This window comes from Moschus berezovskii, chromosome 17 (genome assembly GCF_049115385.1).
Source record: "Moschus berezovskii isolate FMDL1 chromosome 17, NW_MosBer_1.0, whole genome shotgun sequence".
Taxonomy (NCBI): Eukaryota; Metazoa; Chordata; class Mammalia; order Artiodactyla; family Moschidae; genus Moschus; species Moschus berezovskii.
In genome coordinates this window covers 40,736,444-40,806,237 of record NC_142476.1, presented here as the reverse complement: position 1 = coordinate 40,806,237, position 69,794 = coordinate 40,736,444, and the positions used below count along the sequence as shown (strand labels likewise).

Here is a 69,794-nt window from a genome sequence, read left to right as displayed (position 1 = left end):
TACGGCCCCCAGAATCAATCGTGGGGTCACGGTGGGGGATCCAGAAATCTGCCATGGGCTCCTCGAGCGTGATTCTGAGTTCACTGCCACCTGGACACCCCAGGCCGCTCCACTCCCTGACTCTTTACGGGGAGCGGCCTGGAGCTGGTCTGGCCCTGGTCTGGCCCCCTGGGCCTGGTGTGGGGTGTTTGGAAGGCAGTCCTGGGAGCAGCAGTGACCTCTAATCTTCAAGCCTTGGGCCCCAGTCCCTCCTTGGGATTGTCAGGATGCCCACTCACCCTGATGCCCCCTCAGGTGTCTGCGTTTGTATAGGGGTGAGGCAAGACACAGGAGTCCCATGGGTACCGTCTTTTGAGGAGATTGAGGCACTGTCGGTGGACAGAAGTGGAAGGAGGGGCTGTTCGAACCGACCTCCTCCTCAGTCTCACACCCTGCCCTCCCCGGTGCTGCCTGCCAGGGGGGAGGGCCTCTCCACTAAGCCCTGAGGGCCAGGATGCGGTGGGGACCAAGGGCCTGCTCAGCTCTGCCAGGAAGGAGCACAGAGGTGGGTCCAGGAAGGGAGATAGTCATGGGAGGAGCCTCTGACCCTGGAAGGGAGCATCTGAAGGTCGACTGGTCGCCTGGCCTGAGAAGAGGCAGAAGTAAACCTCCTCTTAGTTTCTGGCCTGCCTGGCGGCTCCTGCAGACTCAGAAACACCTGGGCACACTCACACGGCTTCCTGAGGCTGCTCTACTGGGCAGCTACCCTGGGGCAATGGGACCCCCTACCATGGAGGCTACCCTAGCTGGCCACAGTGGTGTCACTGAGGCCTGCTTTTAGCCCATGGTCAGAAAGGTCAGAAAGCAGCTCAGCTATTCCTGTGGCCTAGGAGCCAGGTCCACCACTACCCCCCCCCCCAACGGTGAAAGCCACTTGGAACATCCCCCAGTGCATCCTTTTGAAGAGGGCTGTTTTTCTGGCTGACTGCCCACCCTTGACCTTGCCGTGACCGCTCAGTGCTCTTCTTGCCTGTTCTGCCTAAGTTTCGAGAAGGAAAAATGACCCGAGTGAGACTGGGCCCCGTGCTGGCAAGATGACCGAGGATGTCTTGTCAGGTTTGCACACATTTCATCCCTTAGTTTTCAACAAAAGTTCAGTTGAGATGTTCCCATTGCCCCTACAGTGTTTGCAGGCAACCCAAGCCAGCCCAGGCGGGGTCCCAGGACGCTTTGGCACCTCTGAGCTCTGCTGATGGCCACCTCGAGGCCTGAGCTGGGGTTGTCACTCCTAGTGGAGCAGCAGTTGGCTCCTCCCTGTGCAGAGGCCCTGGTCCCTCTAGGGCAGCACTTCCTTGCAGGCCAGGATACGTATCCAGGGAGTAACTGTGGGCGGGCCCAGAGCCTCTGTTCTCCTCCAAGGGGAGAGCGAGAGCCAGGAGCCCAGGTCCTGAAGGGTCAGCGGGGTGTCGCCCCATAGCACACCAGGCTCATGTTGTCCCAGCCCGCAGGCAGCAGCTATACTGAGTGCTGGGATCCCTGGAGAAACCAGTGGCCACCAGACAAAGATTCTGGCCCAGCCTACCTGCTGGGTGCAGATGTTGCCATGGCAGCAGGAGGGGGCGGGGCCAGCAAGACAGGCTCTTCAGGGACAGGGAAGCCTGACATGGGAGGGGTGACAAAATTCCGCCCCCCCAGCTTGGGGATACAATCGGGCTGGTGGTAGAGCTGGTGGTGAGCTGGCCCCCAGCCCCTCAGCCCTCTCTGCGAGGCTGAGGCCTCATGGGGCGTGGCAGGCAGGACAAAGGGCCATTGTGCTGTGGCTGCGGCTACTTCCTGCATGGCAGCCAGCCACAGGCGGCTGCAGGCTCTTCGCGCCCCCCAGGGCTCAGCCTCAGCCTGGAAGCCAGGCCCAAGAGGGTCCCACCTCGGGTGTTGAGGGATGGCCTTCCCACTGTGACTGTGCTGGGGCAAGGGCAAGACCCTGGAGCCCCTGAGGCTTGGACTTGGGAACGGGACCTCACTCAGCTTTTAGCCAGCTCTGGGCTCCCCAGGGGACACCTTACTGAGTTGACTTACCAGTCCCTGCACTTCCGGTTGGGACGGGCCGTTTCTCCTCTGCAAGCTCCTCTGACTCACCGCCTCACCTCAGCAGAGCAAATACCTGGGGCAGGTGTGGGTAGATGCTGGGGGCCGCCGAGCAGCCCTGTGTGGGCCCACTTGGGCAGCTGTCCCTGGGGTCAGCACCCCCACAGAGGGGGCAAGCTGTGTCACTCACTCCTCCCTGGCCCTCCACCAAGTCAGTGGTGTTGACCTGGATTGGGGAGGGGCTGTGGCTAACTTTGCTTTCAGCCACTGCAACCGGTACTGCCTTGGAAGATAGGCAGCTTGGCTCCAGGAACTGGGAGAAAGGTCTAGTTGCTGGTCCAGTAGGGCAGGTGCTAGTGTCTGGGATCTGGACTTGGAGGTTCTGCCTAGGAACAGGGCTCCCCGTGGGGCATGGCTTGGCCACCTCTTCCCACCCAGAGCAATCTGAAGCGTGGAGACCCTGTCCCAGGAAGGCCAGGCTGGGGAGCTGTGCTCCAGGGCAGGGGTGGGGCTGCAGTGCCTGCACCCCTGGACCTGCTCTCCGGAGGCTTCCTGTCCCTGATCCATGGGGCCAGGTGTTCCCCGCAGAGGCCGCTTCCTCCCACTGTGCTGACAGGTGAGCGCAGGAGCCTGGGCCCTGCTGTAAAATCTGCTGCACTGAGAGGGGACCCTCTTTCTTCCATCTTTTGATCTACCTTTCCACTCCTTTTGGCCTCAGCTACTCCCACCTGGCCCAAGGACCTAGGACCTGTTGACTCTCCCCAGCTCAGGGCCAAAGAGTTCAAGCCAGAAAGCTCAGCAACTATCACTCCAGGTCCGTCACAGCCCCACATGCTGCCCTGAAGGCCTGCTGGTGCCTGTGGGCAGGCTGGGGTTACTCTCTCTCTCTGGCCCTCCTGGATGAGTCCTGACCACTGCGTCCCCACCTTCCTGCCCTGGGCCACGCTCTCAGACCCCATTGTTCAGGCAGGGCCTGGTGGCAACACCCACAGGCTGCGCCAGTGCTGCAATGTGTTCCTGCAGCCTGATTCCGCCTTGACCTGTGCCTGAGATCCAGAAGCACCTATGTTGTCTCAAGCCCGTCTCCCTGAGGGCCACGGTGTCCAGAAAACACTGGGCCAGAAGTCTGAAACCCTATGTTCATCATTCTTAGACAAAGTGAGGCCCCCAGTGGCCTCTAGGGTGCCAAATCCAGTGGCCAGCCCTCTGGGCTCTTGGACTCAGCATGTCGGCAGCTGGTCACTCTGCTTGCAGAGCCTCTGCCCAACTGGGCTACCTGAGACCAAGGTACCCTGGCCCTGCCCGTCTCTGAGAGCCCGTGGGTTGGGTTCTGGTGCTGTGGGGATGGAGGAGCAGGGGTCAACCCTGTCGGGGTCTGTAGCTGGGGAGGACCCAGAACTCTGGAGTTCAAAATATTTGAAATTAAAAAGGTCGCACTGGTGATGCGAGAACAGGTGCCCTGATGTGATGTAATGAGCAGGGCAGCAGTCCTGTGGCTCCTTCCAAGGCCCTGCCCCGGTCTAAGTATGAGAAAAACATTAGACAAAGCCCAACAGAGGGGCACATGATAGACATGACGGCACATACCTCCTACACAGGCCAAGGTCACAGAAACAAGTGGGGTCTGGGACCTGACACAGTCAGAGGAGTCCAGGCATCCGTGATGACTGATGTCATGTGGGGTCCCAGATGGGAAATGAGGAAACTGGGTGAGGTGGGACGGGAGCCCACAGAAACGTGCTGTAGTGGCATCACTGACCCGACAGCCAGGGCCTACAGGAACTCGCAATGGTTCTGCAGTCTGAAGCTGTCAGATATAAGAAGTTCATTTAAGTATATCTGCAAGAGTCCCACCATAACTCTGGCAGATGTCCCAGGGGCATCAGGGGACAGAGCAGGTGGCTGTGGGCAGAGACGTCAGGGAAAGCTGAGGACAGAGGCACTGGTGGAGCTGAGGCAGAGGCCTCTGGCTCTGACTCCCATCTGATGCCATGAGGAGGGCTGTGTCCCAGGTCCCTCTGGCCTCCACCCCCACCCCGTCTTGTGCTTGGGCTTGGCGGGGCACCTAGAGCTCGGGGGTCCCTGAGGCCTCTTGTCTGGTCTGGTCTGAATGTTCCTGGTGGAACTCTGGACACTTGAGGCCTGATGGGGCCAGCTGCCTCTGGGCTCCCCTGCACCCCCTGCCCAGAGGCTCTGAGCAAAGACTGGCTCAGGGTGTGAGTGCCTCAGGTCCCAGTGGCCCCTTTGTCCTGGGAGAGCTGTCCACAGAGCTGGGGCCTCATCTGAAACCCCTGGAGGACATGGCAAGGGGCATCTCCCCCACTTCCCTCACAGCCCCACAGTTTGGGGCCCCAGGAGCCCCCAGGCCAGAGTTCAGGCCAACACCAGGAACCTGGCTGGTCACACCCTGCCCTCTCCTGCCCTGTAAGGTCCACACTTGTCCTGTCCTGTCCCGGGGTCCAGCACTCATGGGGCGGGGCAGGTCCAGTGACTTGGCAGTCTCTCAGGAAGATAAGGCTGGAGTGATTTGGGGATCTGCACTGGCAACCTGTCGGGTGGGGTGCCGGCCTGGGGTCATACCCTTGTGCTGGGAGACCAGATGCTCAGCCCTACCACCCCTCTGGTTCCACCTTTGGCCAAAGTCAGAGATTTGCAAGGTCTCCATCTCCCCAAGAGCTTGCTTCCAGGGGCATTAGCCCCAGACCCAGCACTCAAGAAAGGAGGGTAGCCCTTGCCTCTCAGCCACTCCCCAGGGTCTAACTGAAATAAAGACCATCTGTGGGGTGCAACAGGACCTTAGATCCACAGGCCAGCCTGGCTGGGGAGCCCCAGGCCTCCACTCTTATTCCCCAGCCAGCCCTGAAGGAATCCTCTGAAACAGGGCCACAGTCCCCCAACTCTGGGCAGATCCACTGAACCCCCATTTAACCACCATTCAGCGGGGCCTGGAGCAGGATGCTGGTGCAGTAGGGAGTCGGGGGGCAGGGAAGGCTCCCACAGCCCCAGCTGTATTGCCAGCCATCCATCACTCACTGGTCCCCTTCGTGGTCTCAGACCAGGCCCCAGGCCTTATCTACACCCGGAAAGGGGGAGTGCCAGATGCCTTGTCACAGTCCTGGGGCCTCTGCGTCCCCAAATCAACATCTTTACTCTTTTATACGGCACCTCAGACCCCTGGCCATCGCCAGCCTGACTGCCCCTGCCCAGGGCAATCTGGCACCCTAGCCCCTAAGGCCCTCTCCTGCCTGGCCTCCCCCCACCCCCACTGCAATCACTTGGGCTTCTGGGGGCCTCCTTGGGTCACGCCCACCCTGGATCTCTAGGAACCTGTAGCCCAGACTCAGCATCACGCTCTGCAAGGCCACCGGTCTCCATTTTCAGATGGTGTCAGTGCCGCCTCTCCACTCCCTGCTTCGTGCCAGGGGCCCTGCTGCCTTCTCTGAGCAAGAGTGACCTTGGAGCCCCTGCACCCCCACTGCCTGCTGCCCCGGGCACTACTGAGCCTGGAGAGGGCCCGGCACTCTTTGGGGCCTTGTTTTGTTCAGAGTCTTTCCTCCATGGCATTTTCACCCTTGTTCTTTAGAAATAAATCCAAACTTAGAGGAGAGTGGCAGGGACAATATGAATCAGCCAGCTGGGGCGGCTGTAACAAATCACTACAGTGGAGGGCAGCATAGATAAGACGCTGTTCCCACAGAACTGGGTCTGGGAGGCCCAAGATCAGGCAGGTCTGGGTCTGGTGAGGCTCTTCCTGGTCTGCAGGTGGCCTCGCCTTGGTGTGCGAGCAGGGAGGTGATCCCTCTGTGTTCCTCTTGTTACAAGGGCACCACACCTCTCATGGGCCCCGCCTCACCCTGAGCGCCCCCGAGGCTCCAGCTGCAGACACCAGCCCATGAGGGTCAGGGCTTCCAACCGAGAATCTGGGGACAAAACTCAGCCCATAGCAGACACCGTTTCTTTCTTCAGGATATTTGAGAGTGACACTCCTCACCTCAGGGTGGATAATCCTCACTCCGACACATGCGTTTTTGTCCAATGAACAAGGTCCCCCTAGAAGCACCATACCGCCTCTGCAGCCACGAGTTCCCATCTCCCGAGCCTGTGCCCTCTGCCCCCGTGTGTCTAATAGACACTGACCTTCCTGGACCTGCCCGCCACAGCCCCACCTTGTGTCCACCAGGAGCCCTCTGGCCCCCTGGACTATGCAGCTCCAGGCCCCGGAGGGTTGGCCCATCATCTCTGGCCGCTGCCATCAGCCTCGGGTCAGGGCTGAGGCCCCCGCCGCCCCTGAATATCCACTGGCCCTTGACCTCCACCGGCCTCCCCTCCCCCACAGCTTCTCGTGCCCACTCTGGGTGTTTCTGCCCCACGTGACCTCTCAGTGAAGCCTGGGCACCTGTGTCTAGAGCCCGCCCGCGCCGCACCCAGCTGCCGCGCCCAGACGTGCCCGTCAGTTGCGCTCTCGTCTGGTTCACGGCTAACCAGGCCCGGGCGTGGCCGCTCCTGCGGATGCAGGCGTTGACTGAGAGTGCGTGAGTGACACTGGAATTCCCACCACTGTGAGGGGACACGCAAAGCTGCCCCGGCCTGGCTTTGGGCCAGAACACACCAGATGGGAGGGTGGGCTTCTGTGTCCCTCTTGCTGGCACCAGGTGCCAAGGTAGCAGCCGCGCTTCCCCATGAGAAGGTGAAGAAACAACAAAGTGTCCGAGGCGACCTTCCAGCGGTGCTGGCTTTACTGCCAGTGGCAGTGGACCTCTGTCCTCTCCCACGGGCAGGGCTGCGTGATGCTGGCCCCATAGGGTGGGTGGCAGGTGGCGGGTGGGAGGCAGAGACCCCTGAGGCAGGAAGGGACTGGGTGGGCACAGGGGAGTCCCAGGATCCTCAGGGACTCTTGCCTCTCCTGGTGCCCACACTCCAGTGGCTCCACCACCCACAGGAGTGACTTTGCCTCCTGGGGAACCTGAGCTGAGCAGAGCCCGCCCTGCCTCCCGCCTCCCACCCTGCTCTGCACCCACCACTGGGCAGGCCGCACCCGGGCGAGGAGGTATCTGTGCAGCTGGTTCAGATTTGCGTCCCAAATCAGCTGCAGCCACTGCTGACATCGAATTTGCCTGAAAACTCAGATTCGGGGAGAGGGTGGGCTCCAGTGCCCACCAGATGCGGGGAGGGTGGTGGGCTCCTCAGGGATGTCCACTGCTCCCCTCACTGCTCTGAGTGGGGTCTGGCTGGCACAGGGTCTGCAGCCTCCTCCGTCTCCAGCCCCTCATCCTTGCCTGGCTCAGCCCTTGTGGCTGCCCACATCCCAGGTCCCACCTCCTGCTGTATCTGGCTCTACATGACCCTCAACACTGGCTTGGCTTCATCCCAGCCACGCCTTCCAAGGGTCTTCCTGGCCATTGGGTGCACTGCCCTTCCTTTGAGAGGGTCCCCTTCTCTATCCCTGTGAGCCCCCCACCCCTAGCCATGGTGGGAAGTGGGGGCTCAGAAATCCTGGTCAGATATCCAGGGTCAGGAAGAGGTCAGGAGAAGGGTCAGGAGGAGATCAGATGAGGTCAGTGATTAGGTCAGGAGGGGGTCAGAAAGGGGGTCAGGTGAAGTCAGCATGAAGGTCAGGAGGGGACCAGGAGGATGTCAGGTGAAGTCAGCATGAGGTCAGAGGGGGTCAGGTAAGGTCAGTGAGAAGGTCAGAAGAGGGTCAGGGGAAGGTCAGGTGAGGTCAGTGAAGTCAAAAGAGGGTCAGAGAAGGGGTCAGGTGAGATCAGCACAAGGTTAGGAGGGAGCAGAAGGAAGTCAGGTGAGGTCAGTGAGATCAGGAGTGGGGGTCAGAGAGGGGGTCAAATGGGGTCAGGAGGGGTCAGAAGGAGGTCAGGTGAGGTCAGTGTGAAGGTCAGGAGGGGTCATCAAGATCAGATGAGGTCAGTGAGGTGAGAAGGGGTCAGCCATGAGGTCAGGCAGGATCAGCATGGGGCTCACTCTGGGTTTTGAAGCCCCCAGCCTCTATCCTATCCCTGGGTCCCCCTTGGGGACACCACACTTCGGCTCCCGGGAGCCCCTTGGTGGCTTCTGCCATGTTCTCCCTGCAGGGGCCTGTTTTACAGGGTCTCCTCTTAGGAGCCAGACTGGATAGAGCAGTGGGGCATGGGGAGGGGGCAGACTGGATGAACAGGGCACACTCATCCTGTATCTTGTGTCAGAGTCAGATGTGGTCGTGGGTGCAGGGGTATTAGGGGCCAGTGTGAAAGGGGTGTGGGGTCAGGTGGGGTGACCTCCAGGGAGAGGGGGCATGGAGCCTTGATATTCAGTGGGGTAAGCCCCCACTGAGCCTTCTGGGTGCCATGTGGGGAACAGCTGCCCTGAGCCAGGGAGGGTCCAGGGCCATGCCACCTGTGCCCACAAATGCCCATCTGTGGCCCTTTCTGCCTGGATGGGGACAGAGAGGAAGTGTCTTGGCCCATCAGAGTCAGGCCCTGGGCAGTGCCTCCGAGGGGGTAATGGGAAGTGAGCCCCTGGGTTCTTCTTGCTTCTGGGACCTGGACCCTGGGTCCTGCCACAGGAAGTTTGAGAAGCCTCCAAGGGGTCACTGGCCATTTGGGAAGTTGTACCAGAGCCAGCCTGTAGCTTGGCCCTGTCCCTGAGTCTGAGCGGCTGCCTCACAGAGGACAGAAGGGGAACCATCCAGAAGCCCGGCATGTATCAGCTCTGGGAGGAGGGCTGCTGTGGGGACCTCAAGGAGGCATAGCCCATCCCACAAGTCAAGTCAGGGGCCCTCACCGCCCTGGACACCAGGCTGTTCTGGCCTGGTGTGCTGGGTGGGGCACGTCTTTGCCTCAGGGCTGCTGGGGCCTTGTGCGGTGGCCTTGTCTGATGCAACCAGGCTCCAGGAAAGGCAGGCAGCAGCTGGGCTGTTGCCACAGCAGGGAGGAGGCTCTGCAGCCTGGCACTGCTGGGCGCTCTTGGCCTCTGGTGGGGGGGCGGGGGGGCTCCTGCTGGCAGGGCCCCGAGCCCACTTGGGGGCCAGGTACAGCCAGGCTCCTTCTGCGTCTCCCGGCCCTTGGGGCTGGCAGAGCTGTGCTTAAGGGACCAGACATCCTCGCTGGGCCACCTCCCTCGGAGGCAGTGAGTTAATGAGGCCTCTGGGCCGCTCATCCCCTCCACCTGGGTAATTGGTCTCCAAAGGCAGGGAAGTGTCACCGAGATGCCTGGGGCTGCCTCGGGGGATGGGACTGGAGAAAAATTACACGCCGTTTTTCCACTCACTGGAGTCTAATTGTGCTCTGGGGTTGCCCACCTGGCACTGAGCATGTTTGTTTGTCAGCTGCACAGGAGGGAAGACTGGCTTCCCTGATTTCAGGGCAAAGATGACCTTCCTGAGCCCAGGGCTCATTCAGTGGTCCCCAAAACAGAAATGGTGGTGAGCAGCCCCGTGGGGTGAGTGGTGGGAAGGGACCCGTGCAGCCCCTGGATCCTGGTCTGATGGGACTGGGTGAGGTTATGTTTCGCAAGGGAGTTTCTTTTTCTTAATTGAGGTGAAATTCGTGTAAAATGAACCATTTTAGAATTAACAGTTCCGTGACACTGTGTATTTGCTGTGCTGTGCAGCCACCATCTGTATTTAGTTCCAGAACATCTTCATCCCCTGAAGGAAAACCCACCAAGTAGCCCCCAGCCTGGGATCCACCTCTGTGCCTCTGTGTCCCAGACTCGCCATCTGCACGCTTCCTATGGTCATCAATGGACCCCCCACGTGCCCATAGCTCAGTTAGGTCCCCCCACCCCCATGCTGCTGAGGGCTCCAACAGGAAACCTCCGCCCGCCTGCCCTTTGAGCCAGATAACAGGCAATGTGGAGTCCAGCTACCTACTGCCTGTTCATGGTCTGGGCCCTGACTCCTGCAGGAACCAGAGGAGGCAGCGATAAGCTGGCAAGGGCTGTGTTCAGGCCAGCAGGGCGCTCGGAGAGTGAGGGGTCCCTGGGTGGGTGTGGTCAACTGGAGTGACTGAAAGTGGAGAGGGCAGGGTTGGGGGAACCAGGTCCCAGCTTTGGGCAAGTACGTGCGAGGTGATGGTGAGACACATCAGCTGGGGTCCAGGGCAGGAAGTGGGTCTGTGGGCCTGGAATCCAGGGGTGGCCTGCAATGATGTCTGGCTGACCCCAAGGCGTCAGTGACCAAAGGATCAGCTACCACGAGATTCATGGATATCAGAGCTAATTGCTGAGGAGTCAGTGCCTGTGGACAAGAGCACCCAGCCTCCTCCTCACTGGGCACGGGGAGGGGCACCTAAAGCTGAGTCCCCTAAAGGTGAGCATAACAATTGGAAAAGAATCTGTTAGTTGATATTTTAAGAAAGATTCTGAGAAGTCTGATGAGAAGGATCAAGTCAGGTGAGCCTCCCTCCCTGGTGGGGTGCGACTCTGCTTAGAACTGTGGCCAGGGTCCCAGGGCAACGGGGGACAGGAGCCTGGCTGCCCTCGGTCTGGGTCTGGCCTGACCAGACACGCAGGAACTCCATCCCAGGATTCTAGCATCCTGGTGGGCCTGGGTTAGGGACATGGGAGCTGCAGAAGGAAGAGACCTGGGCAGAACAGGCAGCAACATGACTGGGGATGGGGGAGGCAGAGATGGCCCAGGTGGAGAAGTAGGGGGAGTCAGAGGGCCCTGGTCTGAGAACGGCACCAAGAGGGAGGACAAAGCCAGGGCCAGGCCAGGAGGAGGAAGGAGGTCACCGTGGCCTTGAAGAGAGTGGGGCTGAGCAGCAGGAGGGAGGAGCCAGACAGGAGGAGGGAGGGGGAGGGGGGACGGAGATGGGGAAGGAGAGGGGAATAGGACAGGAGCTAGAGGGGCCGCTGGGGTCAGGGCGGGTTTTGTTTAAAGATGACATGGTAGGAGAGTTAGGTCCCCAGGAGGCCTACGAACAGGCCAGTGGGGCTCCCCTTGCAGGAGCAGACATTCACCTGGAGGGATAGCCTGGGCCTGACCATGTTGAGAGGAGGCTGCCGAACAGGGTGTTTCCTGCAGCCACGGTCAGTCAGCCGGAGAAACAGGCACAGGTGGGGCCTGGAGACCAGGGGTGGACCTGACAGAAGCCATGACAGGGAGGGGACCTCTGAGGGGCAGCCAGGGGCCTGTGCTCTGGAGGCTGAGGCTGTGGAAGGGAGCAGCACAGAGTCATCCTGAGGGACAGTGAGCAGGGGGGAGTAGGGGCCCCAAAGGCTGTAGCCCAGGAGGGCAGGCTGGGGGATGGGTGGGGAACTAGGGTCTGAGGGCCAGTGGAGAAGCCCCCATGGACATAATGAGTGGTGAGAGGGTGTGGGAAGGCCCCTTTGGACAGGGCTGGATGCTTGGCCCAGGGCAGTGGGGATTGGTGGAGGGCAAGTGGATGAGGTAAGAGATGTTTGGGAGGAAAACCGTGTGGATAAGGGATGAGGAAGCAAGCGAGGGGCATCTATGGCTGGGGCCCCCAGGAAGGGAGAGGCTGGGAGAGGCGATGTGCCAGCACTCAGCTCTGAAAGTGGAGGTCTGCGGAGTGGGGTACAGTTGCAGGGAGAAGCTGCGGCTGCTTTGACAAAGGCAGCAAACTTGTCTGCTTGGCCAGAAGGAGCAGGTGGGCTGAGTGGCACCCCAAGTCCTCTCTGGCAGTGGCTCCTCCCCGCAACCGCCGGTCTAGGCACAGTCTGGGGACAGCGCAGGCCCTTCCTGGCACCACTTCAGGGACCAAGGCACACAGACCTTCACACCCCAAGCCAGTGGCTCCTTATGCTGTCTGTGACCCCACGTTTCTGACACAGTTACAACACCCTCAGATTCAGGTGGGGGCTGGATCAGGGCCCCAGGGGTGCAGGAGCCTCTGGAAGACCCTCGACCCACCCGGTCTGGTTATTTCCCAGCCCGTGGGGGGGCCATCCCTGGAGCCTCATGCCACAGGTGGGGTGGGGCTGGATGCCAAACTAATGTAGTCAGGGGCGACCGGGCTGCAGAGAACAAAGCCGGGTGGGGCAGGATGCCCACTGGCCTGTGCTGGGGGCCCAGCGTGGCCCCACCTGATCTAGTAAAGCACTGAGGTATCTCAGTGCTATTGCCACAGTGAAATGCCGACGCAAGGATGGGTGGGGAGGGCTGCCTGAGGCTCTATAGCCGAGGACCAGACCTGCCTCCTGGGGTTAGCTCTGGCCCTGAACACAGGGACCACCTGCCCTGTTTTCAGGCTTTACCACATCCGCACCCACTTCTGGTTCGTGTACTGGAGGCTCCAAGCTCAGCCCAGCCTGCTTCACCCAGAGCAAGCCCTGGAGGAAGTCCTGGGGGCAGCACACCTGTCTTGTTAAGTGGGGTCTTTGCCCACCTTTGCTCCGGCTTTCCCTCCTCATGGTCAGATGTGGGGGTCCTGCCTTTTAGGAGGTCTAGTACCCCATGAGAAGAGAACCCCACCAGGAGGGAGGAGACTGCACCCCTATGCCCCCTCCCCATGGAGCACAGTGCCTGTTGTCATACATCTGGGGAAGGGGTCCCCTCCTCCCCATCAGGGTTCTGCCCTCTGAGGGACAGGCTCTCACCCCAGGCTACTGCTCCAGACCCTTGGGGGAATCGATCTCCTTCTTGTGTCTGGTCAGTCCCAGGGTCTTCGTGTGCCAGATGTGGGCATACACAGGATGTACTCCAGCCCTGAGTCCTGTGGATGGGCCCAGAGGGCACCTGTGAGGGGCTCGTCTGGGTCCCAGACTCTGGGTTGACAGAACTCTGGGTTGGGCTGCAGGCTTTGGGGCCAAGGCTCACACACACGTGTGCAACACAGGTGTATCAACTCAGTGAGGCACATGAGGGCAGGTGCATGCAGGGGTGTCCCCAGGGCACTGGCATGGCAAAGGAGAAGCGGGTGTTGGTGTTTGGGGTTGCGGGTTTGAGCTCGGCCCATCGGAGGTGCCCAGCAGAGGTGGGTCCACCTTGCATGAGCCTCCACATCCCTGTCCTGTTTGGAAAGTGACATGTTTCCTCAGGGGACCCAGAGGAGACAAGTTCAGGTGCCAGGGCCTTGGGCATGGGTCTGCTGGGATTAGAGGGGTGTGGGCCCTGAGGGCTTCAGGAACGCCCTGGTCTGGGAGCTGTGTGGGGACGGGTGGTGCAGAGACGGGGCCGTCAGGAGATGCATCCTGGAGGAGGGTCTGTGGGCCCAGCATGGACCCCAAGGCCAGCTCGGGCGGGGCAGGGAATAGTGGGGTGTAGAGGAAAGGACAGACGTCAGCTCCCCCTGCCCTGCTTCAGGCAGGACCCAGGCACCGAGGCCCCTGCTGCCCAGCCTTGCTGAAACTTCTTTCTCTGACTCCTCCTTGTACCCCTTCCTCTGTCATTTGTCTTTTCAAAAACTGATCCCAGGAGAGGGCTGGAGCCAGAAGCAACAAGCAGCCCCAGTGAAGAGGGTTCACATCCTGAAAGTCCAGAGCTTTGGGTTTGGCCAAAGGCCTTTTGTTGTCATACAAGTTGGTGAACAGAAGCAAAACACATTTCAATTGAAAGACAAAGCACAATTCTAACTGGTGGTCCTGCCCTCTTAAGATCATGCTGCATGAGCTGTCTTAACTAGGCCAGCGGCCACCACCCAGGGCCCCCTGGGCTCCTGGACCCAACTTCCCCAGGACCACCCTCCCAGTGGCCACCCACACTTAGGACAGTGCTGTCCCAAAGCCAGAGACACCTTGAGGTCAGCTGGGCAATGCCTGGGCTTCCAGACCTGCAGGTTCCAGGCAAGGCCGCCCCTCGACCCTCCAGACATCCAGAGCACAGCATCCATCTGTCCATCTGTTCATCTCACCGGAGCCCAGGTTTGGCTGCTGTTCTGCCACTGTCCTGGACTTTGGGAAATGTGTTTATCTGGCCAAAAGAACACTGACAAACGCCACCATCTACCAGCCTGTATCTTACAGAGCACACAGTGCATTCACAGCAGTAAGTGGAGGGGACACAGTCTCAGGACCAAGGATGCTGCCTCTAAGGGGAGCAGTGTAAACTCAGGTGCGCTGCACAGCCCAGGATCCCCAGCAGAGGAGGGCCTGGGGCCAGCACCACCCTCCCCTGCTACTCCCTCTCCCACCATCCACTGAGTCCTCTGCTCTGTCACTTCTCACTGACTTTGGGAGTGGACGAGGTTGCTGAATGTCCAATGTGTGATGGAAGCTTTGGGAGAAGTCAGGGAGGGTTTTCAGAAGGTAGGGGAATGGGGGTCTTGCCCTGTTCCTGGAGAAGGTGGAGGCGGGAAGGAACTGGCGGCTTAAATCAGGCAGAGCTTGTGGGTGAGAGGGGCTGCCAGGCCAAGAGTGAGTGAGAGCCCTACCTGGTGAGATCAGCACTGTCCTGTTGAGACTGTGTCTCTGGGAGGCTGCTGTGGGACTGTCAGGCCCCTATCCTGAGGGCTGAGTGAGATGAGCACCCACGATGTGAGCAGGGGGCACCTGCAGTGCTGTCACCTCACCGCCAGCCCCAGGTGCATACTCCTCTGCATGTGTGTGTGTGCATGAGACTGTGCCTGGGGAATGTGGGGTTGTGGGTGTGTGATTGAGTGTGTGTGCATGTGTGCATGTATGCACAAGGCTGTGCCTGGGGAATGTGGGGCTGTGGGTGTGTGACCAAGCATGTGTGTGGACTGTGTGGATGCAGGAGTGTGAGGAGCCCAGAAGAGGAGGCAGGCAGAGCCACGGGGAGGGGCCAGGAGCAGGCCCTGAAGAGCAGGCAGTGGAGGTGTTCAGGCCCTTGACCTCTGACCCACCAGGTGTGGCTGTGCCTGGGAGCTTTTAGAACCTGAACCCTCCCCCAGGGTCACAGTGCCTTGAACCTGGGCCCAGAGGCTGTGTCATACCCCTGGGGTGGGCCAGGTGGGGCGGGAGGAGTCCTCTCTCCAAGAATCACCCCCTCCCCAGCCCCACCAGGGAGTACCCTACAGTCAGGCTCAGGTGTCTGGTGCACCCCGGGGTCCCAAGGACCCACAGCTCTGGACACTGGAGAGGGCTGGGGAGTCCAGGCTTCCGGGCCCCAGGATCCCACAGAGGGTTGGGGCAAGGGAGGGAAGAAGAAGGGATGAAAGGTGGCAGAGGGGAGCCAGGACACCCCACCAGCAAAGCCGCTTCAACTTAAAGGTCTGACTTTCCTGGAAACCATCTCTGGGACTGATTTAGTGAGTGGGCCCAGGGATGGTCCCTGAGGAGCGAACACTGGCATCCTGCTCCAAGTTCCCCCATAGTCCCCCATAGTACCTGTAGTCAGTCCCCCATGGTCACCTATAGTACCCTTGGTCCCCTGTAGTCCCCCATAGTCCCCCCTGGTCCCCCTGTAGTCCCTCATGGTCCCGCATGTTCTGCCTACTCCCCCATAGCCCCCCTAGCTCCCGTAGTCCCCTGTAGTCCCCCGTAGTTCCCATAGTCCCCCATGGTCCCACATGGTGCCCTGTAATCCCCCATAGTCCCTCATGGTCCTCCATAGTTCCCCATGGTCCCCCTGGTCCCAGGTGTGGGGGTGGGGCGCAGAGTCTCGGCCCCTCCCTCCCACCCCTGTTGCATGCAGACCTGAGCCCCCAGCACCCGCCCCCTGCACCTGGCACCTGGCTGGCTCAGGTTTCCCTATGCAAAGCTCAGCTCTCGCCCAGCCACGCTCTCCCCACCCTAGGAGGAGTGGTCCCCACAATGAGGCCACCTCGGGGCCCCTGCCCGCATTGTTCACTGCAAGACCAAAGAGGGTGGTGGCGGACAGGTGCGAGGATCCACTATCCTCACCTAGGGGCACGTGGCCGAGTGCCCAGGGCAAAGCACTACTGGACCCAGTGGCGCCCAGCCCCCACCGGCTGCCCCACCCCAGGGAAGCGTTAAGTGCCTGGCCGACCGCACCTTTGTTTGCAGACCTGCACCTGCGCTCAAGTCTACTGGGCAAAGGGAGGCGGGATTGCATGAGTCCCACCAGAAAAATTACCCCCCCACACACTGTCTTCCTACAAGTTTTGCCCAGGTAGGGACCCTACTAGGACCAGAGCCCCCACACCCCACTGCAGTGGAAGGCAGGCATCTGTCTGCTCACATCAGAGGCTCGGGGCAGGGTGGGGTGCTTGTCCAGCAGCCTCCCTGCTCCACACTGCCAGGAGCCCTGGGGTCTAGCTGCATCCCCAGAGCTGAGCAACACCCACCCCGTGCTCTGTCCTTGGGGTGATCAGATCTGCTCCAGGGAGATACTCCTCTCAGTGAAGCTTTCACTGTCCTCAGGACTCACTGGAGATAGCCTGGCTCCAGAGCCGACCATCCACCCTGGCCCCCACCCCACGGGCTGCAACAGCCCCTCTCCATGCCGCCTTCCCAGTGAGAACATGGCTGACCTCACCCTTCTCTACAGGGTGGCTGCAACCGCTCAACACCCACCAGCATAGCCTGCCTGTCTGGTGTGGACACCTCAGCCCATCCCCAGGGCTGGGGGTCCCATAGTCCTCCACTCACTGCCCCCCAAACACTCAGCTGAGAGCCCTCCAGGGCCACCTCCTCTACCCCCTTCTCATGTTTCTCAGAGCTATGCTGGACCCTCCCCACAAATCAAAGGCTACAGGGTCTGCCCCCACCCCCAGCCCCTGGCACCCAGAGAGCAGGGTAGCACACAGGTCCTTTCAGCTTCACAGGGTGTGTGGCCATGTGCTGTCCCTTTCCCGCCATCCATTTCACCATGGGCCCCGCCCCCATCCTGCCCCAGTTCACAGGGGTAGGGGGGCAATGGAAACTGGGGCCTACTCCATCTCCCTGGGACCAAGGACCACAGCCACATGGCCCTGAGGTCCCCACTTTTAGACCTGGGGACACCCATGCTTCCAACGATTCTCGATCTGCCCAGGATCCCCATGGGAAGGACTTGGAAAGCCCTGGATTCCTCACCCAAGCTCTCCGGGAAGCACCCTACCCAGCTCGCCACACTTCTCCCCAGCTCAGGGCCTGCTGGCTGCACCTCAGTGCCTTGAGATCCGTGGTGGGTATCTCCACCGTAGAAATGAGCAAATGCCACAACCAGCCCCTGGGGCTGCTAGTAACATATACAACCCACTGTGGTCCAGGACCATCCCATTCCAGACCCTCCAGTCCTGCCCAGGACTAGGTGTGGGGCTACGGGGCTCTTGAAGGTCCAAAGGACAGGGCAACCTGAATGACCCTGGGCAGCCTCAGGCCTGGTGGTTGGAGCGGAGGCCTGGGGCCTAGCTTTGCTGCAGGGAGAACGCTGCTGACCCTGGGAGGTGAAATCATAAGATGGGCTCTCAGGCATGGAGGTTAAAACCTGGGGAATCCACTGGTGTGGACAGTTTGGTCCCAGGTTGCAGCAGCCCTCAGGACCCCAGTCGGGGGTAGCGGGACCAGGAGTGAAGTCATAACTCAGGAAGGGAAGGCAGTCTGGCCCCTACCTGCTCAGCCTCCAGGAAACCAGATGAGGAGGTAGGCGTGGCTCCCGCGCTTCCTCTTCCCTGGGCTCAGTGGTCAGCAGACAGTGACCTCAGGCCTGGTAGTTGAAATAGTGGACAGTGGCCTACTCCATTGAACCTGCCTGTTGTTCCTAAGGCCTTCCCCTGGCCATGCCTTCTGTGGGCTCCACCCTTCCTCCAAATGCTATTTCTGGGGGCCATCTCTGCCCCAGAAAATGTGGGTCCTGATGTGGGCCCCTGGTGTAGCCGCCTCCTTCGGAGCTCTCTGAGGCTACATTCTGGACACCTGTTCAGCAGGACGCTGGAACAGGCTGGTACCCCTCCTGCAGGGGACCCGGGGTCCTTGGGCTTGTCTACAGGACAAGGTGAGACTCTGTGGCCCGGATCCTGCCCACCTGTGTGGAGTGCCGTGCTTGGGGACCCTTTGCTCCCTCAAGGCACCTCACTTGCTGGAGACCTATAATGTCTTGGGGGGCCCAGCAGCCCCTCCAGTGTTATTGGCATTAATAGAAAGTGAAAAAAGGTTTTGGCAGAGTGGGATGGGCAAGGAGGAGGGGTAGCTGGCCTGAGTGGGGTAGGGGAGCACCGCGGCCTGGAAGGGAGAGGGGCTGTGGGCAGTGAGGCACTGGCCCTGTGCTGATCACACCAGGCTTCTGTCTGAGGTTGGAGAGATGTCAGCCCTCCTGACCCCTTGCTTCTCAAAGGCGAGCCAGTAGCCAAGACTAGCACTTTATCACATTGTTCCTTTTTAGGAAAACAGAACACAAATTCCACATCCTAGGACACAGCCCCTCCCCAGACCAGCACCCAAGGGCCCATGCTCCAGAAACTCTGCACTTGTCCAAATAGACTGGGGACAGATCTGCCCTTTGCTAAACCTTTTTGTGGACAAACACCCTGGGTGACCCTTCAGTCCCTGAAGCTCCTGCTAATCCCAGTGTGACTTGATGGGTCAGAGGGAAAGTGCCACTCCTAGAAGCCGACTTCTTGTTAAAGATCCTGTCCAGGGTTAATCCTGCTGGGAGGGAGTCATGAGTGGTCCCACTGGCTGCTCCCCACACTGCCTGGGAACAGAAACCATGTCTGGTACAAGGCCTCCTCTTCCAGGGACAGCTGGCTTGGCGCTTGGTCCACTGAAGCCCTGGGCTGGTGGGAAAGGCACGCTCACTGGCCAGCCCCAAACCCCTCAGGGGCCTCCCTGTGCAAAGGACTCCATCCAGTGGGAATGTTGCCCTCACAGTGACCCCACGTGGGAAGGATACACCAGGGGCCAAAACCAGGAAACAGGCCCACATTGGGACCCCTGAGGACAGACCAGCCCCCACTGGGACCCCCAGGGACAGACCAACCACCACCGGGATCCCCAGGGACAGACCAGCCACCACTGGGACTCCAGGACAAATCAGCCAGCACTGGGACCCCATGTAGCCACCCCCTCGTCACCCCTCAGAGCTCATACATCTGCCCTCTGTCTTCCTGTAGGAGGCATTTTGATGTATTTGTTCTTCACACAGACACACGTGCCCGGATCACCTCATGTGCTCTCCTTGTGTGCAAAACTCGACACTCACACATAGAATGCAAGTGCGTGTGATCTGCAGGTACACTTCTGTGACTATGGGTTTTACTGGAGTCTTTGCAAGCATGATGTGTCACTCCTCAACTGTGTGGTGATGCCCCTGAGTCACCTGGATGCCTTCCTTCCTTGGAAGAGCTGAACTGGGTTCCCCAGAGTCATATGTTGAAACTGAGGCCCCCAGGACTCAGAATGTGACCGTGTTTGGAGACGGGGCCTTTACAGAGGGAATTAAGGTATAACAGGGCCAGTGGGCTCTGATCTAATCTGACTGGTGTCCTTGTAAGAAGAGGCAATCAGGGTCTTCCTTGGTGGCTCAGTGGTAAAGAGTCTGCCTGCCAGTGCAGGAGACACAGGTTCAATCCCTGATTTGGGAGGATCCCACATGCCATGGAGCAACTAAGCCCGTGTGCCACAGCCACTGAGCCTGTGCTCTAGAGCCTGGGAGCCACAACTACTAAAGCCCACACACTGTAGAGCCCGTGCTCCACAAGAGAAGCCCCCAGAGAGAGAAATCTGTGCACCGAAACTAGAGAGGAGCCCCGCTTGCCACAACTAAGGAAAGCCCTCACAGCAACAAAGAGCCAGTACAGCCATAAATAAATAAATAAAATTGCTTTAACAAATACTACACTTTAAAAAAAAAAAAAAGAGGCAATCAGGATACAGACCCTGGGAGGACTTGGGGAAGTGGCCTCACAAGAACCCTGAGCTCAGACGCCCCGCCTCGCCTTCAGGAGTGGAGGAAACTGACTTCTACTCTCTAAGCCCTGGATCTGTGGCACTTCGCTACAGCTTCCCCAGGGCAACCACACACCTAGCACTCCTTCTGCAACACCACCCCAAGAGGGGCTGTGAGATGCTGCAGGAGCACCCCTGCCTGGCGCCCTTGTAGACACCTGGTGGAGTCAGGGTTTGCAGATGCTTCTAATTGTGTGATATGACCAGATGGCCTGGATCTGAATTCCTCTACAACACAGGAGAGCGAGCTCCCCTCCCTCTGGCCCCCTCTGGCAATCTGTGCTTCTTCTTTTTCATTTTTCCCGAGTGACACATTCTAGGTGACAGCTCACCTCCAAAGAAGCCAGGTGCCCCAACTCAGGCTCCCTTCTGGCAGGTGCTTGGCACCCCAGCCCAGGGCTCTCAGTGGCCTCCTGGGAAGTCACCCTTAGGACGGTGACCCACACTGAGGTGGGCCAGTTGGTGCTCCCAGGTCCCCTCTCACACTAGGACCCTGTCCCAGGCTCTGCTCCTTGGACACTGATCCAATGTCTGGGATTCTGGCTCCCCGGATGCCAGCAAATCAGGCGTTCTCATTTGACAGCTGCAAGATTTCTCAGTGGGTTGCCCAGTCACAGCCCTCACCCATCTTTCCATGGAGTTTCTTGTCTTTTTCTTGACAATTTATAAGTTCTTAATACAATATTTATCTTGTAATCACTTGTCTGCTTTAAAATATTTTCTCAAATTGATGATTTGTCTGCAGACCTTACTTATAGATTATCTTGTTATGTTTAAGTTTTAACTTTGATATAGTAAGTGTGATTATGGGAAAAATTTGTTTATTGCATTTCTGCAGACAGAGCCTGTATAAGGGGAAAAAAACTTAAAAACAAATAACTATTATTGATCTCTTCAAAGAGAGAAGAGAAAATAGAGTGACCACAGAAAAAGATCAGATTGCTTTAGAAATAAATATTCAGAGACCAAGCACAAACCTCAACAAAGGAAACTAAAGCTGAAAGAACCAGAAAAGGAGATCAGGTCACTCGCTCCCGTCTATGAGCTCCCAGGTCCCAGTGATATTTACCATGAAAGAGGGAATAGAGAAAACAGGAGCCGGGAAACAATTTAAAATTAATGATTAAAGAAAATATTCTGGAAATGAGCAAGAATTTCCAGACTCACTGAGCCACGGAGCTTGTGGTAGAGGGTGAGAAGGAACCCACATGAAGGCCATTTTCATAAACAGTCAGAACGCTTGAGACAAAAAGGAGCCCTGAAACTTCCAGGAAGAACTGACAAGCCAGTTGACCTCCTGATCAGGAGTTAAAGTGACATGGAATTCACCTGCAGCAGCATCAGAAGCTGGGGTCCCAGTGTGGAGGGACAAGGTTCTGGGCTGGAGGGCCACCCCCAGCGACAGGCCTCCATGTTGGGGAGGGACAGGCATTGAAAGCCCCATGTTTGTGGGCGCCCTTTCTCAGGAAAGATGTGCTTCACCAGGACCTGGGTGAACCCAGAAAGAGGAGGGTGTGGGGTCCAGGAAAATCCAACCCAAGGGAAAAGCAAAGAAAATCTTCCAGGTGAGGGCCAGGAGAGATCTCTGGGTGCCAGCCCTCCTGTAGACCTAGGAGGACCAACCCCCAAGTGGCCAGGGCAGAGGCTCCCAGAGGCGCTGCCTCAGAAATGCCCGTGTGTTTGAACCGGAGCCACAGCAAGAGTCTGAGGACGAATTAGTCATGAGTTCAGAGAAAACTCAGCAAGCATGAAAAAAGGAAGGCGATGATTAACTCTGGGGAAAACTGCACATGTTCGGATTGGAACAGTAACCATGGCCTGCCCCAGGCCTGGTGTGAACACAGACAAGACCTTACCACTGAATTGAGAGCTAATTAAAATTAGAACGTCATTCTGTTGCAAAAACAGGGGGACCCGAGCGTGTGGGGGAAGGGGAAAGGCGGAAGAAATAAACACCAGCCCTGCCGGGTGAATTCAATAGACAATACCTAAACCTGAAATAATGAGAAGCTGTTATTCAATCATGTTGTCGCCCAGATGCTGGTAAAGGGCCTAGGAATTATGCGGGAGAGGGAATTAGTTGCCTCTGGGGCCAGCCTGTGTGGCTGGCGAGGCCGTATTTGTCTGAGCTTGTAGAAATGTTTGACTCTTAAACCACACACAGGTGTAACTCTGATAAAAACGAAATTAAAACTGAGTCAGTGCCCTCCCACACTCTGAGGTCTGGGAACAGTGTCCACGACCCTGGAATGACCTGTAAGCAAAGTGGGCTGAGGACCCATCTGCTGTCACTGTCTTTCAGGATGTGCCTCTGATTACCGAGCCTAATGCTTCTGACATGCCTTCCTCCTCTTCTCTGACAGTTGAGATTCTGCCGGGACAGCGCCCATTTCTCTGGGTTTTCCCATCACAAGGCCACGTGGGGTCCAGCACCCCAACCAGAGTCCACCTCCCTGGTCAGGTGTGGCCTCCCTGCGCCCTGCCTATATTCCCACGAGACCACACAGAGTGAGCGCTGCGGCGGAGCCATCCCAGGTCTTAGACCCACATCTTACTTCTTCTGTACCCTCTTCTTACTGGGGCCTCCTGGGTGGGATAGAACTTCAGCTTTGGTGAAGGAAGCTGGTCCTGCCCTAGCCAATCCCGAATTCCACACCTCTGGGGGAACTCACAGATACATGTGACTTTATACGTGGAGTAAATTTGGTTTCCTTGCAAGAGCCTTGTGGCCGCTGTCATACAAGCTCAAGTGTCTTAGGCTGCTCCCTTCCCACGGGGCCTGCATTCTGGCTGTCATCCTCAAAGGTGGCCACATCACAGGCAGGCTCTGTAAACAGTTTTGGGCCTTAACAGTCACCCTTGCCCACCAGAGGCTCGAAAACACCCACCAATGTCACTGAGGGAGGCCCGTGAACCCCCTCACAAAGGCAGCACACCCCTCTGTCCCCTGGAGAGCCCAGCCTGCTCCGCACTTTCCACACAGGCCCCAGGGTGTGCCACCGAGCTGATCCCCACCCCCTTGCCCAACAAACAGCAGAGAGAAAACCTTCCCGTCAAAACAGGCTCTTCCAAAGACCCCCACTTTCCCTGCAGGCGACTCTATGCTGGCCCAGTGCTGGGACCCTGAGCTTGCAGCTGCAATGGCTCCCGTGGCCCCAGGCAGCACCCAGTGACTGCAGACTGGACGGCAGCAAAGCTTCAAAGTCGGGGGAGGGGAGTTCTCGAGCCAGCTCTGTCCAGAGGCTGCGGGGTGACCGCAAACCCCGACAAGACAAGCTCTTCCCAGCACCAGCTGTGGGCTTCAATCCTACCTGGTCCCCGTGGAGGCGGCAGGCAGTGTCACCGAGGTGCAGCTCCTGCTGCCTTATCGCGGCCTGGCCGGGGGATGCGGTGGAAGCCTTTGCCTGGTACAACCCGCTTCTGCAGCACAGCCCAGGAATTCTGCCTTGAATAATCTTTAACTTCTGCTCGAGAGAAAACCAAAGTTGTGTGCATGTCTGTCTACATGGAATGCCAGGGCCTTCCACTCAGGAGCAGAGTCCTCAGTAATAACAAAAAAACCTACCTCGGCATAAGAAGAGGAAGAACAGAAGAGGAAAGCATCTGGGGACCCAGCTAGCCATCCGCAGCAGCAGCAGGACGGTCCCATCTTGCTCTTTGGACATGAAGCCGCGTTGGTGACCACCCCCACCTCCCCAGCCTCTAACCCCACACCCAGTTCTGCGATTTCTTCCAACAGCCTCATATTTCAAACTGCCAGAGCCAAGCTGGCGCCACCCCTGCACCCTGCATGTCCACCTTCCACACTGGGGTTAGTTCTGTGCTCATTCAGCGTTGGGCCTGTGACCTTGCAGTTGCAGTGGCAAGTCCTCTCGTAGCTCCCATGAGCCCTGTGGCCACAACGGCAGAGGGGACAGCCTGGCCAGCCCCCCTCAAAATGGCTACACAGGGAGATGAGAAACCAGAGTTTTCCTTTAAAAAGACCCCAAGTTTCTCCAGCGCTGGGACAGGAGTGATCAATGCTTAAGGTGCCCAGGTGAGGCCCGTAGACCCCGTGAGGGAGGGCACTGGCCCCCCTAGGACATGGGATCATCACTACCCAAAGGATAGGGGACTGCAGCTCTGTTCTGCAGGTCTCCCCAGGACCTGCCTTGGAGAGCCTTGTGCCTTAGAAGTTGAGCTTAGTGGGGGGTAGGGGGTGAGGGGGTCTTTTGCAGCAGCCAGAGAGGCCAGCCAGAGAGGTTGACATGAGAGCCTGGGCAGGGGGGTCCAGGAGAGGCTGCTCCCACCAACCGCCTGTCCTGGGCTCCTCACACTCCTCCCATAGCGTGTGTGACCACCACACCCCCAGGGTTTGCTTGGGGACAGCAGGTGGAGGTGGACTGGGGGATGGATTGGGTGGCCACAGGCTCTCTGACAAGGAGTGGGACACTGATTCAGACCCATGCTGGGAAGAAACCTCATGCAAGCTTGTGGGGGGGCCCCCTTCAGGGCATGCCTGCCAGCAAGATGGTCACCCAGGGAGCAGTGAAGAGAGAACCCAGGCAAGCCTGTAAGGCCAGGACCCCTGATGGCCAGGGCAGCCTGTTGAGTGTGCATGGCCGGGGATCCTTGGGCAAAAGGGCTCAGGTCCTGACTTCCTTGGTGGCATAGTGGATAAGAATCTGCATGCCAATGCAGGGGACACGGGTTCAGTCCCTGGTCTGGGAAGATTCCATGTGCCTTGGAGCAACTAAACCTGTGCCCCACAACTGTTGAGCCCGCGCAGAGCCTGTGCTCCACAGTAAGAGACGCTACTGCAACAAGAAGCCTGTGCAGTGCTCACTTCGGCAGCACATATACTAAAATTGGAACGATACAGAGATTAGCATGGCCCTTGCGCAAGGATGACACACAAATTCGTGAAGCGTTCCATATTTTTGTGTGGAGAAAAGGGAACCCTCTTACACTGTTGGTGGGAATGCAAACTAGTACAGCCACTATGGAGAACAGTGTGGAGATTCCTCAAAAAACTGGAAATAGAACTGCCATATGATCCAGCAATCGCACTCCTGGGCATACACACCGAGGAAACCAGAATTGAAAGAGACACATGTACTCCAATGTTCATTGCAGCACTGCTTATAATACCCAGGACATGGAAACAACCTAGATGTCCATCTGCAGATGAATGGATAAGAAAGCTTTGGTACATATACACAATGGAGTATTTTTCAGCCATCAAAAAGAATGCATTTGAATCAGTTTTAATGAGGTGGATGAAATTGGAGCCAATTATACAGAGTGAAGTAAGCCAGAAAGAAAAACATCAATACAGTATACTAACGCATATATATGGAATTTAGAAAGATGGTAACCTGAACCCTGTATATGAGACTGCAAAAGAGACATAGGCATATAGAACAGTCTTTGGGACTCTGTGGGAGAGGGTAAAGGTGGGATGATTGGGGAGAACGGCATTGTAGCATGTATATTTTAATAAGTGACCAGTCCAGGTTCGATGCATGATACAGGATGCTTGGGGCTGGTGCGCGGGGATGACATGGAGGGAGGATATGGGGAGGAGGGAGGTGGGAGGGGGGTACGGGAGGGAGAGCACATGTACACCTGGGGCGGATTCATGTCAATGTATGGCAAAACCAACCACTATATTAATGTAAGGTAATTTGCCTCCAATAAAATAAATTTTTAAAAAAATCAAAAAAAAAAAAGAAGCCTGTGCAGCACGACGAACAGTAGACCCCTGCTCACCACAACTGGAAAAAGCCTGTGCGCAGACCCAGGGTAGCCAAAACTGTAAATAAATAAATGAAAAGAGGGCCCCAGTCCTTCTGACCAGGGGCCAGGGGGTGCCGCTCATACCTAGTCAAAACTACAGTTGGAATTCTGCAGAAACTAGTAAAGCTTACTCTGAAATTTATGACAGAAAAAGGTATGAATAATGGAGTAAACATTTAAGTGCACAGCTCAGCGACATTAAGCACATTCATATTGTTGTACAACTATCACCACCATCCACCCCCAGGACCTTTTCATCTTCCCAAATTAAAACTCTGTCCCTGGGACTTCCCTGGCGGTGGAGTGGTATAGAATCTGTCTGCCAGTGCAGGGCACATGGGCTCAATCCGTGGTCTGGGAAGATCCCATATGCTGTGGGACAACTTAGCCCATGCACCACAACTACTAAAATCCTACAGCCTGTACTGTAAGGCACCCTACAGCCTGTACTCTGCAACAAGGGAGAAACCATTGCAGTGAAAAACTCATGAACCGCAGCTAGAGAGTAGCCCCTGTCCACTGAAACTGGAGAAGGCCATAAATAAATAAATATTTCTTTTTAAAAAAGCTACTCTATCCCCATTAAACACTTACTCCGCACCTCCTATTCCAGGCCCTAGCACCCATCCTTCTACTTTCAGTCTTTGAGTTTCATTCCTCCAGGGACCTCATATAAGTAGAATCATAATTATTTCTCCTTTTGTGACTGGCTTATCTCACTCAGCCTAATGTCCTAATCTATGCTATGCTCTGTACAGTCAGCAAAAACAAGACCAGGAGCTGATTGTGGCTCAGATCATGAATTCCTTATTGCAAAATTCAGACTTAAATGGAAGAAAGTAGGAAAAACCACTAGATCATTCAGGTATGACCTAAATCAAATCCCTTATGATTATACAGTAGAGGTAACAGTATAGATTCATGGGATTAGATCTCATAGAGTGCCTGAAGAACTATGGACGGAGGTTTGTGACATTGTACAGGAGGCAGTGATCAAGTCCATCCCCAAGAAAAAGAAATGCATAAAGGCAAAATGGTTGTCTGAGGAGACCTTAAAAATAGCTGAGAAAAGAAGAGAAGCTAAAGGCAAAGGAGACAAGGAAAGATAAAGAGTTCCAAAGAAATGCAAGGAGCAATAAAAAGGCTTCCTCAGTGATCAATGAAGAGAAATAGAGGAAAACAATAGAATGGGAAAGACTAGAGATCTCTTCAAGAAAATTTGATATACCAAGGGAATATTTCATGCAAAGATGGGCATGGTAAAGGACAGAAATGGTATGGACCTAACAGAAGCAGAAGAGATTAAGAAAGGGTGGCAAGAATACACAGAAGAACTATATGAAAAAGATCTTCATGACCCAGATAACCATGATGGTGTGATCACTCACCTAGAGCCAGACATCCTGGAATGCAAAGTCAAGTGGGCCTTAGGAAGCATCACTACCAACCAAGATAGTGGAGGTGATGGAATTCCAGTTGAACTATTTCAAATCCTAAAAGGTGATGCTGGAAAGTATTGCACTCAACATACCAGCAAATTTGGAAAACTCAGCAGTGGCCACAGGACTGGAAAAGATCAGTTTTCATTCCAATCCCAAAGAAAGACAATGCCAATGATTGTTCAAACTACTGCACAATTGCACTCATCTCACACGCTAGCAAAGTCATGCTCAAAATTCTCCAAGCCAAGCTTCAGTAGTACATGAACCATGAAATTCCAGATGTTCAAACTGGATTTAGAAAAGGCAGAGGAACCAGAGATCAAACTGCCAACATCCATTGGATCATAGCAAAAGCAAGAGAATTCCAGAAAAAACATCTACTTATGTTTTATTGACTACTCCAATGCCTTTGACTGTGTGGATCACAACAAACTGTGGAAATTTCTTAACAAGATGGGAATAGCAGACCACCTTACCTGCCTCTGGAGAAATCTGTATGCAGGTCAAGAAGCAGCAGTTAGAACCGGACATGGAACAACAGACTGGTTCCAAATCAGGAAAGGAGCATGTCAAGGCTATATATTGCTATATATTTAACTTATATGCAGAGTACATCATTTGAAATGCCTGTCTGGATGAAGCACAGGCTGGAATCAAGATTGCCAGGAGAAATATCAATAACCTCAGATACGCAGATGACATCACCCTTATGGCAGAAAGCAAACAAGAACTAAAGAGCCTCTTGATGAAAGTGAAAGAGGAGAGTGAAAAAGCTGGCTTAAAACTCAACATTCAGAAAACTAAGATCATGGCATCCAGTCCCATCACTTCATGGCAAATAGATGGGAAACGATGGAAACAGTGACAGACTTTATCTTTTCGGGCTTCAAAATCACTGCAGATGGTGACTGCAGCTATGAAATTAAAAGACTCTTGCTCCTTGGAAGAAAAACTATGACCAACCTAGACAGCATATTAAAAAGCAGAGACATTACTTTGCCAACAAAGGTCCGTCTAGTCAAAGCTATGTTTTTTACAGTAGTCATATATGGATGTGAGAGTTGGACTATAAAGAAAACTGAGCATGGAAGAATTGATGTTTTTGAACTGTGGTGTTGGAGAAGGCTCTTGAGAGTTCCTTGGACTGCAAGGAGATCCAATCAGTCCATCCTAAAGGAAATCAGTCCTGAATATTCATTGGAAGGACTGATGCTGAAAGCTGAACTCCAATACTTTGGCCACCTGATGGGAAGAATGGACTAATTGGAAAAGACCCTGATGCAGGGAAGGATTGAAGGCGGGAGGAGAAGGGGAAGACAGAGGATGAGATGGTTGGATGACATCACCGATTTTATGGACATGAGTGGGCAAGCTCCGGGAGGTGGTAATGGATAGGGAAGCTTGGTGTGCTGCAGTCCATGGGGTCTCAAAGAGTCGGACTCGACTGAGCAACTGAACTGAACTGAATGTCCTAGCCAATACTATTGATTTTCATTCATTGGTCTTTTACTCAGCAATTGTATTGGACTCTTATTCTAAAGTTTTCCGTCTATTTTACTGGCTTTTTTAGATAGATGATTGTATCTTTGCAAATTATACTGATTTTTATCTCCTTTCATAATCATACACATCATCTACTTTTCTTTCTTTATTATGTTGGCTATGATCTCCAGTCCTATGCTGGGCAATAGCCATGATATGGGAGCACTCTTGGTCCCATCTAGATCTGAAAGAGAACGCATTGGAAGTTTCTCCAGTTAATGGAAAGTTTGCTATCAGGTTTTCATGTGTGAAATTTGTCATGTTACTGAACTTAATTTTTAATATTAGTTTATTAAAAGGTATTTTAAAAATTACAAATATGTTTTTGAAATTTATGTAAAACTTTTCCTGAATCAGTTAAGATAACCACATTTTCTTTTTTATTCTATCGAACTATCTTTGCTTTCCTATTACAAAGCCCAATTTTTAACAATTTTTGTTTAGTTAGTTAATTTATTTCTGGTTATCTGGCTAATTCTGTGCTGGTTCTTCATTGCTGCATGGACTTTCTCTAGTTGCAGCGAGTGGAGTCTACTCTCTAGTTGTGGTGCTCAGGTTTCTCATTGCAGTGGCTTCTCTTGTTGAGAAGCACAGACACTAGGGCATGTGGGCTTCAGTAGTTGTGGCTTGTGGCTCAGTAGTTGCCGCTCCCGGGCTCTAGAGCCCAGGCTCAATAGTTAGGGCACACGGGCTTAGTTGCTCCACAGCATGTGAAATCCTCCTGGACCAGGGACTGAACCTATGTCTCCTGCATTGGCAAGTGGATTCTTTACCACTGAACCATCAGGGAAACCCTACAATGCCCATTGATCATGATGTATTATTTTTAATACACTTGAATTTCATTAGTTACCGAGAAGATCTGGATGATAAGAGGCAAACTGTAGATGCCCTTCACTGCAGGGACACACAGCAGGGCCCACCTTCCCAGGGTGCTGTTTGATCTTCTTCAGCCCTGACCTTTTAGCCTTTGCTCGTCTATGAGAAGGTGTGCAAGGGAGAGGAATCAGGAGTGGCCCAAGACACAGCACACTGAATATCAAACTTCTAACACAAGGAAGACTGCCTGACTCCCCATGCTCTGTGCTGGGCATCAGGGTCCAGCAGTGGAACGGTGGGTAGGTTCCTTCCCTGACATGCAGGGGCCTAATGAAGTCCCTTTGAAACTGGAGTGACTATGATGGAGAGTCCTCAAAGGGACTCAGATATTAGGCTGTTGTAGGATGTGAATTCCACATTTAAGATGCTCATGCAGTTCTTAGACAGTTAGTCTGGGCAGAGAGTAGAAAAAGCATTTAAGAAAACAAGTCATCCTATGCAGGGAACAGGAAAAACGGCTCATGTTTTTCAAGGGAAAACTGATCAGTAAAAGAGCTTACTGTCTGACATATAAGGTGTTCGAGGGACTTTCCTGGTGGTCCAGTGCTTAGGGCTTCACACCTCCTCTGCAGGGGGCGTGGGTTCAATCCCTGATCCAGAAACTAAGATCCTGCCAGCTGCGAGGCTTGGCAAAAGAAAAAAAAGATATTTGAAGAAATGATACACTGAAATCCTCTGGCCTTGAGTTAACATCTTTTCACAAGGGAAGTACCCCTAGGAAGCTGCGCTTGGACAAGTATCCCGCACCAGGATTCAGAGAAACACAAGAAAAAGAATCCGAAAGTAAAGTGTGTTCAGACTCGTAACGTTGCTGGGGGTGCCAGGGCACCACGGAAGAAACCCAAGGAGTGCAGCTGTGGGATCTCGGGGTGTGTGCTTGCCCCTGTCACCTAATTTAGGGGAACTTACGTCGGGAGGTGGGCAGTGCTGAAGCATGAAGGATCAGATCTGCGGGGAAACCACACACATATGGGAGTCGGCAAAGGATGAGACAACCCCACCTGACAGAAGTGACAAGTTAAGGCAGCAAACAAAGGCCAGGAGGTGCCACACTGTCTGGGAGCAAGTCTAAGGATGGGGTAACCAGCAGGTCCAGGCCAGGGAGGGTGGAAACCATGGCCCCTGGCAGCCTAGGGTCAGAGGTGTAATGTGTTCCCTGGAGAAGGCACTGCGTCAGGGGCAAGGATCTGACCCTGGCCAGGGGGCTCCGGCCCTGCCCTGGCACCAGGGCTGAAGTTGGAGTCTCCACATGGTGACAGGCTCCCCAGGTGTCTGTCCTGTGCCTCCATGTGCATGTGCATGCACCACCACGCACACCATGGGGAGGGACTGAGGACCAGGTCTAGCCCTGGCCTGTGACCACTGAGGACAGTCCGGTTCCCTGCTGGTAAAGTGTGTCTGGAAAGGCGTGCCCAGATCCAGGCTGCCAGAAGTTCGGGGGGGGCCTGGGGCCTGCCCAGAGTCAGATCCCTCAGAATCCAAAGGCTAAGCATTTCCCAGGCCCAGATCAGACCCCTTCCACCAGCACCAGCCCTCCTCGAGTCCCGGGCCAGGCAGGGTGCCTGTGAGGCGACAGAGCAGTGGTGACCCTGGAGGTGGAGAAGGCCTTTCCCATGGGCCATGAGCTGAGCTTCTGAAGCCTCCCTGGGATGAGGGGCGTTTGATGATGCAGCCTCCGCTCATCAAGGTTTCCTTCTGGATGAGATGTGGTCTCTAGGAGCCCACGGGCTGGAATTGGAAACCACCCCAGCTCTATCCGATGCATGGCGATGTGCCTGGACCCCCAGCCTGGGTAGACTCTAGGCAGCACAGCAGCCAGGTGGCCAGGGCCCTGGGGATGCAGGACACAGCCAAGGCCGTGGAAGCCAAGAAGGGAACCAGCTACTCCCAGCACTTCACTGCCTCCAGAAATGGGCACAACACACATGGTTCTCCATGGACTGCCTTGGGGCCGAGTGGCCTGGCCCTAGGAGGGAGCAACTCTTAAAAGTCATCAGCAATTCCCATGTTTAACAAAGGGGCCCTTCACAGTGAGTGGGCAGTGGGAAGTGACCACGGGGCACCCAGGGGTCACCACTCAGCAGACAGAGCAGAGGGGCTGCACCTTCGGCAGGAGCTCACCGGCCGGCACATGGCCGGGTTATCCCTGGTGATGAAGCCGGTACTCACAGGGGAGATGCCTGGGACTGTGAGGAGGAACTGCCAGCAGCCCAGCCCCACATGATCCTACTGGCATCTCCACGCATTTCCTTACAAATGTTTTTCTATGCACTGATGTAAATCTAAGGAAATGAATCCTCGGTTAAAACCCAGTTTCGCTTGTTCCATCCCAGGCCACGCTGTATCTTCTCACTTTGTGTTATGACACCTCCCTGATGGGACATGGTAGCTGTCATACCAAAGTGGGCACACCGTGGTCTTCACTGCACGTTGTGGGTATTGTGTGCTTCACAAACCAAAGGTGTGTGCCAACCCTGCACTGTTGAATAACTGTTAGCAGATTTTAGCAATAAAGTACTTTAAAATCAAGGTGTGCACTTTGGGTTTTAGACATAATGCTATTGCACACTTAATAAACTACAGTGCAGTGTAAATATAACTTACATGCGCTGGGAAAGCAAAGGCATGACTCGTTTGTTGTGATATTCTCTGTGTCAGGGGGTCTGGAACAGAGCATGCAGGGTCTCCAAGGTCTGCCTGTATTATGTGTGCATAGCAAGTTGGTTCCTGAGTGTCAGGTGAGTGCCTCATCTCCTTTTCTGGTCAGAATTCCAGGAATGAGCTCAGAGCCAGTGCCCTGGCAGGTGACTGCCCCACCGGTGTCCCCAGCTTCTGTCCACTTTACAGATGAGCCACACAGAGGCATCCTGGTTCCTCCCAGGTGTGGTCAGTGTGGGTGGAGCACTGGCCCCCAGGTTCTGTGGGCTAGTCGCATCCTGGACCCCATGGAGGGGTGGACACCCTAGCCCCTTTGGTGTTGCTCCCGGGGGATACTAGAACCACCCCCAGGCCAGTGCCCCAGGGTGGTGTGGTGGGGGCTGCTCCCACTGAGAATTGTGGGGCCTCCCGGGACCCCCTGGCCTGCACCCTCCCACTTCCCCGTTGCAGGGTGTGCTCACCAGCCACAGCATATGTGCTTGCGCCCCAGGTGCCAAGGGGCTCTACCAAGGTCCGCAACTGGTGGTACTTCTCGTTTCTGCCTGGGACCCTGGGGCTCTCTGGGTCCTTAACTGAAACCAGGCTCATCACTCCCTGGATGGCTCAGATCTCCAGAGAGTGTGGGTCAGGCTCTGCAGTGTGACCCCTCTATGCATCTGAGTGCAGGCCAGTGCCCAGAGGGCAGAGGGGAACAGGGTCTGCCTGGTGGCACCTGCATCTGCCCAGGAGATTCCTGGGGGCCTGAGAGGCCAGAGACCAGAATGGGGACACAACCCCTGCCTAGCTTCTTGCTCCAGGGCCTGGGCAGGAGGCGTCCTGGCTGAAATCCAGGTGGAAGCCAGCTCTGGGTCTGTCCCTGCCCAGTCCCAGCCACTTTGCCACTGTGGTCGGCAGAGGCAGGGGTCAGCTGTGGCCCTGGGGCAGCCTTTTCCCGGTGTTTGAATCTGCCTAGTTGTCCCTGCAGGACACGCTGCAGCCACCACGGCCCCACCATGGCCCCTCCACAGTGAACAAGAGCTGGGGCACTGCCATCAGGAGGGCTTGTAGGTCCCACTGCTGTACCTGACTCCAGAGCAAGGGCGCCATGCTGCCCCCAGGGCAGGTGAACACCGGCTGAGGTGCTGGCAGGCTGCAAACTCCCCTGCCCTCGGGCGTCTCTCCAGGCCTCCACCCCCACAGGGTACAGACGCTCCCAGGCTTGCTATCTCAGCATCAGTACATGGAGGTTAGGCACCAGGACATATCCTGTGCCTCTGCACTGGGACGGATGTCCAAAGCCCCTCAAGCGTGGCCTCCTGCTAAGTGGGCCGTTGTTGCCATGCAGCCCAAAGGCCCCAAGGTGCAGCCAGCTCCCCTCCCAAGGCCCATGCTCACAACCCTTCCTGGACAGTCAGCCATGGCGGTTTGCTCTGCTGCCTCCCTGGCTGTGAGAACCTTCCGTGGCCTTCGTCCCGGTGAGCCCTTAATTGCCAAATAAATATTTGCCCAGGGTGGGGCTTGGTGCTCAGGGTTAAGTATTAAATGGGCTGAAAGTCGGAGGACCCCGTGGCCATCCTCGAGGACCCGGGTGGTGTGGGGATGCTGGCCCGGCTGTGTTCCTGTTCACCCTGTCCAGACAGGAGGCAGAGCTGACCCCAGCCCGGAGCAAAGGCCACCCCAGGGACCAAGGAGGACCAAGGCAGCAGAAATCCTGGGAACACGAGGTGCACAGGGACGGGGGAGGGGCATTGTCTGCCTCAGAGGTCCGCCAGGACGTGGCCTGTCCTGAACAACAGGGGACAAGGCAGGAAAAGGCACGTCCAGGCCGACTGAGTCAGTCACGTGCTACTAGGTATGAGACAAGCCCAACACGGTGCCTGAAAACAGCAGGGGACCTCAGAGCCACTGGCGTGGCGTGAGGCTGCCCACAGGGGTGGCCACAGCCACCTGATGACCAGCCCTGAACGTGCCACCTGTCCCTTCCTCACATTGTGTCCATGGAGAAGTAAGCTGGAAGGTGGAGGGGCGGGCACTGGTTGGGATCAGCACTTCTGGTTTGTTTCCTGGAAGCCGCTCATCCTGGTGGTGGGCATTTGTTTTCTTTTGCTGATGGACTGGCAGTTGGTTGGTTAAGTAAGACTGTAAAGTGAGAGGAGTTTTGAAAAGATGCACATTTATTGTCAACCTAACTCCTATGAATGCCAGGCCAGGCGCACCTGTTCCCTCATGGGGGTTCTGCCACTGCTGTCCCACAGCTTCTTGTCCACAGAATCGTGGGGACATGTTCATCATCAGGCTTCCCAACCTAGTTTTCACGGGTACACGTGTGCACTCATCCTGTGTGTTTGTCCCTGTTTGCACGCGGCCTCAAGTCCCCACGGTGAGCCAGATCCTGTCCCAGGCATTTTCCCATGAGATTAGCATTTAAATAGGTGGACAGAGGAAAGGAGATGTCCCTCCTGTGAGAGTGAGCCTTGTCCAATCCGTGGAGGACCTGAATGGAACAAGAAGGCCAGCCCTCTCCACTAAGGCGGGGGGTGGGGGCTGTTCCTGCCTCTAGACAGGAGTGACCCGTCCTCTCTAGGCCTTCAGTGGGCTGACTGCACTTCCCGAGGGTCTTGGCCTACATGACTGCCAAGTCCTCATAATGAATCTCTGTCTGTCCATGTGCCTCCTGCTGGTCTGTGTTTCTGGAGACCCTGACTCCTACGTCCGGTTGGATGGGTGTCTGTGGCCACAAAGGGCTCAGCTGGTAGGGGGCGGCCTGGGTCAGGGAGGATGTGAGCCACTGGAGGCCCCAACGTGCAGGCCCAGGAACTGGCCAGGACCCTCCCGCAAGTGAGAGGGAGGGGCTGTGTGATCCACGGGGATGGGGGTCTGAGACAAGGGGCAGGAGCACAGCTGCTGGGAAGGAGCAGCACCTGGAGGCCTGGGGAGGACACAGACAACCAGCGCGGGGCCCTGTGTGGGCAGCAGGCCCGACTTCTCGAGGTGGCCAGGGCTACCCCTAGCGCGGCTCAGGGTTTTGGGCACACCAGGCAGCCATGGTGGGGAGTTTGGGGCATCAGGTATGGGGAGGCACTGGGGTCACAGGTTGAGGAAGGGTCTCTTTCCCCTCCCCAGGGAAGGGGGCCTCATTGGCAGTCCTGGAGCATCAACACATCGATTTCTGCGTCTTGGGGAAGGGTCCAGACCCAGGTCTGCCCCTCTCCACTGTTCAGAGGGCCTTGGACAGTGGAGGCGCGGGCTGCAGGCTCCATCCAGGCCATCGCCCGCTGGACAAGGGCGCCACCTACAGGCCAACTCAGGAATGCGTGATCCCTGGGGCTCCAGCCCAGGGTGGTCAGGCAGGAGGTTTGTTAAGGACAAGCAGGAGACCGGCTTTCCTGCTGGGCTGGTGTCTGGAGCTCTGAGAAGCTTCCAGCAAAGGTCAAATGTGTTCTTGGGCTTTCAACCATGAGTGGGGAGCACACAGAGCCCAGAGTTCAGCCTGGCAGGCATGGGATCCATGAGGCTGGCACCCTCCAGGTGCTGTCCCCACCCAGCCCTTCACCAGGTGACCGGTGACAACCTGGTCTGGTCTGCACGCAGTGAGGACCCCAGAAGGCAAGCTCAGGGTGGAGCCTGTGCTTCCTGCACCTGGCCCAGCAAGCTTCCTGCTGGTCTTTTAACGACAGCTCCACCCACCAGTCTGCACAGATATTTGCACACAATGCCCACAACCTGGAGAAGTGGACCAGGTTGGGGGGGGGGCCGGATAGGGGTGGAGGGTTGTAAACATCAATTAAGGCCTCTTTCTAATTGCAGGTGATTAATTAGCTGATGATTGAGCCTCCCCCAGCGTAGGGGCTGTTTGGAAAGAGCTAAGGACCTTCACCTGCTCCTCCTTGGGCTGCAAAGGTACAGGAGGGTGGGCTGGATGGGAAAGCAGGACAGTCTCAAGGGCTGCACAGATGCGGGGTGGGGGTGGGAAGGGGGAGGACAGGCCCAGGGGGCTCTGGGGGTTGGATCCTGGGGGCCACTAGGCGCTGGGCTGAGGGTCCTGAGTCTGCCTATGCCTGCTCAGGTTCCTGAGTATCTGCGGAAAACACTCTCCTAATGGGGAGGAGGAGGGGAGGGCAGCCCCCAGGGGAACCCAGAGCAGAGTGGATAATTGCTGTTCCCACCTCCAGGAGCGGGAAACAGCGGGAGGAGGCAAGCCTGGGCAGGCCTGCTCCTGGGGCGCCCAGGGACCTGCCTTCCTGGGCTGACGCAACAGAAAGGCCCCACAGGCACTCCAGGAGCCCAGGGGGTGGGGATGCGGGCTGTTTGTGCCTAGGGTTCCTCTGGGCAACCCTGGCCCAGCCTGAGGGCCCTCCCTCTCTGCAGCAGCAGGATGAGTGGAGGGCCTGGGAGTCTTTTGTCTGAGCAGCCATCTTACAGGAAAAGCGAAGCACGAGAAAGGCCACTGGGTTTCAGGAGACAGACACAAAAACCCTGGGATGGTCAAGGCCAGACGGAGGCAGATGATGAGGCCACCCCCATTCCCCGCCAGGAACATCTTCCCCAAACTGTAGCATTGCTGGCTGCCTGCTTAGTTGTCATCTTGTCTCACATGTGATGCTGGTAGCAGAGCAGTCCCAAGGAACCTTCCAGCTGCCCCCCTCACCCACTGTTGTCGATTCTCCGACTCCTCCATAATTCTGTCATTTCGGGGTTATGTGAGCCTTTGAGACTAACTTTTCTTCGCCTGTAGCTCCCCCATGTGGCAGCCCCATAGCTGTCTGGGCTGCTCTCCCACCTGGGACACCTGGGTGGTTACCAGGTTTGGCTTTTACAGACAAAGCTGCTGTGAACAGTTGGTACAGTTTTTTAATGTAGACATCAGTCTTCGTTTATCTGGGATAAATGCCCAGGAGTGCCATTGCCGGTTGCCGCAGTAATGTTCGGTTGATGAGAAATTGTCAGTCAGTCTTTCAGGACCTGCCCCTTTACATGTTTGCAGCACTGCAAGAGTGATCTGGATCTCTGGAGCCTTGACAGCATCAGTGTTGTCACTGTGTTTAATCTTAGCCATTCGGATGGGTGAGTGGTGGTACCTTCTGTGGTTTTAACTTGCATTTCTCTGATGGCTAATGGTGCTGAGCATCTTTACAAGTGCTTTTCTGCCACCTGTACTCCTTTTTCAGTGAAATGTCTCTTCACCCACCTTCTAATATTTTAAACTATTTGCAAATGTAATATATTCTATTTCCTTCTCTCTCTCTCTCTCTCCTATTCTTTTTTTGGCTTTGCAGCACGGCTTGTGGGATCTTAGTTCCTTGACCAGAGCTTGAACTTGGACCCCAGCAGTGAAAGCACTGAGTCCTAACTACTGGACTGCCAGGGAATTCCCGACATTCTATTTCCTTTCCATCTGAATTAACAAAATCCTCCCAATTAAATAATTGACAGATACCTATTTTAATTAAACTTCAGTTCAGTCACTCAGTCGTGAAACTTAAATGTAGGTTATTCCAAAAACTCTCTTAAATTTTCAACACTTAACATAAGTTTAGTAGGATTGTAGGATTTCATCTTAAAGAAACAAAGGTAAATAATTTCCTCTCTTGAAGGATGCTGCTGCTGCTGCTGAGTCACTTCAGTCGTGTCCAACTCTGTACGACCCTGTAGATGGCAGCCTACAAGGCTCCCCTGTCCCTGGGATTCTCCAGGCAAGAACACTGGAGTGGGTTGCCATTTCCTTCTCCAATGCATGAAAGTGAAAAGTGAAAGTGAAGACTCTCAGTCGTGTCCGACTCTTAGCGACCCCGTGGACTGCAGCATACCAGGCTCCTCTGTCCATGGGATTTCCAGGCAAGAGTACTGGAGTGGATTGCCATTGCCTTCTCCACTTGAAGGATGATTCAGTCGCAAAGCTGACCATCTCAACAGGAAAAGATCTCTGCATGAGAAACACAAAATGTTCACTGATTTCCCTTCAACGCAAATAAATAACACTGCCTGAGTCTTTGCTTCTTGTAGCCCTCCCTACACTGAATGAAAACCCCCCAGTGAGGAGGTGTTCACTAACGGGAAGTCTGCTCGTGGCCCAGGCAGTAACCTTGACCCCAGAGATTTCTGGGGGATGCTGGCTAGATCCATCACATCCTGGCATCCCACATTGCTCCCTGTGTCCTTCACGGAGCCTCCCCAACATGACCATTGTAGGGGATTTCGTATTTTTGTGGCCCTTAAGACAGTAAACATATTTTTCCGTTTTATCCCGGAAATTATCCTTCAACCTGGTGGGCTCCTCAGAGATGTCCTCGTATTCCCCACCAGCCTAACAGGACTGGGACTATGCAGTTTACAGGGCTCCTCAGAAAGTCCCAGAACATCTTTCTCGGGCTCGTCTGGGCCACATGGGATCACCGCCCACAGACACCCCCTGACTTGTTCAGGATGTGCCCCCACCTCCAGCACCGCTCCCCAGGCCTTGCTGGGCCCCTCCCTGCTCTGGGAGGGGGCCAGGTGAGCCCCTGCCTGCCTGCCTGCCTTCTGGAGCAGGGAATGGCACTCTACGCCCCTGATGGTATGGCGTGGGACACAGCTGCCAGGAGACAGGCCTATGTGGGGGCCACTGGGGGTGTGTCCAGCACTGTGCTACGCAGAGAAAACATCTGACAGCCAACCCTGGAGGCTGACCCCAAAAGTCAGCATAACTTTCACATGTATTGTTGAAGGAAGAGGGTGACAAGGGGGACCGCAACGCACATTCAGGGGCCTGTTTTCCCTAAGGAATGGGAATTGGGAGTTTGGAAGGAAAAGGTATAATCAAGATTAAGAACAAAAATAGAGACAGACTTCCGCTCCTGGCCAGAGGGCATCACAAGGACCAATCACGTCTCCCCCAGCCAGCTAAAACCCAGACAAGATTCAGATGACTGCCCTCAAGGCACTGGACATCAGGCAACCAAGGACAGTGACTCCCAGATGCAGGGCCCAGGGCCCTTAGAGTCAGGAAATGGAGCTGATGGTTCAGAGGACCCAGTATGGCTGGAGTGCCCAGGACCTCCTCACAAAGCTCAAAAGAAAGGTCCAAGAGGGTCAAACTGTTTCCAAGAAACTTTTGTGGATCCCAAGATAGAGCTCAGGAGTACTGACGGAATACAAAATTGTCCAACACCAAGGTCAAATTCACATCTAGCAACCAGCCAAAGACTGCCAAAGCATGCTCAAAAGAAAATAGATAGCTTCACTCAAGAATATGAATTCATCGTTAAAAACCTTCTCATAAAGAGAAATCCAAGCCTAGATGGCTTCACTGGTAAAAATTCTACCAAGTGTTTAAGGGAGAGTCAAGAGCAATTCTCTGCTTCCTGCTCTGGAAAACTGAAGAGTAGAGCAAACCTTCTAACCCTCTGTGAGTCCAGTGTGACCCTGATGACAAAGGCCTTACAGGAAAACCACATCCCTTGCAACACAGATGCAAAAACCTTAGCAAATTAATTCTTAGAGAATTTTAGCAAACTGACACAGCAATATATAAAAAGGGTAACATATGACCAGATGGGCTTTTCCTCAGGAATATAAGGTTAGTTTAACATTGAAAGTGAAAGTCACTCAGTTGTGTCTGACTCTTTGCGACCCCATGGACTATACAGTCCACGGAATTCTCCAGGCCAGAACGCTGGAGTGGGTCGCCGTTCCTTTCTCCAGGGGATCTTCCCAACCCAGGGATCAAACCCAGGTTTCCTGCATTTCAGACGGATTCTTTACCAGCTGAACCACCAGGGAAGCCCTGATGTTTAATGTTAGAGAATGTAATTCACCACACAGACTTTTCTCAATAGTTATTTTTTTTTAAAAAAAGCATTCGACAAAACCCAACATCCATTCCTGGTTTAAAACAAAACAAACAAGCAAACAAAAAAGCAACAAGTAGGAGTGAGATGGGGGTTCCCTGTGGGCCATGAGTATGAAGGACAGATAAGACTTCCAGGCAGAGGTGTCAAGGAGGCAACTTGTCACAGGAGACTTCAAGAAACTCCTAAACATTGAGATCTGCTCTCACTTTATTACTGGTTTTTACAGAATTGTCCTATTTTTCTACATTTTTCCTACAGGTGACTTTTGAATGCTTTTGTCAAATTGTGAAAATAAAATCCTCTTATTGTCTTGACAGGGATTCAGTGGATTTACAGATTTATTAATAAATAGATTAAAGAGAAAAAAAGAAACTACGACACAGAAAAAGTTGCAGATAATTTTATTGTTCATTTCAGAAATTTTATGGAAAAAAATGCAAACCCTAGGCTTTCAATAGATCCCATGAAAAGACTCCTCAGATCCCTTTGCCTTGCTATGTCCACCAGCCTAGAGACCTTTACCCAGCCTGAACCAAGCCTCCTTCCCACTGAAGGCCCAGCTTGACCCAGACCCCAGCCTCCCAATGGGGACTCCGCAGAGACTCCGTCGAGAATATACTTGCTTTGGTTCATTGCAGGCTTCTTTGGCAGCATTTTCAGGGAGCCCGCATTTGACCTAAGAATCACTAGCATGAAAAGATCACCCTCTGATACTAGATGATTTGTTATTAAGGGACTGCCTGATGTTAGGGGCACGTGGGCTGAAGCAGGCAGGCTCGGGGATAAGTAACAAGATCCTGGAAGAATGCTATTTCCACTGGAGTTCAGAAAACCACCGAGAAAGTGGAAATGGATGAAATGGAAGGGAGCAGTGATTCTGTGACAGGCAGGGCCGCTGCGGAGCCACAGAGCAGCCACAGGCGGCAGAGACGCTGCCATGCCACCCCATGATGCTTCTCAGATGTCCCAGTAAAAACAGGCCAGTTTCCTCCTGACTGTATGGGCCCACGGAGCTGTCACATTCCCAGGCATGATTTCATCCTGAGAGACTTTACCGTCACCATCAAGAGTCGCATCATCCTAAAAGCCTGTAGTCAATGACTCCCCAACTCTGCTGTATGGCAACGAGGTGCCATGAGGTCGTGCTTGTAGCCTACATCAGCTCCTGCCTCAGAGGACCCTGAGGGCCATCCCGAGAGGGAGTGCCCGGCTCTAACTAAAGAAACTCAGTGACCACTGTCCTCTGGAAGAGAAGACACAAACATGACTCGACCTCCAGTCCTCAGTACTCTTCCTAGGAGAGCAGTAGCCTCATACCACAAAACAGACATTGTTCACATTCAACTCTGGACATTCAAACTTTGGATGAGTGTCCTGAGGCAGCACCCCACGGGGAAGAGAACCCACAGGATTCGGGCCAGATGGCCAGTTGGGGCAGAAGCCAGCTGAGGGTGGGGACAGTGTCAGCCTTGAAGTCTGGGAGCCCCAGGATCAGGTGTGGGCTTATGCTAGCTGTCCTGCAGCACCCAATACACCTGTAGATCCTGACCCTAACCTGCACCCCACTCTCACTAGACACTCCCAGGGACGCCCATAGGGCCCCCATCCTTTCATCAGCACACCTGTGATCCCGTGTGGTGAGAAATAAGGACTGCAGGACATACGCACAGGCAGTGCTGAGATCACACAGGCAGACATTCCTCCAGTGTCATCCTGTCAGAACAAACCAACCCGGGATGCCAACCATCCTGTCACTTAGACCTCATGGTCTTAGGGACAGACTGTGGGGAGCATTCCCAGGGCCTGGGAGGTACCATAAGGCCACAGAGTGGCGCTTTCGTGGAAAGAGTAACCAGTTGGACCAGCTTCACCAGCTCAGAGAAACCAGAGTTCACCGTCTATACCATCCACCCTTATTCATATCGAATAAGGAAGGTCGAGAGAGACCTGAAAAGCCCATGTTTTATGTGTCCCTGCGGACTGCAGTCTGCAGTGTGGGAGCCCGTCCTGGTCCAGGCCTCTCAATTCAGACCCACCGGCCCAGACACTCCTCTCCAAGTAGCCGCTCTTGAGGAAAGTCTGCCCCCTTCCAACGGCACAGAAAGCATGAAAAGGCGATGGTCAATCTTCCTCTCTTTTCTCCAAGCTCCTCTGCACAGCCTTCCCCAGGGACAGCCTTATGTGGACCAGGCCCAGGGAGCACCACGAACCCCGACATCACAGGCTCTGCCCGAGACCCCAAAAGTGGCAAAGCTGGTGCAGGGGTGGGGTGGGACGTGGAGCAGGGCAGCCCAGGAACAGCTAGCTGCCTTCTTGGGGAATTGCGCAGAGGACACAAACCCCACACAGGCCTTTTCCAGGCCCCACCATCCACCATTCCCGAGTGCAGGGATGAGCCCCCAGGTCGAGTCCAGAGACGCTGCAGGGACCATGCTCACAGTCTGGTGTCACCCTCCAGGACACATCTGTGTAACCCTGTACTGTCTCGGGAATCGCTACCCCGCTGGACACTGACAAGTAGCCTCGCTGAGCGTCTGCAGAGAGGTTTCGGGCCTCCAACTCCGGGAGCCAGATGCCCTGGCACTGACAGCCTGGCTTCCCCATCTCCTGGCAACGCCAGAGACAGCTGCGTGCAAAAGATCCTGGGCGTGGGTCTCCCCTTGCTTCCGTTACTCTATTGGGTCCCTGAAGATATTAGAAGACATGGCAAGAATACACATAACTATACAAAAAAGATCTTCATGACCCAGATAACCACGATGGTGTGATAACTTACCTAGAGCCAGACATCCTGGAATGTGAAGTCAAGTGAGCCTTAGGAAGTATCACTACCAACAAAGATAGTGGAGGTGATGGAATTCCAGTTGAGCTATTTCAAATCCTAAAAGATGATGCTTTGAAAGTGCTACACTCAATATGTCAGCAAATTTGGAAAACTCAGCAGTGGCCACAGGACTGGAAAAGATCAGTTTTCATTCCAATCCCAAAGAAAGGCAAGGCCAAAGAATGTTCAAACTACTGCACAATTGCACTCATCTCACACTCTAGCAAAGTAATGCTCAAAATTCTCCAAGCCAGGCTTAAACAGTACATGAACCAAGAACTCTCAGATGTTCAAGCTGGATTTAGAAAAGGCAGAGGAACCAGAGATCAAATTGCCAACATCCGCTGGATCATCAAAAAAGCAAGAGAATTCCAGAAAAATATATACTTATGCTTTATTGACTACGCCAAAGCCTTTGACTGTGTGGATCACAACAAACTATGGAAAATACTTAAAGAGATGGGAATAGCAGACCACCTTACCTGCCTCCTGAGAAATCTGTATGCAGGTCAAGAAGCAACAGTTAGAACCAAACATGGAACAACAGACTGGTTCCAAATCGGGAAAGGAGTATGTCAAGGCTGTATATTGTCACCCTGATTATTTAACTTATATGTAGAGTACATCATGTGAAATGCTGGTCTAGATGAAGCACAGGCTGGAAACAAGATTGCCAGAGGAAATAGCAATAACCTCAGATATATGACTCCACCCTTATGGCAGAAAGCGAAGAGAAACTAAAGAGCCTCTTGTTGAAAGTGAAAGAGGAGAGTGAAAAAGTTGGCTTAAAACTCAACATTCAGAAAACTAAGATCATGGCATATGGGCCCATCACTTCATGGCAAATCGATGGGGAAACAATGGAAACAGAAACTTTATATTTTTTCGGGCTCCAAAATCATTGCAGATGGTGACTGCAGCCATGAAATTAAAAGATGCCTGCTCCTTGGAAGAAAAGCTATGACCAACCTAGACAGCATATTAAAAAGCAGAGACATTACTTTGCCAACTAAGGTCCGTCTAGTCAAAGCTATGGTTTTTCCAGTAGTCATGTATGGATGTGAGAGTTGGACTATAAAGAAAGCTGAGCGCCAAAGAAGGTTGATGTTTTGAACTGTGGTGTTAGAGAAGGCTCTTGAGAGTCCCTTGGACTGCAAGGAGATCCAAACAGTCCATCCTAAAGGAAATCAGTCCTGAATATTCATTGGAAGGACTGATGCTGAAGCTGAAACTCCAATCCTTTGACCACCTGATGTGAAGAACTGACTCATTGGAAAAGACCCTGATGCTGGGAACGACTGAAGGCAGGAAAAGGGGACGACAGAGGATGAGATGGTTCTATGGCATCACCGTCTTGATGGACATGACTTTGAATCAGCTCCGGGAGTTGGTGATGGATAGAGAAGCCTGGCGTGCTGCAGTCCATGGGATCGAAAAGAGTCGGATACGACTCAGCGACCGAACCGAACTAAACTGAACTGATCAGGGCCCTAGACTACACTTCCCAGGTCGCTCTGCGTGCACCTTTAGATCTCGAGAGAACTCCGGGCAGTCATCCATTGGGCGGTTATAGCGCAGACCTCTGGGAGGTGTAGTTTTGGGCTCGGAGCCACGCTCCCTGGCGCTCTGGCTCGGGTGGCGGAGAGACTACAAGTCCCAGGGGGCACAACGCAACGCCTGGAGGGCGGGGGGTACGAAAGAGGAACTCGAAGGGCGCGGGGGTGAGTGAGGGGCCAGGGGGGCGGGCGCGCGGGGGCGGGCCAGGGGCTGGGGCGGCCCTCAGGGTGCGGCCCCCCGGCAAGGCTGCAGTGGCGGGGTGGGGCGGTGGCACGGGGTTCGGTCGCTTTGCTCCTCCGCGGCCCGCGCCCCCGTCACCGGTTCTGGACGCCTCCGCCGCGCGGGAGGGCCAGCGAGTGGGTTTATCGCCCCTAGAGTGTCCACTGTGGCTCAGGGGGGTCTGTGTGCGTTGTCATCAGGACGATTTAATTGACGCTTAGTTTCCTTTTATTTGATACCGGGGTTCGGACGCGCGTCTCACGGCGTTTCAAGGCGCAGCGTTCGGGGTAACGCGCTCCTCGGTTGTTCCCGAGCGCCCAGGTGGCCCTTTTGTCCTGTTCCCGGGCCCCCGTGGCGCCAGGGGTAGAGCTGGGTCCCTTCCTTCTCCACTTCTCCCAGCACCCCCACAGCAGTCTGTGTTAGCCGGAATCTGAACCGCCACAGTGATCTCACCAGCTCCTCGGAGGAAATAAAATCCGGGTTTTCCGGAAAGTTTCTCCCGGCACATGCGCGCCCCACCCCGCCCCGGGCGCTCCTCCCAAAGGCGGAGCGGCAGCGCCTCGAGAGGTCACCGGCACCCTGAGGGCGCTGCCGCCTCTCCTGTATTGCCCAGTTCCGCGAGGTAAGCTGTGATTTGTCCGGTAATTCACTTGAAGAACGGCCTCTGGTCACCGCATCACTGAGAATCCTGCGTCCCCAAGACCAAGGACTCCCTCCAGCGAGTCTCCAGGGGTCCTCCGGCAGCACCGTCTCGGCGCTGCTGAGGCCACAGAGCGTGTCAGCAGCCTGGAGTGTTTTCTGTACGGCTGTCAGATCGGTAACTGCACTGATGATCCTCCGTGAGCGCGGGGGGGTTTTCGGAACGGGCAGCATGTGAACGAGAAGTCTGTGTTCTCATTCTGTCCTGAGAGCCAAGTTCCGCCTCGGTGCCCTTTGCTTGCTGAAACGCTTATGAGCGGTGGGCTCACTGAGGAGCTGGAGATCCAGCGGGAGAAGCAAAAACAAAGATCAGCAACGTCAACTTGGAAGCGGATGGCCCCCTGCCCCTCTCCACTCTCCAGCCACAGCCGCGGGGAAGGTTGGCGAAGCGTGCATTCCCACCGTGATCCCCTGGGCAGAGCCTCCTGTTGGAAAGGCGTACGTGAGGTTTTCTGGCCAGCACCCAAACCCAGTTGATTGTTGTTGTTGTTTGGTAGCTCAGTCGTAGCCGATTATTTGTAATCCCATGAACTGCAGCACACTAGGCTTCTCTGTGCATCACTATCTCCCTGAGTTTGCTCAAACACATTTCCATTAGGTCAGTGATGCCATCCAACCATCTCATCCTCTGTTATCCCCTTCTCTTGCCCTCAGCTTTTCCCAGCATCAGGAAATTGATGGGCCAGAATAATTCCCCCTGGATACCTGAAGTGTTACTTGTTCAGAAATCACAGTGACTTCTTCCTTGAAACCAATTCCTCTAAGGAAAAATGAGTTGTGAAAGAAAACATGGTACAATTTAAATTCTCACCAAATTTTTAATTACCTTGAAGAAGTTTGTGTACCCAATTCCTTAGCTTTTTGGCTTTTTCAAAATTGAAAATGAATTACAATTATTCAGTTCATGATTAAGTATAATTCACATAAGTGAGGTGCAGAGATTCAGTTTGACCAATTTTGACAAATGTATACAGCTGTGTAGCAGGCACATCGTGGTGATAGAGGGCGCTTCTGTCATCCCTAAAGCTTCCCTCGTGTCGCGTCTTCTGGATGGTCAGGTGGAAGCCCTGATCCCCATGTGATGGTGTCTGCAGCTGGGCCCTTGGGGGTGTTCAGGGTAAGGTGGGACCCACAAGGGGATCAATATCCTGGCAACAGGAGGAACACAGTTGCTCACACACCAAGGAAGGGCCTGGAGGATCTTGAGAAGGAAACCTTCTGCAGTCCAGAAAGGGCCTCATCAAACCCAGATCTGCCAGCACCTGGATCTTGGGCCTCCCAGACCTAGTTCTGTGAGAAGCAGCATCTTGTCTACGCTACCCTGGGCTGACTGAGACTTCCTAAGCCTTCCCAAACCTGCCTCCCAGAAGCAAACACAGTTCTGACTTCTGTCACATTCCTTTGTTGTGCCATGTTAGACCTTGTGGTCTGTGGAGTGGCCTTGGTTGTCCTCAGCATGATACCTGTCCCTGGAGGGTACTTGGGTGGGTTCCTGGCATTGCCTTGGGTGACAGAATTGTGCACATTCTTCCATGTGTTTTCTGTGGGCATGAGACTGCCGTGTGGGCCTGGTGGGCAGAGGTGTTTGCTTGTGTCTTCTATTTGCATGTGCCTGAACATTGATGCTGGACCTGTGGCGCCCACTCAAGGCATCTGAGCAGGTCCTTTAGGTCTCTGGATACAAACCGAGACAGGTGTGTGTGTGTGTGTGTGTATGCTCAGTCATGTCCAACTCTTTATGATCTCATGGACTGTAGCTTGCCAGGCTCCTCCATCCATGGGATTTCCCAGGCAAACTACTGGAGCAGGTTGCCATTTCCTGCTCTGGGGGATCTTCCCAACCCAGGGATTGAACCCACAGTTGTTAGGTTTCCTACATTGGCAGGCAGATTGTTTACCACTAGTGCCACCTGGGAAGCCCTGGCTCAGTCGATAAAGAATCTGCCTATAATGCAGGAGACTGGGGGTTAATACAGATAGATATTACCTTCCATTGTTTGAACTTGCCTATTCACATTAGTAATGGTGTCTTTTTAAAATTAACTTAAAATCTTTTGGAGCAGTTTTAGATTTACAGAAAAGTTGCAAATCGGGGCATGTTTGTGAAAGCTAAAACACGACAGTGCTCCATTACTGTTCCCGGCACTCCAGGCTGCAGGTCACACGCTGCCCCAGGGTCCTCTTTCTGCCCTGGATCCCATCCAGGATCCTACCTTTTCGTGGCCTTGACAGCTATGAGGTGGACTCCTCAGGTGTCTGTAGCGTGTCCCTGATTTGGGGTTTGTCTGCTGTGTTTTCTTCTGGTTGGACAGGGGTTGTGGGTTTTTGGAAAGAGGTGGCCCTCTTGTCACATCACATCAGGGCAGCTGATGTTTGCACGACATCATGGGGGCTGTCGGCCTGGTCACCTGGCTCAGGTGGTGTCTGCCAAGGAGAGTTGCTCCTTGTCCTGTTTTCTGGTCTCTTTGGCAGCCGCGCAGGGAGAGGCAGCCCACCCTGCTGGGGGTGGGAGCTAAGCTCAGGGAAGACCCACCATGTGATCTGGAATACCATGAGGGGGATGGACTTGTGGGTGTGTGTCTGCACTCTGGAGGGGACCCAGCTCCATGCTGTTTGTCTGGCTGCTCACCTGTTCCAGCCTTGGCCACCAGGACGTCATCAACCCCCAGCTCCTACTTTTAAGAACTTCCTCCCTTTCTCACACTGCCAACCACCCCAGCTTCTCTTCCTCTTGTGTTCCTGCCACAGTTACTAGTTCATTTCATTGGAGAGTGGGCTTTAGAGACCAGGAACCAGGCAGTGGTTTGTGGGCATTGCTGCTGGGGTCATTGCTTGTAGTCCTCTTAGCAGATAGGTGAGTATATACCTGTTCACCTGTGTGTCTGTAACCTGTAATCTGTAACAAAAGTGCTTATGTGTAACCTTCTCACCACCATTGCCGTCGTTTTCTTATTTGTCCCACCCCAGTGTATTTAGAAAGCAGTTTCAGAATTGTTCACCGATATACCTCCCCACCTTGAGAAACAAAATTATCAACTTTAGTACCACATTTTATATTCTGTTTCTTCTTATCATTGGTCTTAACAGTTTCCAAAGAGTGTTTCCTGAACGCTCTCATCCTGCCCCCTCCTGTGCATTAGTGTCTTACGTTGTGATGCAGTGAGATTCGGTGGGCACAGTCTGCTTTCCATCCTGACATCCCTGGTGGGTGTTGTTGATTTTTTTTTGCGTATATTAAAGTATACTCTAAAAAAATAAATAAATAAAGTATACTCTATGATGTAACTTTCTGTGGGTTTTGGCAAATGCACAGAGTGTATATCTACCATAACTGTATTTTAATGAACAAAAGTGTTTGATATTGTTGAAGTTCATTTTATCAGTTGTTTTTCTTTTTTGGTTCATGCTTTCTGTGTTCTATTTAAAAGTCTTTGCCTAACGAAAAACCATGGGCTTCCTAGGTGGTGCTCATGGTAAACAACAGGTCTGCCGATATAGGTAGACAGAAAAGACATGGGTTTGATCCCTGGGTCGGGAAGATCCCCTGGAGGAGAGCATGGCAACCCACTCCAGTATTCTTGCCTGGAGAACCCCATGGACAGAGGAGCCTGGCGGGCTGTATCCATAGGGTCACACAGAGTCAGACACAGCTGAAGCGGCTGAGCATGCATGCACACAACCAAAAGCCACAAAAATAATCTCCTGTAATTTCTTGTAGAAAGTTAATAGATTCAGTTTTGTGTTTAGGTCTGTGTTGTTCAGTTGCTCAGTTGTGTCCTCTTTGCCACTGCAAAACCCAGTTTGGACTGAAGGCCAAAAACCAGTCCTTCCTGTCCTTCACCATCTCCCAGAGCTTGCTCAAACTTCCGTTCATTGAGTCGGTGATTCCGTCCAACCATCTCGTCCTCTGTGGTCCCCTTCTCCTCCTACCTTCAATCTTTCCCAGCATCAGGGTCTTTTCCAGTGAGTTGGCTCTCCGCATCAGGTGGTCTGTGAGCCATCTCTAATTAATTTTTCGTATGCTGTGAGCCTAGTTTCACTGTTTTTGGCTGCGGTAGGTTTTCGTTTTGGGGCAGGCTAACCTAGTTGTGGCAAGCGGGGTGCGCGAGCTTCTCATTGCAGTGGCGGAGCACAGGCTCTAGGGGCTGCAAGCTTCAGTAGTTGTGGCTTGTGGGCTCTAGGGTGCAGGCTCTGTAGTGTGATACTGGGCCCAGAGATTGAACCTATGTCTTCTGCATTGGCAGGTTTATTTTTAACCACAGGACCACTAAGGAAGTCCTAGGTTCACTTTTTATTCCATGTGAGTAACCAGCTGTCCAGCACCATTTGTTGAAAAAATTTTCCTTTCCCCATTGAATTGCTTTGGCACCTTGTCACAAATCATTTGATCGTTTTTGTGAGGGTCAGTTTCTGTTACACTAATCTCTGTTCATCAGTCCACCCTGTCTTGTGACATTTCCTCAAAAAAAGCCTGCTGTAATTTTGTTTGGGATTATATAAAATATTGGATCAATTTGGGGAGAAGTTAATCCTAATAATATTGAGTCTTGTAGTTCATTCACATGGATTAATGGAGATATCATACATATGTGTGTGTGTGTGTTTGTGCCGATATATATGTATACCATTATAGTATATCTTTCCATTATTTGGATCTTGAACTTCTCTCAGCAGTATTTTGTACTTTTCTGTGTACAGCTGTTACACGTTTTTTATTAAATTTATTCCCACCAATAGATTGTTTTTGTATGCTGTTGTGAATGATATTAATATTTAAGTTTCATTTTCCAATCACTTGTTGCCAGTGTATAGAAATAACAATTGATTTTGCATTTTCACTTTATATTCTTGGAACATTGCTGAATTCACCTACAAATCATAGTAGGTTTTTAAAATTTCCTAGAATTTCCCATATGAACAATCATGCTGTGAGCACAGAGGCAGGATCACTCCTGTTTCTAATCCTTGTGGCTTCTGCTTTGTTCTCTGCCGTTACTGCTCTGGCTTGAGCCACAGGGCAGTGTTGACAAGACCTGCAGAGGCTGAGTGTCCTCGGCCTCATCTCGGTCAGCCTGTCATGAGCTGTGGGTTGTTTGGGGAGGTCTTTCTTCATGCTGAGGGTATCTCCTTCTGTTTTCAGTTTATTGAGTGTTATTATGAATGGGCCTGAAATTTTGTCAAATGCTTGTTTTGCATCTGCTAAAATGGTTATATTTAGTAGAACCCCTTTATTCTGTTAAAGTGGTTGATTACTGGTTTTGATGTAAAGTCAATCTTATGTTCCTGGAAGAAACTTGTTCGGTCGTGTTTTGTCACCTTTCAGTATTTGCTGAATGCAAGCATGCAGTTTGCTAATGTTTTGTTAAGAGTTTGGGGGTCTGTGTTCATGAGGGATGTTAGTCTGCTTTTTTCCCCTTGTGATGTTTTTGTCTGGATTTCTGTCTGGTTTTGCTGGTCTGGGTCTGAGTCCTGCTTGCTGGGCTTATAACCGAGTTGGAACAGATGCCTTCCCCTCAGCTTTCTGAAGGGCTTTGTGTAGTATAGGCATTAATTCTTCCTTAATTTTTTGATAGACTTCACCATTGAAGCCATCTAGGTTCATTGCATTTTTTGCAGGAAGTTTTAATGTTATTAATTCAGTTTCTTTTTTAAAAATATTTATTGATTTTGGGCTGTGCTCGATCTTTGTTGCTGCTCGTGGGCTTTCTCTCGTTGTGGCAAGCGGTGGCTACTGTGTCATTATAGAGCAAGGGCTCCTCAGTGAGGTGGCTTCTCTTGGAGAGCATGGGCTCCAGTCATGCAGACCCAGTAGTTGCAGTGCATGGGCTCAATTGCTCCGCGGCATGTGGGCTCTTCCCAGACCAAGGATCAAACCAGTGTCCCTTGCATTGCAAGGTGAATTCTTAACCACTGGACCACCAGAAAAGCTCCCAATTTCTTTAATGTATGTAAGATTGTTCAGATTTTCTTCTTCATCTTGTGTCATTTTTGTTAATTTGTGTATTTAAATGAATTTGCTCATTTCCTCTAGGTTGTTGAATATATTGGCATAAAGTTGTTTATAGTATTGACTGATGGTCCCACCAGGTTTGTAGTATTCGTAGTGATGCCTGCCTGCTTTTTAATTTCTATGTAGATAATTCGCATTGGTTTTTTTTATTATTCATGCTAGAGGTTTATCAATTTTATTAATCTTTTCAAAGAACCAACTTTTGACTTGGCTTACTTTCTCTAATTTTTGTTCATTTTTTGTTTCATTCATTTCCACTCTTGTTATTTCCCTTTATCTGCCTGATATGGTTTAATTCACTCTTCTTTTTCTCTCTTCTTAGATGGAAGTATAGATGAATGATTTTATACTTCTCTTTTCTTATACAGGCATTAAAAACCACAAATTTCTATCTAAGCACTGCTCTAGTTTCCTACACAAAATCTGATAGGTAGCACCTTATCTTTTTGTTAAAAATACTTGAAATTTTCTTTTGTTTGATCCATGAGTAATTTAGAAGTCTATTGTTTCATTTACAAATATTTGGAGATTTTCTGAGTATCTTTTGTTATTGATTTATAATTACACTTAGAGAATATATTCTGTATGATTTTTACCCTTTGAATTTGTTGACACTTGTCTTATGGTCTAGCATATGGTCTGTTAGTGAATATTTTGCTTGCACTTAAGAATGTGTATTATACTTTTGTTGAGTGTCATATTCTATACTTGTAAGTTAAGTTGAGTCAGTTTCTCTGTCTACTCATCCAATCAGTTATTGAAAGAGGGATAGTAAAGTTTCCGATCACAGTTGTGGATCTGTTTTTTTCCTTTTAGTTCTGTCAACTTCATGTATTTGGAAGGTTTTATTGAGTGAATACAAATCAATACAAGAACATTGATTTATCTTCTTGATGAATTTACTGTGTTATTGTTGTGAAAGGTCGCTCTCTTCTCTAAGGCAGTTATCTTCTTGAAGTCTGCTTTGTCTGGTATCAGTATATTGGCATGAGTGTTTTATGCTCAGTAATTGTATAGACTATCTTTTCCATCTTGTGCTTTCAACATTCTGTGTCTTTATGTTTTAAGATTTTTTTTTTTTAATATTTGCTTCTTTTTAAATTTTATTTTTCAATGAAACAAAGATGAATATTTTTAATGATAAAAAGTACAGTTCACAAAGAAGATAGACATCATAAAACCATTTGATATGTAACAGCAAAGGAACAAAGATATATAAAGCAAAAATCAGAAGAAATATAAGGGAAAAAAATATAATCATAGAGAGACATTAACATTTCTCTGAGAATATTTTATCAAGTGCAGAAAAAATAAGAATAGGAGCATCTTGAATGATGTCATTAATAATTTAAATATAATAGATTTCTACTTATATTAATTTATATTAATCTTATATCCTACATAAAATATTTAAAATTTTATATCTCATACATTATTAGATGTCCATAGGATATTTAGAAAAACTGGCAAAAAGATAAACATTACTAAATTTCAAAATGTAGAATTCTTTTTTTGTGTGATTCAGTTATACATAAACATGTATTATTTTTTATATTTTCCATTGTAGGTTATTACAAGATATTAACGCTAGTTCCCCATGCTGTACAGCAAACCTTTGTTGCTTGTCGCATATCTATTTTTAAAATTAGAAGCCTAGCAATCTATTCATACTAAGTTAAACAAGTGGAATCAAACTGTCATAATTTTTTTTAGTTAGGCAAAAATTCATAAGTTTTCTAAAGTATGTATATTATGCATATTATTTATATATATATCTATACAAGAGTCAAACTTGTCTCTTATGAAGCACATATCATTTGGTCTTGCTTTTTTATTCAATCTGACAATCTCTATTTAAAAAAAATAACTTTAATAACTATCATTTATGAGGCACTTTATATGTATTATGTATTTTCATTTTTTCTAGATATTTTATTGCAGTAAAATATACATAATATGAAATTTACCATTTTAACCATTTTAAAGTCTGTAGCCTATAACATTAAGAATTTTTATGATATTGTGCAACACTTAGCACCATCTGCCTCTAGAACTTTCCATCTTCCCAAACTGAAACTCTATCCCCATTAAACACTAACTCCCATCCCTCTCGCCCAGCCCCTGGCCCCCACCCTCCTACTTTTTGTCAGTGTGGATTTGATGACCCTGGTGACCTCATATAAGTGGAATCATACATTATTTGTCCTCTCGTGACTGGGTCATTTTACTTTTTATTGTGTCACCCGTGTTATAGCACCTGTCAGAATTCCTCCTGTATAAGGCTGAATGATATTCCATTGTGTGGATAGGCCACGTTTGTTCATTCATTCATTGATGGATATCTGGGTTGTTTCTACCCTTTGTGTGTGTGTGTGGCTATTGTGAATAATGCTGCTGTGAACACCAATGTACAAATGTCTCTTAAAGACCCTGTTTTTAATTCTTTTGCGTGTGTAATCACAAGTGTAATTGCTGGATCATATGGTAATTCTGTGTTTTATTTGAGAAACTGCCCTGCCCTTTTCTACAGCAGCTGCACCACTTAACATTTCCCCCAGCAACGGAAAAGGTGGTGGAAATTTCTCCACATTGGTTTTTCTGGGTATTTTTGATAGCAGCCATCCTCATGTTTGTGGAGTAGTATATTTGCTGCATTTCCCTAGTGGTTAGTAGTGTTAATCTCTACTTTTTGATGGAGTATTTAGTCCATTTACATTTAGTATGATTATTAGAGTGTTTGGGTTTAAGTCTACCACCTTCATGTGTGATTTCTGTTTTTCCATCTGTTTCTCTATTCCTCCTTTCCTGCCTTTTATTTGGTGAATCCAAGTTTTTAAAAATTTTGTTTGATCTTTATTGATGTTTTAGTTCTGCCCTTTTATGTTACTTATTTAGGGGTTCCTGTAGAGGTTTAATTTGTCATGGTCTACCTTAAAAATTAATCCTATACTTCACAAACAATGTGAGATCTGTATACAGAGGGTCCCAGTGACCACCTTCTACTTCTTGTAATCTTGGAGGCATGTTTTACTTCTTGTGCTAGAAAATTCTACAACACAATTTTTATCTTTAGCTAATATTCTTTAAAAAGAGGTGTATTAGATTTAATTTTTAAAGTCTCAGATGCCTTTGTTTACTACATTGAGAATTTCTGAGTCCAGTAGCTAAGACTGTGCTCCCCCTGCCGAGGATCTGGGATCGATCCCTGGTCAGGGAATTAAAGTTCTACAAGTCTCTCTGTGCAGCCAAAATAAAAGAGAATTTCTGTAGAACTGCACCATCCTTGGCCAGGCATGCTAAATGTATTAGTTGAACATTGTAAAACAAGCAGTGCCCACTGGCTTCAGGAGAAACCTTTGGACCCCAGTTCAGTGTGGTGGGTAGATAGATGCTCTGGGACCAGGCCTGGCTGGTCCTCACCCTGCCATGTACTCGCCAGGTGGTCTTGTGCAAGCCCGTTTTCCCCTCTTTAAAAGGAGTCTATTGTAGGCATTGTTGGAAGGGTCGAATGGGTTAATATGAGTGAAGAACTCAGAGTGGTGCTTGGCACACAGCAAGTGCTGTGTGATTGCTGTTCTTGCTGTGGTTACACAGTGAGCAGGTTCACATCCCTTGGAGATCCAGGATCTGCAGCAAAAAGAGACTGTGACAAACCCCTAAGTTGTGAAAATACATATCATAGGAGAATAAACCTCAGATGATTAATTTGATCATCCTTCAGGGAATGTTTTAGAGATGAAAGGGGCTACTAAAGTAATGTCAGTGTAACTTACTATTTTAAATTAATCTTTTTGCAACTGGATTCACGCTCTTAAATGAGAATAGTGTTTGGGCGTCCATCCCCCGTTTGTTTCCCTGGGGCTGACTCCTGCCCAGTGTAGACAAGACCGTCGTGGCCCAGCAGTTCTCTCCACGTGCCCTGTTGCTGACCAGGGGCAGCACATTGGAAACAGCCTCTGTGCCCACCACTGGATTTTTGAATAAAAAATCCATGCAGTGCAGTTAGTTGTTTTCAGGGTAGAAGAATTAGCTCCAACAAAGCGACTCTCCCTCAGGTGGCAGTTATCAACCAAGAACAAGCTATGGGAAGCAGCTGCCTGAGGACACCTGAGGAGGGACTTGGCAGGCAGGTTCTGAGGGCAGCTTAAAAGAGGAAGTGGCCGGCCCAGAGTGTTTCCTGTTTGTACGTCTTAACTTTGAGGGCAGTGCATTTGCAGCGGTGGGGTGGGGTGGTTAGAACTCTGGTGAAAAGACCACGCTCTTCCTTGTTAGACAGGGGGAGGAGCTGGGCAGATGGAGCTGCTTCAGAGTAAGAGAATTCCCAGAAAAAGGAATTCTGCAAATAAATTCTGCTCCGATTTCTGGCCAAGTCCTGAACCAGGCACACACAGGGCAGGTGGGAAGCCACCTCAACTAAGAGTGAGGCTACCGTTTATCACAGCATTGATGGTGATGGTTTCCTTTTTGAATCTAATGAAATTAATTACCTACTAAATCATAACCATAAGCTCTCTTCCCTTGCTTCCCTGTAGCTCTGTAAAGAATCAGCCTGCACTGCAGGAGACCCGGGCTTGATTCCTGGGTCGGGAAGATCCCCTGGAGAAGGAGATGGCAACCCACTCCAATATTCTTGCCTGGAGAATCCCATGAACAGAGGAGCCTGGCAGGCTACAGTCCATGGGGTCGCAAGAGTCAGACACGACTTAGCGACTAAACCACTACCACCAAATCAAAAACATTCCTCTCCTCAGAGGAATGTAATTGAATTCAGAGTCTCTGCAACATAACAGATTGCAGAGTCTTTTCAATCCGAAGTTACTCCACATACAAAGAGCCCGGGTGCTGTGAACCATCCTCAAGGGAAAATACAATCAACAGACTGTCATCATGTAATGACTCAGGTGTTGGGTGATCAGACAAGCACTTCAAAGCCAACGGAGTAACTGTGTTCAGTGACGTAAAGGAAAATACACTTCTAGTGAACAAAAACATAGGAAATCTCAGCAGAGGGATAGAAAATGTTTTTTAAAACCAGCCAAATGGAAATTTTAGAATTGAAAAATATAACACTTGAACTAAAACACTCACTGAATGGGCATAATAGACTGGAAAGGACAAGAAGTAGTCAGATGGGGGAAAGCAAGAGGAGCCTTAGGGACTCAGAAGACAGCGACAAGTGTGAAATGCACAGTGACTGTGGAGCCCAGAGGGTAGGCGAGACGCACGGTGGGGCAGGAGAAGTGCTTGAAAAACAGACTCTCTCAGTATGGTGAAAAACATAGATTTATAGATTAAAGAAGCTCAGGGAGTCTCAAACCGGGTGAATATGACTAAAACCACACCTGGGCACATCATTTTTAAGGTACTGAACACTTTAAGATTCACTTTAAAAATCTTGAAAGCAGCCAGAGAAAAACAACAGATTACATACACACAGTGCTGCAAACACTGGGAACTTATCATCAGAAGGCCAGTGGAGTACTGGAAGAAGGATAGTCAACCTCCCAGCAGCATGTGCTAAATACAGATATTTTCAGAAAAAGGAATGCTGATAGAATTTGTTGTCATCATCTGTGTACTGTCAGAAATGCTAAAGGAAGTTTTTCCTGGCTGAAGGTAAATGATATGAGAGTGAAACTGAGATCTTTATGAGTGAGTGATGAGCATCAAAAAGAGTAAATACCTGGGGGAACGTCTTTTTTAAAGTATGTATTTAGGGACTTCCCTGGCAGTCCAGTGATTAAGATTCCACACTGCCTATGTAGGGAGCACTAGGTCAATGCCAGATCGGATAACTAAGATCCTGCCTGCCGCATGACTCACCCCCCGCCCCGCCAAAAACAACAACAACGTGAAATATATATTTAAAGAAAAAAATCAGAATGTGTCTTGAGTTTGTAATGCATGTAGGTGAAATATGCATGATGGCCATCACATGAAGTGCAGTGAGGGGTCCACGGACCTGCAGGTTCTGCCTTGACATGTCATGCTGCAGTGTTCTAAGCAGGCTGTGAAACAGGGTCAGAGCAGCAACCATGAAGTAATGCAGAGACCCATAACTAAAGAACTAGAAGATAAATTGAAAGGGAACTTAAAAAAATATTCAAATAATATAAAAGAAAGCAGGAAAGAGAGAAGCGAAATACTGGAGAGACAAGCAGAAAACAAAACAGTAGCCTTAAACCCAACCATAGTGTCATTATACACTTGCCAAAGCCCAACATGAAAAGTGATACTGTTGTAAACATGGACTTGAGGCAAGAGTGATGTGCCCATGTAGGTTCATCAGAGTACTTCCCTGGGGCAGGATGTTAATAGTGGAAAAGGCTCTGCTTGTGTGGGGGCAGCAGGTGTATGAAACTTACTTCCTGCTTAGTTTAGCGGTGAACCCAAAACTATTCTAAAAAAAAAATCTTTTATGTGTTAAGACAAAGGAACAAGTAGAAAACAAACAATAAAATGGTTCAGTTCAGTTCAGTCACTCAGTCATGTCCGACTCTTTGCGACCCCATGAATGTCAGCACGCCAGGCCTCCCTGTCCATCACCAACTCCCGGAGTTCACCCAAACTCATGTGCATCGAGTTGATAATGCCATCCAGCCATCTCATCCTCTGTCGTCCCCTTCTCCTCCTGCCCCCAATCCTTCCCAGGGTCTTTTCCAATGAGTCAACTCTTTGCATGAGGTGGCCAAAGTATTGGAGTTTCAGCCTCAGCATCAGTCCTTCCAATGAACACCCAGGACTGGTCTCCTTTAGGATGGACTGGTTGGATCTCCTTGCAGTCCAAGGGACTCTCAAGAGTCTTCTCCAACACCACAGTTCAAAAGCATAGACTAAGTCTAACCACAGTGATATTTACATTAAATATTAGTGGACTAAACTCTCCAGTTAAGTTAGAAATGATAAGAATGGGTAATAAGCAAGACCCTATGACATGCTGTCTATGGGAGATTCACTTTAAAAATCATAAGCTGAAAATAAGTGGATGCAAAATGTGTATGTATACAAATAGCACAAGAAGGCTGGAGTGGCTGTACTAATATCAGGTAAAGTAGGTTCAAGATAAGGAGTATTGATTGCCAAAGAAAACCGGAAAATTGTAGTGATAAAGAGGTTGTTTCATCAGAAAAACCTATCAGTTACAAATGCACCCAATTAAGGGAATAATAAGCAATCCCACAATCATAGGCAATCTTAACATCTTTCTCTCACCAGTTGTTAGAACAAAAGACCTAAAGAAATCAGTGAAGACATAGAGGGTCTGAACAGTGCTCCTGGAATCTTGACCTGAGAGTTGTTTAGAGCCACATCCATCAGAAGCAGAACACAGATTCCTTCAAGTGCATGTTCTCTAACATAGACCAAATGCTGTGCCCTGAAACAAGCTTCCAGGAAAAGTAAAGAAGTAAAGCTGCATTTATTTGCATAGGACATGATTATTTATGTAGAAGATGCTAAGAAGTCTGAAAAAGTGCTTAGGATTGAAAAAAGCAAGAACCGTTAGAGAAAAAATGGATGCAGTTAATTTTATGAAAATGAAACATTTGTTCTTCTAAAGAGACCCATAAGAAAATGAAAAGACAAGTCACAGAATGGGAGAAATGTCTGCAGTACACATACTCAGCAAAGGACATGTGAAGGGCTAGCACGTAATAATAGAAAGACAACTCAGCTGAACACGGCGGCCCAGAGATGTGAAAAGACTCATCCAAGAGATGTAAGGTGTGTGAGTGGCCCACAAGCAGGACAGAGGTGCTGACCATATCTAGTTGCAGAAACACAGATGGGAACAGAGGAGAACCGCCGCCCACCTGCCAGTGTGTGATCACGACCTGGTGTGGCCGGAGCAGGTGAGGTGCTCAGAGCTGCGGGGGCTGCATGTGGAGCCATGGCCGGAGAACAGCTGGGCATTAGCTTCCCAGATTTACCTTGACCCATCTCGTCAACCCTTCCAGATGTTGACCCAAAAAGGAAGGCAGGAGACCATGCAGGAACGGGCCCAAGAATGTCCCCAGCAGCGTTAGCCAAAATGCAGAAACAGCCATGTGGCCATTGGCAGGTAGTGGGCAGGGGAAGCGTCCTCACTGTGGATGCCACTGAGTCACGAGAGGGCAAAGTACAGAGGAATTCAAAGATCCCTGTGACCATGCTGATGGACAGGAGCCCAACCCAAGGTGCATGGATTGTGTGGTCCTTGCCCCTGAAATTCCAGGAGACACAGTCCATGTGTACTAGTGGGGTCTGAGGAGGGGCAGCATGGTGTGCACACTATCAGTGGTGTCTGTTAAGCAGACAGAGGTGTCAGCTGAGCTGATTCCTGAATCAAAGGTGGCAGTGTGTGTGTGACACCAGTAGTTGCCACTGAGGGGACTTCACATACTAGAAAGGGGCCAGTACCCCAGGGAAGAGCTGGTGTTTTTAATGGGGGTACTTGACTCCAGACTGGGGGAGCACCATCTGCTCCATCAGCCTAGTCTGAACCCATCACAGAGCGAGCAACAGGACAGACCCCAGCCTGGGCCCCCTGGGCCCTGGGCCAGTGGACGGAGCCACTTGTCATCCCTCAGGCCCAAGTGCGCTCTTTGGGACACATCCTCCCTTGAACCTGAGCTCACCTTCCAGCTGTTTTTATTAAGAGAAAAGTCTTTTTAAAAGTGACTTCTGTGTTTGGGACAGATTATAATTGTGGTTCCCACCTTGCAGAAATTGATTAAAAATCCAACTAACGTTTACTTCCAGGGTTGTGCAGGCTAGTGTGTTTCCCTGGTTACTCTAGAGGTGTGGCAGCATGAGCACTAAATCACCTGGGCTGTCTCGTTTCAAGTGGTTTCTGTGTTAGGAAGTTTACTTGAGGCCAGTGGTCCTATTTTGTCTGTTTGCTCTCTGGACCCACTGCCCGCCAGAAGCTCTTGCCCGGGACTCCCTGTGCCGTCGCCCCAGCTGGAGGTTGCTCACATGCCCTTCTGTGATGACAGCAGGTGGGCAGCTCATGTTCCCCTGAGCGGCTGGGCCCTTCAGAGGCACACCCACCGCCGGACAGTTGTGTCTCTGGGTGAAAATGCTGGAAACTGAATGCAGGTCTTACGAGGACAGGATGAAGTGGCGGGTAGAATGGCCAGCTCCCCGGACCCCTCTGCTCAGGTTCAGCCTCCTTTCTGGGAAGCCACAATGCACGGGTGGCGGAAAGCCAGCGGGAGGGAGTGAGTCTGTTGGATCTTGATCCGGGTGGGCCGAGCCCTGGGGGCTCCTGAAGGGAAGTCTGGTCGGACCCTGAGCCCCAAGGCCAAGGCCCAGACGTGTTTGGCTGTGCTTGACTAGCAGCGGGGCATCACCTGTCCACCTGGATTTTCAGGCTGGGCTCCAGGGTTGTGACACTCTGGAGCCAGCGACCAACCCCCTGATTGCTGATCGAGGGTAGCGAGGGCCTGAATGTCTGCAGCCCACATCCAAGAGGGTCAGGTAAGTGTCCTCTGTCCCAGCCTGCCTCCCTCAACCATGCCCTGCTCTGGCAGGTGGCACCTGCAGCCACATAGCACCCCTCTCTCTCACAGACCCTGCACTCCGGGACATGGCGCTCCAGCGTGCCGTCCTCCTGGCTGGACTCCTGGTGGAAGTTGCTAGCAGATCCTCAGGAACTGTGGTAAGCACCTGTCATGTGTCACGTGGGCCCTTCACCAGGTGGCCTCGCCCTTCCACCTGTGGGCGCCGCTCTTGTCCCAGCCCCAGAGACACTGACTGTACACCCTGTCGGGTGGGGCCTGTGCCTCTGGGTGGGCAGCTGACGCACGGCCCTACCCCTGGCCCCTGCTCCTCTCTGCCTGCTAGACCCTCCTTTCCCTCTGCCCAGCTGGACCTCTTCTTGGAGCTGAAATGGGCTCTCCACAGAGCTGCCCACAGGCACTGGCCAGAGCTAGTGAGATGGACAGAGATGCCCGCTCCAGGTTCAACTCGGCCAGGTCATGACTACCAAGTCAGTGACACAGGCGTGCTGAGCGGTGGTTCCTAGAGGTGCCTGGCCACGTCTGCACATACCCGGCTGCCCATCTCCAGGATGGTGGGCCTTCCGGCCGCTCTGCCTCAGTTGGGTTGGGTGGGACAGGACAGCTGAGCCTCCCTTCTCAGACTTGGCCTGGCCCCCATGGCGCCCTCCATTTCTCGGTCACCCTTAGGCACTCCTCGCCAGTCACGGGCCAGGTCATGGGAAACCTGGGTAAACATGGAGCAGAGCTGCCCGGAACGCCCTCTCGAGGCCCCTCTAACCATCTGGCCTGTGAATGAAGCACCCGCAGCACCCACTCCTGCATGTGGGCCTGGCCAGCATGTTTGCCCCCTGAAGTGCTGCCTGGGGCAAACTTTTCCTCTGTGGGGGCCAAGCTGGGACCCCCCAGGGGGTGTCTGTAGAATTGCAGGAGCATCACTGAGGCGTCCAGGACTGTGGCCTGTTTGGTCGGGAGCGAGGGGCAGACACATCATGAGAACCACCCAGGCCTCTCACCAGGGAGGCCACGGGAGCCTGGGTTTATCTTCCTGAGTCACCACAGTCCAGAAACACGTGTGCTTGCTTTCTTAGCAGCCTCATTTTTTGATTTTCAAAGCCACCAGCTGCAAGTGGTGACTAATAACTTCATGTTTGAAATGCCTGCCCTGTGCCTACCTGTCGCTCACAAGGCGAGAGGTGGCAGCTCTGCCCCTGATCCAAAAGACCCCAAGAAAGGGTGGCAGGGAGGCCCCAAGGGAGGGCAGTGGGCAGTGGAGGAAAGGTCCACCCCTGCCCACTAGGCTGCTCTAGTGCACCCCTGACAGGCTCTCTGAGTCAGCCCGAGGGAGTCTCCTTCCTGCTCTTGGGAGTCTGGGTGCCGGGGAGAGTGCCCCAGCAGGTCCCAGCCAGACACCTCAGTTGTTGATTCAGTCTCGTCGCTTGCCAGACAGCAAGTGCTGTCCCAGGGAGGGTCTGTGCGGTGTGGTCGTGTGTCCTGACCTCTCTCTAGGTCAGCAGGTGCAGTCCCCAGATGCTGACTACAAGAGGCTGCGCCCTGGGTGTGGGGGTGAGCTCTCTGGGAGACCCTCTGTGGACACCACCCTGGGCCTGGCCCACACATGCCACCTGGCCACAAGGCCTGGAAACTCACCGCTGTCTCCCCTCTAGGGTCAGCAGCCTGAGTGCTGTGTGGATGCGGGGGACATCAACGCCACTTGCCCAGGCACTAGCCTGTGTGGCCCAGGTGAGCTTTGGTGTGAACCAGCCTAGGTGGCCTGAGGAAGGAGGGGCTGGGGTGTGGGTAGAGGCAGCAGGGTTGATGGGGCCTCATCTTGAGAGCTGGGGCAGAACCCCAGGAGGACACGGTGGCCTCGTCCTGGGAGGTAGGGGCAGGCAAGACTGCCTGTTCCCCACAGCAAGTTTCAGCTGGGTTGAGACAAGCTGAAGTAAGATAGGAGCAGCAGAGTACACAAATGTTTTACGTGACTCAGGAGGAAAGGAAGCCCCAGACAAGTGGCAGAACCTCAGTACTAACACATCAGATTGAATGAGGAGGTGATTGTGGGCAAGTGACTGAGACAATGGGGCAGCTGAAGGGGATCAAAGGGGATGGTGACAAGGCGCCCCTGAGTCCCATCTCCTTCTGGTTGGGGGAAAGGGGCAGCTCTCGTGGCGTTTGTTCCTGCTTCTGGGAAGAAAAGGGAGGTCAGAGCACCCTTCTGGCACCTGCTGTTTTCTCATTGCCTCACCTCAAAACAATCCCTGTGCCAAAGTGGTGACATATTCTGGTTTCCTTCAGTCCCCACTTGAAACTTTACCTTCAGATAGTGTCACATATTGAAAGCCAAGTTGGTAGCCATGGGGAGATTTGGGTTAGAAGCTGTGGGACAGGAGGTCAGCAAAAGGGAAAGAAAGCAGATGGAACCAGGCAATCAGCGGCTCCCACGCTGCACTGACCCTCAGCCCTGGGACAAGCCATCCCATAGACCACGTCAGAAAGAGGGTTGCGGGTGGGCTCCATCCACAGTAAGGCATCTGCATGTGGGCAGCAGGTGGGGGCAGCATGGAAACCCTTGATACAGCCCGATTCTCTCTGGAACTTTCCAGAAGGCCCGCATGGCAGCAGGTTGCCATGACCTGTTGAGTTGACTGCCCTGAAGGTCACATCTGTTTGCAGGGCTTTGGGAAAAGGCAGTTTTGGTTCTTGGTGATTTCAGGTCAGCAGGTGGGTGAGAAGCAGAAACGTTAGTTTGGAGAGTCAGAGCCAGATTCTGGGGGAGATGGAACTGGATCCAGTCCAGTTTATGGGGGCTGGACCTCAGGGTTGAAGAGCAGGACTGGAGTCTGCTGTCCACCAGCCAGACCAGTCTGCTGCTGAAAGATCACTTCTCTCTACACTCACCCCTTTCCACCAGAGAAAATCACAGTGACACAAATTATCTTAAAAATAAGTCTGTCCTCTTTAAATTAGGCCTTATTGTTTAAGAAGTTTAGCCAAAGCAGTGATTGACCACATAGGCTCTTTTGAAGTCTACTTTGCTGGCCTCTTCACAAGGACTCTCAGATGGGACTTCTGAAGGCCTCTCGAATTCAGGAAGCCAAGCCGAGGACTCACCACCAGACCTCACCTTAGTATCTTTAGGTTGGGATGAATTCCCCCTTCCTGAGTTCCCATATGCTGAGGTTCCTGGCACTGCTGGGCAGTGACCTTCCTTACTCACTGGGAAAGGTGGAGAGCCAGTGAGCCAGGCCCTGGGCTCTTTTCCAGGTGCTGTAAGGCTCCATAAAGTCAACCTTTGCTCCTTAAGTCTGGTCACTAGTCCTGCCCTACACATGCAGCCCAGGGCCTCCTCGTGGTCAGCCACCCTGGCAGTTTTGCCAAGGAGCCCAGTTACCTTAGGGCTGGCCGAGGGAGCCCTCGAGAGTATTGCTGCCTTGGCAACAGGTCTGTGCCCAGGACCCCACATTCCTGGGCCTCCTTGAGACACCTCCCCGAGGTCACCCTCTCCCAAGAAATGCCAAGTGAAGGACAAAGAGTCCACCTGCTTCAGAAGAGAAGCCCGGTTCTTACAAGAAATGAAGGCCTATTCCTAATACTTGTAGATTCCATTCTTATAGAAGCCATTTCGGAGACATCCAGCAAGGGGCCCATGGGGATCCCCAGATAAGAGAAGGCAGGCTGTGGTTCCTGTGGAGGGGCTTCTTTTTCTGAAGTCCATCCAACTTCCAGAATGGGTGAACTAGTGTTCTGGAATAAACATAGTTTTACAAACGCGAAGCATAGCGCTCCCTGAAGGCAGCCAGCTGGTGTGACTATGCTTTGAGCTGCCTCCCGTGTCCCCCGGCACAGGCTGCTATGGGCGTCCGGCCGAGGATGGGAGCGTCAGCTGCATCCAGTGCAGGAATGGAACCCACAACAGCTCCGAGTGCAGAGGCCGTATGTCCTTCCACCCCTCCTCCCCACCCCGTCCTCCTGCCTGCTTCTCACCGGGGGGCCACACCTCCAAGCTCTGCAGGAAAGGGTGGGGATCCGGGTTGTTGTCACCCAACCTTGGCCACTGTCCCCCCAGAGTCCCCTCCCTGAGTCCTCATGTCCCTCAGAGCAGCTGTGGGGCAGGGGCTGCTCTGCCTCCACGGCCACCTCCCTTTCTCATTTCCGGGCCAGAGTTGCATTTGGGCTGCATCTCTGGCTCCCCGGGGGTCCTCCAGCAGCACTGACCGCTGTGCTCCCCCACAGTTGCCGGCCGAGGTGCACAGTTCCCTGTGAACAAGAGCACAGGGATGCCTGGGCGGCAGAGTGTCGGTAAGTTTCTCAGCTCACCACAGCAGTTCTGGGGAGGTGCAGGGCACCAGTGCAGACCCAGTCACCGTGCTGGCCACGGCAGGGCCATGTTCACAGTCAAGGGCAGACTGCACCCCAGCCAAGAGCTCTGCACAGGACCCCTCCCTGCTCACAGAGCAGAGCCCGTGGTCTGGAGGCTTTATCAGCTTTGAAGTCAGGGTCTGGGGTTGATTCAAAAGGGTGGGTGTGGCTGGGGTCACTTGGCATGGGCCCCCACATGCCTCTGAACAGGCTGTACATCTTAACCTTTTGCCTTGCTCATAGCCACCACCCCGCCCAAGCCCCCCAGTCCCTGGGAGCCCAAGACGTATGGTTCTCCACGATGGGAGGACGTCCTGAGGAACCCCAGCCCTGTCCCTGGGGGCTCCTCTAGGACGTAGTTCTCTGAGGAGACTATAGATGCTGTACGCAGAGAGAAGGGCCCACTACGCCACCTGATCCTCAGGGCAGACACAGGAGCCACCTCCTGGGCACTCTGGACCCCAGCCTGCTCCTGCTGCCACGCGTCCCATCATACCTGAGACACCCCCAGAGCCACAGAGTGGCCAGGCCATGGGGGTGTGGTACTCAGGCCACCCGAGGCCACTGCAGTTAGGGAGCAGGACTTGCCCTGGGCCTGGGGTTGATTCAGGAGGATTAGTGAGGCCACCTCTTCTGAGGTGTTGGGGTCGTGGTGGGAGTTATGATCGTCCAGACTCTGGTCCTTCAGCAGAGGACATGTTAACCTGGATCAAGGGTTCAGGCCTTTCCTGCGAGTTCAGAACTGGAAGCAAGTAGCCTTGTGCTGTTGTAGACTGAACAGCAGTGTTAGGGCAGGTGGGCACAGACAGCCCCTCCTCTTGCGATATGGGGCTGGGCCCTGCAGCAGAGGGTGGTAGGTAAGGCCCATGCAGTCAGTGTTGAGCCCATTTCCTTTGTGGCAAATCTAGGCCAGTTTAGCTGGAAGTCGTCCCTCCTGAGGCTCCAGTGTGGCCGTAGCTGGCCTCCTGCCTACATGTCAGGGTCAGAAGGGCGCTTGCCACGGGCTTCTGAACGCTGAGTACCCCTGCTCGGCATCAGTCTGCTGGCTGTCCTGATCCTGTGGAGGTGGAGATGGCTGGTGTCCTGGTGCTGGGAAGGCCACCCAGGTGACAGTTGACAGGCTGCAGTGTGCCAGAGCTGTGGGGCCCTGAATGGGTGCTGAGTGATGAGGAGGGGATGGGGAGCTTGGGCTGGGGACACTGGACCTCTCGACAGCCCACCCCCTGAGAACTCCCCAGCTGATGCCTGGGGAGTCCGCTGAGTGCAGGGGAGGCCCACACCTCTGCATGCAGGACCCTCAGCCCTGCAGGAGCCCAGATGTACACACCGCCAGCCCTCACCTTGCTTGCAGGGGGCCCTCAGGTGGCCGCCTCCCTCTTCCTGGGGACGTTTCTCATCAGCTCGGGCCTCATCCTCTCCGTGGCTGCGTTCTTCTACCTCAAGCGAGCCAGCAAGCTGCCCAAGGTCTTCTATGGCAGAAACAAAGGTACCCCCTCCTGCCAGGGGTCCCAGGGGAACACCATGAGGCAGGGCCGAGATGCCAGTGTCTGAGGGGAAAGCCTCATCTCGGGCAGCCTGGCGGGGACTGGGTTGTCACATGGCTCTCATGTCAGGATGTGGGGGTCACGTCCTAGGAATGCTCTGTGTGGATGTCGTGGGGTCTCAGTGTGAAGGGTGACAGTGGCAGACACTCTGCAGACTGGCTTATCTGCTCCATGGAGATGGCAGGATGCTGGAGAGGGGAGGGGGTGGCCTGATTCAGGGCAATGAGGGGACACCAACCCAAGTGCAGGGGCAGGCTGAGGGCACCCACAGGCACAGGAGTGGGGACTGGAGTGAGCTGGATCTGGGGACCCTGTGCAGGCTTGTGGACCCCCAGGCTGAGGGATGCATGGACACCTGCCTAGGCTGAGAGGACTCCTGCCAGGCTGATGGTCCCTCAATACCTGTTTAGGCTGAGGGGACACGTCCTAAGCTGAGGCTCCCCCAGGCTATGCCCCCCAAGGCTGAGGGCTCCCCAGGCTGAGGCTTTCTTAGGCTGCGCGCCTCCCCTGCCAGGCTGAGGCAGCTCTGTGGCCTCCAGGTGATACCTGTGCTCTCCCCGCAGCTCCCGCCCTGCAGCCTGGCGAAGCCGTAAGTACCCAATGGGCAGGCGGAGGCCCTGTGTCTGTACATCTGGGTGTCTGTCCGTCTGGGCTGGTGGTCGTCCTGCCCACCGTTCTCACTGTGCCTTTTCCTCTTTCAAGGCCATGATGATTCCCCCACCTCAGTCCTCAGGTATGTCAGCTCCTCCTACCCCGCATCCTTTCGGGTGCCTTGTCTCTGGTGAAAATTTCCCTTTTATTCCTCAGATGCTCAACATGTCAAGGGTTCCCAGTGTGGGTCCAGAGTCACCTCTGCCACCCTCTGCCCTTCTCCAGGACCCAGCTCTGCCCGAGCCAGGAGCTGGTGCCTGGCACAGGCTCTCCCGTGGCCCCTGCAGGGTGATGGGCACTTTAGTTTGACCGTGTCAGCTGTGTCACGGTTGATGCCGTGAGCAGAGAGGTCACAGCCACAAGCCACAGAGCAGGCATCACCCTCCTCCCCAGACTGTTCCTGCCACCATGCAGAGATCTGGAGTGGGGACAGGTGGGGACGTCCTCCTTTGGGGGACAGAGAAGTTACTCTGTCAAGGCTCGATCTGCTCTATCCAGTGAAACACACATCTCATTTCTCCTGAGCGGCGCCGTGTCCAAGCACAGGTACCTGTGTTGTCTCCCGCGATGGCCATAACAAAGTCTGCAAATCAGGGCTCGAGAGGACAGAAGTGTCTTCTCTCACAGTCCTGGAGGCCAGAAGTCCAGGTGTGGGCAGGGCCACTCCTTCCAGAGGCTCTGGGGTGGGTCCCTCCTGCCTCTTCTGACCTCTGGGTTTATAGGTGTCCCTCTGGCCACTGCCCCACCTTCCACTGGCTTCTTCCCTCTGGGTCTCCTGCTCTCTGCCTCCCTCTCATGAGGACACTGGTCACTGGATTTAGGGCCCATCAGATAATCACATCTGCCAAGACCATTTCTCTAAGTGAGGTCACATCCCCAGCTTCTGAGCCTTAGGACAGGTACACTGCAGGGGGCCACCATCCACCCTATACCACATCACCACCTGTGCCTTTGTGTTTCAGGAGAGCTAGACCCTTGCCCTGGCCAAGGGGTTCCAGGTTTCCAGGAGTTGGAGCTCAGTGGGCTTCCTTCCCTATTCCCCTGTGGATGCCCACCCCCACTCCTGTGAGCCCCAGGGAAGCCCGCTGCCCTCCTGCCACGTCAGGCCCTGCTCTGACCCCGCCTGTCTCTGACTCTATTTCAGTGCGGAAACCGCGCTACGTCCGGCGTGAGCGACCCTTGGACAGGGATGTGGGCCCCACCACTGTCTCCTCGGTGGAGGCCCGGGTGAGCAACGTCTGACCCCAAGGTCCACCCACAGCTCCACGCACCGCAGAGGAGGGGCCCCCATGCACAAAGGCTGGGCGCTGCCCAGCGAGGCCTCAGGATGGGCCCAGGCACGGCCCTGGCTTGGCTCGTCTGATTCCAGCCACATATGCAGAGGGGGAGCCGCCCACCTGCAGGCCTTCCTCACCACATGTGGCATTCAGTGTGACCAGCCTGGGGCATCACTCCAGCCTCTGCCCCTGAGCCCAGGTGGGGAGCCAGGCACGTGGGGTCTGGGCCCCATGGGAGAGACAGCCTGCAGGACCCCGGGTGCTCCTCCGCCCTGGATCCCATGGTGAGCAGTGAGGCCTAGGCCTTTAAGGTTCCAGCTGCATCCACATGGAGGTGGGACAGGTCTGGGGACCGCCTGCCCACCCCAGGCTCAGGCACCACAGGCTGTACTGCATTGCTGCCCAGTCCCAGGAGCTTCAGGACCGAGTTGCTTGGCTTCCTGCTGACTCCTGTCTGTGTTTAAGCAGAAACACACTTTGTACAGAAGTCCAAGAGGCACGCTGCCCTCATCTGAGCCCTGCCTTGGCCCCAGGCGCTACAGGTCCTCATCCACCTGGGGATGGACACTGGCCTAAAACTGCTGGAGATCAAGGCCCCCCAGGGACGTGTCCACCCAGGGCCACATTTACCTGTGACTGCTTCGTGGAAGCCCAGACTGGCTCATCACGCCAGTCTCCCAAGGACCTCGCTGGCTGGCAGTCCTGTCTGGCTGTCCCCACCCTGAGGTATCAGCCAAGGTTCCCGTGGAGATGGGAGTGTTGGGGCACCTGCTGCATGAGGGTGGAGTGTGGCCTGACCTCCCCAGAATCTCTGTTGGGACTGCTGTCTCCTCCTTTGGGATCTGGTCCGAGTCTGTGCCGCCCGAGGCAGGGCCTGTGTGGCCAGCCTCCTACCTTCTGCACGGTGATTCCCACTGGAGTCTTTGCAGTTTCTGGACATGAGCTCGGTCACCAGGACATGAACGTATGACTGGCTGGTGGCCATGAGGGGCAGCCACCTGAAATTAGCGTCAATAAACCACTCAGGCCTTTCTTACTGCCCCAAGGTTCCCTGTTCCTCAGCAAGGAGGAAGCCTCTCACGGGAGATGGGGAGCCCCCGATGAGGACCCAGACCACTGCCCTGCAGGCAGACCCCAGCCCTGAGAATGTTAGCCATGGGAGAAGGGGGCTTGTCCCAAGTGGCCTTGTGTAAGTAGGACACCCCAGTGGCTCCCAGTATCAGGACTGAGATAGGAAAGCATGTGGGTGCCTCTTA

The 69,794-nt window shown here is 53.1% G+C and overlaps 1 protein-coding gene, 1 long non-coding RNA gene and 1 other non-coding gene across 12 annotated transcripts; all 3 read left to right on the top strand.

Moving 5' to 3' along the window:
• The first annotated feature begins 24,626 nt into the window (after nucleotides 1-24,626).
• Nucleotides 24,627-24,730, top strand: LOC129551835 (U6 spliceosomal RNA). The gene has a single exon (XR_008685149.1). It is a non-coding gene; the product is annotated as a U6 spliceosomal RNA (small nuclear RNA).
• Nucleotides 24,731-33,695: 8,965 nt separating this feature from the next.
• Nucleotides 33,696-37,600, top strand: LOC148775136 (uncharacterized). The gene is made up of 3 exons (XR_016039472.1): nucleotides 33,696-33,811; nucleotides 35,895-35,987; nucleotides 37,072-37,600. It is a non-coding gene; the product is annotated as an uncharacterized LOC148775136 (long non-coding RNA).
• A 6,464-nt stretch (nucleotides 37,601-44,064) lies between these two features.
• Nucleotides 44,065-69,570, top strand: C17H1orf159 (chromosome 17 C1orf159 homolog). 10 transcript variants are annotated; one of them, XM_088845361.1, is made up of 10 exons: nucleotides 44,080-44,461; nucleotides 60,578-60,684; nucleotides 60,777-60,865; nucleotides 62,372-62,447; nucleotides 64,554-64,640; nucleotides 64,941-65,006; nucleotides 66,418-66,552; nucleotides 67,174-67,199; nucleotides 67,313-67,343; nucleotides 68,406-69,570. In XM_088845361.1, the coding sequence occupies exons 3-10, from the start codon at nucleotides 60,794-60,796 to the stop codon at nucleotides 68,501-68,503; spliced, it is 591 nt and encodes a 196-aa protein (XP_088701487.1). In that variant the 5' UTR covers nucleotides 44,080-44,461; nucleotides 60,578-60,684; nucleotides 60,777-60,793; the 3' UTR covers nucleotides 68,504-69,570. The 10 variants fall into 10 exon arrangements, with proteins under 10 accessions (XP_088701491.1, XP_088701487.1, XP_088701486.1 ...); XM_088845360.1 differs by having other exon boundaries at nucleotides 44,081-44,461; nucleotides 58,441-60,684; XM_088845363.1 differs by lacking the exon at nucleotides 44,080-44,461 and adding an exon at nucleotides 44,542-45,653.
• Nucleotides 69,571-69,794: the final 224 nt, after the last annotated feature.

Coding starts and splice junctions, on each gene's coding strand:
- C17H1orf159 (XM_088845365.1), top strand. CDS start 60,794: ATGGCGCTCCAGCGTGCCGTCCTCCTGGCTGGACTCCTGGTGGAAGTT. Junction 65,007..66,417: donor GCCTGGGCGGCAGAGTGTCG/GTAAGTTTCTCA, acceptor CCTTGCTTGCAG/GGGGCCCTCAGGTGGCCGCC. Junction 66,553..67,173: donor CTTCTATGGCAGAAACAAAG/GTACCCCCTCCT, acceptor CTCTCCCCGCAG/CTCCCGCCCTGCAGCCTGGC.